Source organism: Papaver somniferum, chromosome 2, assembly GCF_003573695.1.
Source record: "Papaver somniferum cultivar HN1 chromosome 2, ASM357369v1, whole genome shotgun sequence".
Taxonomy (NCBI): domain Eukaryota; kingdom Viridiplantae; phylum Streptophyta; class Magnoliopsida; order Ranunculales; family Papaveraceae; genus Papaver; species Papaver somniferum.
In genome coordinates this window covers 54,338,533-54,410,621 of record NC_039359.1, presented here as the reverse complement: position 1 = coordinate 54,410,621, position 72,089 = coordinate 54,338,533, and the positions used below count along the sequence as shown (strand labels likewise).

At 37.8% G+C, this 72,089-nt stretch overlaps 3 protein-coding genes, 2 long non-coding RNA genes and 1 pseudogene across 5 annotated transcripts; all 6 read left to right on the top strand.

The window, feature by feature from the left end:
- The first annotated feature begins 4,768 nt into the window (after window positions 1-4,768).
- On the top strand, window positions 4,769-5,336 carry LOC113353306. The gene is made up of 4 exons (XR_003361197.1): window positions 4,769-4,799; window positions 4,889-5,000; window positions 5,103-5,186; window positions 5,308-5,336. It is a non-coding gene; the product is annotated as an uncharacterized LOC113353306 (long non-coding RNA).
- Window positions 5,337-19,414: 14,078 nt separating this feature from the next.
- Window positions 19,415-21,419, top strand: LOC113347686. Its single transcript, XR_003359178.1, has 2 exons — window positions 19,415-20,937; window positions 21,022-21,419. It is a non-coding gene; the product is annotated as an uncharacterized LOC113347686 (long non-coding RNA).
- Window positions 21,420-28,902: 7,483 nt separating this feature from the next.
- LOC113353305 lies at window positions 28,903-30,411 on the top strand (annotated as a pseudogene).
- Window positions 30,412-45,018: 14,607 nt separating this feature from the next.
- LOC113347685 (lariat debranching enzyme-like) lies at window positions 45,019-47,155 on the top strand. Its single transcript, XM_026591355.1, has 7 exons — window positions 45,019-45,128; window positions 45,220-45,336; window positions 45,436-45,593; window positions 45,924-46,045; window positions 46,337-46,497; window positions 46,854-47,036; window positions 47,113-47,155. The coding sequence occupies exons 1-5, from the start codon at window positions 45,123-45,125 to the stop codon at window positions 46,396-46,398; spliced, it is 465 nt and encodes a 154-aa protein (XP_026447140.1). The 5' UTR covers window positions 45,019-45,122; the 3' UTR covers window positions 46,399-46,497; window positions 46,854-47,036; window positions 47,113-47,155.
- LOC113347684 (small RNA degrading nuclease 3-like) lies at window positions 47,149-52,280 on the top strand. Its single transcript, XM_026591354.1, has 5 exons — window positions 47,149-47,231; window positions 47,355-47,491; window positions 48,228-48,357; window positions 48,608-48,655; window positions 49,643-52,280. The coding sequence occupies exon 5, from the start codon at window positions 50,773-50,775 to the stop codon at window positions 52,072-52,074; it is 1,302 nt and encodes a 433-aa protein (XP_026447139.1). The 5' UTR covers window positions 47,149-47,231; window positions 47,355-47,491; window positions 48,228-48,357; window positions 48,608-48,655; window positions 49,643-50,772; the 3' UTR covers window positions 52,075-52,280.
- A 7,349-nt stretch (window positions 52,281-59,629) lies between these two features.
- LOC113351048 (probable amidase At4g34880) lies at window positions 59,630-66,254 on the top strand. The gene is made up of 6 exons (XM_026595120.1): window positions 59,630-59,948; window positions 64,792-64,974; window positions 65,107-65,326; window positions 65,434-65,676; window positions 65,767-65,962; window positions 66,045-66,254. Exons 1-6 carry the CDS (start codon window positions 59,630-59,632, stop codon window positions 66,252-66,254), a joined length of 1,371 nt encoding a protein of 456 aa, XP_026450905.1.
- The last annotated feature ends 5,835 nt before the right edge of the window (window positions 66,255-72,089 follow it).

The window sequence follows — 72,089 nt, the reverse complement described above, 5'->3', positions numbered from 1 at the left end:
CTCCCTAGTTAGAGTTTTCATCATATGAAAATAAAAAATTTCATTCCATTCTTATTTTTGAGTTAAACAACTCTAGTACATAGAATTCTTATTAATTTCTTACTCATGAAGAAAAATACCTGCGCTTTTCATACTATTCACTTGCTTCTTTCATCTTTTGCATTTCTTTGAGTTCGCAGATGCTTCTCAGAACATTATTTCGCATGATTTCTTCGATCTCCTATGTGCGAGAGTCACCGCACGCCACACTTTTTTCCTGAAAACATAACTTCTGCCTCTACATCCGTTCTCCTTCTTTAGGAATAATCTTTCTGGCTCGTTTGGTATTATTATTCGCAGAAGATTTTTCTTCAATATCTTTCTTATCTGTTTCTCCACCTTTAGACACTACATCCACCATTAATCTTTCACCTCTTTGACTATCTTTAGCATAATTCTTCCAATTTCTTAGTTTGCATTCTCGCTCTTCGCACTTGTCAACATCAATTTCCTGACATCTTCTACCTTCATTTATATCTCCTCTTATTATTCCAAGACCTTAAGGTAAAGGAAACTTTATGCATTGATGGAATGTCGAAGCCACACCCAAGATACTATACATCCATGGCCTCCCAATCAAAGCATTATAAGGTGACTCAACATCAAAAACGCAGAATACAATTTCTGTTGGAAGACTTTGTAGAGGAATTCGCATTGTCACCTCTCCTTTTGGCTTATTAGCATCACCATTAAAGCCGTAAATTTTATAAGTTGAAGTAATTAATTCGTCATCTCTTCCACCCATAGTCTTGTATGTATGATAAAAAAAGGATATCAACAGAACTCCAAGGATATATGAGTATTCTATTTATATCCCAAGTATTCGCTTCGTCTTCTTCATCATCCTCGACTTTTGCTTTCGGATTAATCCCTAACCTCACCACTAGTGGACATTCATGTGGTTCTCCTGCTCCCGGTGTTTCTTCCGCACTGAACGAAATAGTCTGCTTTTGCGAATACTTTAATGGTGATACCTTCGCAAGGTTAAAGACTTTTCTTCCATCATTGTCTCTCGCATGCACCCGACTTAAGATTTTATCATGAAAGTCTTCTATATTATTGAATGAATGTATAATCGAATTACAATATAGATTCTTTTCCTTCACACCAACTTCGATTACATATGTATTCATCCCTTTCTCCCCACCATATGCATTTCCTCCTGGTGGTGGTTGTGGTAAATTCTTTGGCTGTTGTGCTAAGAAGTGATCCAGTTTTCCTTGCTCAATCATTGTCAGTATGATTTTCCTCACATTTCTACAGTTACTTTTTGTGTGACCATGAAAGCGATGATATACACATAATTCTTTTCTCCTTCTCCCCGATGGTGGCTCATCTCCTACATTATGTGGTTCAGGAATTTCTTCCATTAATATAACAGCTTCCCAGATTTTGTCCACTGTAGTATTCAACTTTGGCAAGTTTATTTGTTCCCAGACTATTCTCCAAGTTCCTTGTTTCCTATTATAATATGTTTGTTGGCCTCCATAGCCTTCTAGAGGGTTATCCATTCTTTGAATCTTATTATTTCCTCCGCGATTTTGGAATTGTTTTTCTTTTTATTCTCTTTCGAATTCTTCTTGATCTGCGCTACACATGGATACCAGCTTTTGTTCCACCTCTGTAATGTTCTTTCATTGACTTCTATGTGATGTAATCGCAACAGCATTTTTCATCCTTGGAAGTAAACTTGCATTCCCATTATTCGCATTAGGTATCGCAACTAGGTAAGACTCCATATCTCTCTGCTTCTCCTCAAGTGTTATATACTCCTCTTGAAATTCGCGCAGCTCTGATATTGTTATAGTGTCTTTTATCCCGAAGATTTGTGTATATAATAGATCCGTAGGAAAAAAGAGCATTGATAAAGGCTAGTATAAGATTTCGTTCATCTACTCGTCTTTCCATTTCACTACACATGGTCCTCCAACGCGTGGTTAGATGACGCAAACTCTCATAGATCCTTCTGCGAAGTCCAAAGGCTGTCTCAATCCCTGGTCGTGACATATTGTTACTGATATATTGTCCCAAAAAGACGTTTTCTAAATGACGAAATGATCTAATGGTCCCCACTGGAAACCCTTCGAACAATTGCAAAGCTTCCCCTGTTAAGCTCGCAGGGAAATACTTACACAATACTGCATTATTCTCTTCCCATTGCAACAGAGATCGGCTGTAAGCTTTTATGTGTTGTACTGCACATGTGCTTCCATCAAATATACTTATGAATACTAGTAAATTTCACTTAGGTGGTATTATTGTAATTTGAATTTGCCTTGCAAAGGGTGTTTTTCCAGCTTCCTCTACTACGTCTTCTAATTGTCTCCTTCCACCAGTTCTTCGCGCAGTCATCATTTCTCCTAATTCTGCCATTTCTTTAAGAATTTCTTCACTTATAGTTTGATCTACGTCCTGTCGCATAGGTCTTTTTAATCTCGCTTGCCTCATTCTATTCTCATGATTATTCTGTCGCATGGCCTCTTGTATCTCTCTTTATTCAGCTTCTTCTCTTATTCTCGTACGCCTTTCTATTTCATCTCTCATATGTTCACGAATAGCATTATTTATTTCATCCACTTCTTCGCGTGCATATTTATCTTTCATATTTCTCTACCATGCAATAGAATTCTCCCTTGTTCTGGATCATTTTCTTCATCATTATCTGACTCATAGTGTGTGTGATATCGCTCGCCTGCATTTTTACGTCTGTTATTCCTTTGACCTTCTTGTCGGTGATGATTCTCACGCGGTTGCTCGTATCGATTATATTATATGCGTCTCTCATTGCGTTGATATTGTAAATTATCACTTACCTGTAAGTTCTCATCAATATTACCTAAAGGTTGCTCTCGCCTAGCATCTCTTTGATTATATTGACTTCGTATGATGAACTTCTGCTTGCCCTAGATCTTGATAGTGTAGCGCTTCTTGATATATGTTCTTGTAATCTCAGATTCTCTTCTCTTAGATCATCATTCTGACGTATCGAGTTAGCACATTGTTCTTCTTATCTTCTCCGTTGTGCAATAAATCTTTGTCTAAGTTCTGCAATTGTCATATTTTCTTCATTTCCTTCAATCCTTCCTGCATCTCCAGTTCTTTGTTCCTCTTCATCGGTAGAATTCGTTCGTGCAGTATGAACACTCACTCGATCGTAATCAATATCATTATTCTGCTTTTGTGTATGCTGAGATCCAATTGGAGTTGCATTTCTTTGATTTTCTCTTTCTCCTACCTCTGGTTGTTCAGGAATTTCACCTCTTATTCTTTCAACAATTCTTTCACTCTTCCTAGCTGTTGCTGCTTGTTCAGCAGTAGATCCGATTCGTATCATCTCCACTTTTTTGTATTAACGAATGAAAGATTATTTTAAAAAGAATTGAAAGGTTCTAACGATGAAAATCTCAATTGTTTAAAGAAAAATGTTAGATCTAAAATTTTGTAAACTTGATTTCTAAACGAATCACTCCGAGCTGTTTCTAGCGCCAAAATGTAGTTGCAGAAAATCCTACAACCACATCCATACAAGAATCTAAACAATACACTAAGAAATCATGGTGAAAATCATTCATTTACTCATTAAAATCTTAGGTTGCATACAAGATAATACAAAGACTTTACTTGCTCTCCAAATAAACTTTATCTCTCCTAATTTCTTGTCTAACACACTCTCTGAGATCTCTCTCATTACATGATAGCCCTTCCCTTTATATAGGATTTTACATAGTGGATGACAGCTAATAGATCCCTATTTTCGGAATCACTGTGCATTACAATCGCTCATGTACATTCACTCAACTTCACACACTTTATACTTCGCACAGATCATCACACTTTACTCGTGACTATGCTGACATCATCAAATACGTCATCTCAATTTTGGTATGTGCGATGATCTTCGCTTGTATTAGCTGAACTTTATTTCGCATACATAATGAATGTGCGATATTTCACTCCTACAATCTGCTTTATATATGAGATTTACCTTAACAAGGTTGGTCGTGTTCAGATTACTTAATATGTTGTTGATTTTTTCTTCGTTGTATATAGCACTTGGCAGCATTCCGATAGGATCAGACGACGATGAAGAACATAACTCCAAGTTTTACGATACACCGCGCTCATTCGACATACATATCGCTGGACGTACCATCAAAGAAAGGTACATAAAAAGTAAACACATCGTAAATGTCTTTTGATACATGACTTAATTATCAAATACCAAGTACTATATCATCATTAACAATTCCATGCAGTAGATATACATAGATAGAACTCAAAAACAAATAGCAACCTTTTTTTTTCCTTGATCTTTTCTTTGTAACCATGCAGCTCGGGTTTGTATACGAATCCAACGATCACGATGGACGAGGCAGCTAAAAAAATGATGGATTTATATTGTGAGAGGGAAGACATAAAAGATGGCCAGACCGTATTAGATCTAGGGTGTGGATGTGGACCACATGTTCTGCATATTGCAAAGAAATTTAAGAATTGCAAAGTCACCGGAGTTACTAATATACCGTCTCAAAAAGAATACATACTAGAACAGTGCAAGTAAGTATTTCGATCGTTTTTTTTTTAAACAATAAAATTGTCTAGTAAAAACACCCATTTGTATCTACCTAATTTGTTTCACTCCTCTTCCACTTGTGTGTAGAATTCGCAATTTATCAAATGTTGAGATAATAATAGCAGATTTTTTAGCAAAAGATGTCGAAGCAACATATGACCGTATATTCCATATCAGTGTGATCGAGGTATGGAGTATAATACATATACATAAATTGTTCATGACTTCATGTTATGGAAACTTTTTAATTTTCATTATTTTTCACTTTTTTTTTAGCACTTTAAGAACTTTGGACTAGTTCTTCGAGAAATATCAAAATGGGTAAAAGACGATGGTTTGCTTTTCTTAGAGCATTTTATGTCACAAAAACTTTGCATTCCATGCCGCGGTAAGTACCTACATATAGGAACTGTAACTGAATGCTTTCCAGGACAGGGTGATTCGCATATGTTAAATTCTTACCAGCTGATTCGTATACTTGATTTTGTAGCCAATCAATGAGGATGATTGGTTTGGCAAATACATTTTACCAACTGGGACGCTACCATCAGCAAACACTCTTCTGTATTTCCAGGTATAACAATGTAACATAATGCGGCACACATTTTTGGCTTCGAAATAATCATTTAAAAAGAAATTGAAAGGCAAAATCAAAATCAAAATAACCTTTTTAATTTTACTTTTTTTCTTCTCAGGATGATATTACGGTTGTAGACCATTGGGTTCTAAACGGCTTGATTACCTTTGGTATTACCAAGTAAGATGTCATAAACTAGATTGAATATCACCATATTGGAACTTCGATTAATATTGTTGTATGTGGTGTTTAAACATGTTTGTTTCGTGATAATTTGCAGGGAAAAGTGTTTGAAAAACTTAGATTGTAATATGGAAGAAATAAAAAACGAATTCAAGACATATTATGGGATTGGCGAAGAAGAGACTCTAAAGAAAATCAACTGGTGGAGGGTGCTGTTCATCATTTGGGAAGAGATGTTCAAATACAATAATGGTGAAGATTACGTGGTCGCCCACCTGCTTTACAAAAAGAAATAACTCCTCGTTTTACAAATAACAGGGTGTGCACGGTCATGTGCCCTATTACTACTCTATACTAGTTGTCGCCCGTGCTACGCACGGGTCTGTTTCATCTTCTTTTGGTAGAATGTCAGTCATATACAAAAAAAAAATTGATAATGTTTTAGAATTAATTTTCATAAAAAGGGCAATAAATCTCTTGTATAGTCAAGAATCCTCTGATTGTTCGTGTTCAAAAATTCTTCCAAAGGGTAAAAAAAAACGAATCGCATCAACCGACCAAAAGTTATAGTAGTATAGTTATTATAGTCTTATAGAGGAGTCGTAAACGAAATCTATCACAACCCCAACATTCTAAGAAACATTTTTCTCAGTGACTTCACTTTTCATTCTGATGCCGTCCCACAATTTTACATTAAACACTAATTTAGTTTGTGAAAGAGTGAAGTGAGATTTACTATATTTTCTTCATACACACTCGAAAGTACAAAATGATGCTTCAAAAAAAAAAGTACAAAGTGCATTGCATCGAACAATGACGTTATTGGTTAATTCCTTCAGTACATATGTTTGAGCCCTCTTATCAAGTTAGTCCAAATCTAATTGATTCACGTTGTTTAGTGAGAGTTATGTTATCTGTTTGTAAACGACGGGTTAGGGAAACAATGGTTAGGAAAAATCGGTTTGTATCAGTGTGCCAGTTCCAAGCTCCAAGCACATGCCAACTTCCACTGTCCTATCCTTGTTAAGATTCCACATCAAGTGAAATGCCAAAGCGTTGTTTGTATACGGGATATTTTTCCTATTCTGTCAACAGCCCCGCACTTTGCACCGCAAAAAAATCAACGATTAATTTTTCGTGAGACAGGAAAAAAAAGATATTACACTAATAAGAAGATAAAATAGCACAGAAGATAGAATTTGGATTGCAGATAAACACAAACATTGTGTCTTATTCTTGGGTTATAGATAGAGAATTATGTTATAACGAATTATGATCAGACTTCACAATTCAGAAGCTGTGATCAAGCTAAACTCGACTCTGGGATGAACCTTTGCACCAATCTTTTTTCTCGTACAACCTACCATAAGAAAGAATCTTTGTATTACCTAAGTGTTTACGAAGTCAACGAATTATGGATAAGCAGTGGAGGCTTGTCTACTTGGTAAAGCATAAATATATTTTGTCTTCATATCTGTACATGTTCTCTGTGATCTTAACTACAGCCATGCGTATGATTTTGACAAAGAAAACTTCTTTTCAACCTAAAGTAGTATTGTACGATCAAAAGAGTGGGAGGCTTGGATCAATACCTGCATTTTGGGAGATGAGTGCATTTCTTTATTGCAATGTCTAGTATACCAATGATAAGCATTTCTTTGACGAAAATTCTGATTCGGAAGGATTTGGAGATACCAAAATATTAGCAGCATCGTTTCTAATATTGTGAAGATCTGTTTCTCTTTCACTTAGGTTGCAACTTCATTCTCCACGGACAGGTTCTATTATCGAAGTCTCAAAATAAGTATTACACCAGTCCGACCAAATTAAACGCTCTCACATCTTTGAATCCAATTGTACCATTTTTTATTTTTTTTTGAAGCATGTACCTGAATTACTAAAGCATGCTTAATGAGAAAGCTAAAGGAGTAAAGGTTATTGTTAAAATAGTATACATTGTATAGGGGAATAAGTCTATGCAATGAGCTATTTTTGGACCCTCTTTAACACCAAGAAATACAGTAAATTGGACTATTCAGTCATCAATTTACATGGAAGGGTAATATTCGACTAATAGTACTATAACTGGACTGAACAAAAGGGCATAATATACAGACATTATCAGCAACTGTTGATTCCCGCCACATTTATTAAATTGTACCTGAGTTTCTTCGGATTGAATTATACCAGAGATATTATATGATATTTATAAACCATGATCAGTTATCTATAGGTACCAAGTAGTGCGATAATTTTACATCCTTGTGCATGCATCAGTCATATATTAATCAAGTGAACGGAATGCCTAGTATAATGTCAAAAAATATGTGGTCACTTACAGATCAAAGAAAATGGTCCACCAGAGGCAGAAGTTGGGTCCTTGCATAATAAACAACTGCAATTAATTATTGAACAATTGAGCTTCCCAAGCCTTTCGGTTCTGTTTGGGTTTCTTAATTCGTAGACCATCAACCAAAGAAATGGCTAATTAACTCACAAATCGCCAAACCTGTTGACAGAACACCAATCTCGTCCTGCATTCTTAGTTAGTAATTTCCCCTTTTATCAGTTTCTCACCATGAAGAAACATCAATAAACGATCATATTATTTTTTCACAAAAAGGTTGGGAGTCTAAATGTTCAGTTAATGGGGCTAGTTGGTAGTGAATTCAAGTGATCGCTAAGCTTCGGCTAAGCTGTTTCTTCGTGTCTAACAAACTCAAAGTAAGAATGATTCCGAAAGCTTTTTGTATGTAGGTGTAGCTGAGCAGAGACCTCCAAGAGAAGTTGGCAACCTGCATATTTATAGATGGACGCAATTGAGTTAGAAATGAAACCTACACTCCACGGTTTGCACTTATCTGATTTATGTCAATTGGGAATGAAATAAGCAAACTCCATCGCGTGGACAAAACACATTCAAACACCCTACATTATCCAATGGACAAAATACATTCAAACCCGCCATACAATTACGTTACATTTTTTACAAACACGTCCTCACTCTTGGCCATTTCAATTTTCAACAGCAGATAAAGTGAAAACTGGAAAAGCCTGTAAGTATGAGTTTACAATATAGATGCATGAAATTATTGATTGCCATCCAGAACAAGATTCGTATGGTGTATGACAAAACGTTCACTGGAGTTGCACCTGTATTTATTCAGTATCCCATCATTATTCAAGATTTTGTCCCTACAGCCAATTATTAACACATTTTCCCATATATATTTGAGGTCCTATGGTTCATATTTGAATGAGCTTTTCCCTGCATACGAATTTCTACAAACCAGGACTGTCTTGTACCACACCATCTTCCAACAACAAAAGAAATCCAATGCAATAAAATTAACTCAATATCAAAATCATAGAAATAATTAATTAAGAAAACAAAATCATAAGGGAGTGAGAGGGATACTTACTTCGTGGAGGAAGGTTGTGTGAGAAAAGTAATAGTCGAATTATGTTGCTGGTGGTGGTGAAAAGTAATACGATTCTACATACTTTTTATTAGATTTAAAGTGTTTTTCTTTATGGTCATAGTTGGTGAAAAGAGATCGATAAAGAAAACTGATGTCCTAAGTTCAGAGAAAAACATGGATCCAGAAAAAGCAAGTATACCTTATTGTGTGATATTGGCAATCTGGTATGGAAAATTCTGGAAAGATACAACAACGCATCTTGCAAATACCTTGTCCAGAAATAACTTTCCTACAAAACGAACAAAGATCAAGAGTTTTCACTTTAAATTTTAATAGTTACTTGAAAACAAAGACAAACATTTAGGTTCTGATTAGGGCTGTACAACGGGTAGGGTGGGTAGGATATGGCCTATACCCGCCACCCTACCCGTTTACTGGCGGTTAAGGAAATTTTTACCCGCTACCCTACCCGCCAAATAATGGATAGGGTAGGATACGGTTAAAAAACTGGCGGGTAGGGTAGGGTTGGCGGGTATGAGTAGGGTATGTGCACCCCTAGGTAGGGTGGGTAGGATATGGCCTATACCCGCCACCCTACCCGTTTACTAGCGGTTAAGAAAATCTTTACCCGCCACCCTACCCGCCAAATAATGGATAGGGTAGGATACGGTTAAAAAACTGGCGGTTAGGGTAGGGTTGGCGGGTATGGGTAGGGTATGTGCACCCCTAGTTCTGATTATACAAACAAAAATGATGGAGAAGATTACCGAGAAGTTCTCGAAGGTGATTGGAGACAACATCGATCATGTGCATTTTTTGTAACCATCTGCAAACAAACAGATGCAAAAAAAAAAAAAAAAAACACAAATGTTCGTCAAAGGTGCGCCGAAGGGTGTGATTGATTTGGGTTGGACATTTTATAGAGAGAGGCCGATCTAAGAAGAGTATCTTTTTAATATGATAGGAAACTACAGCGAGCTATTTGGAACTAACTCTTGGATTTGATGATAATTCCCTTCCGGGGAAATGTTCTCCAGGGACCAATATATATAAAAACCTTAATAATATTTTTTGTCATTACAACCAAAGTAAAGGGAGATAATCACCTAAATAAGGTAACAGGATAATATAAAGTCTATTACACCCTCTTAGTCTGAGCGGGAGAGGAAAAAACCCTAAGACTAGAACGAAAACGAACAAATAACTGTCGAGGAAGCCCCTTGGTGAAGATGTCAGCATACTGGTTCTCAGAGGGGACGTGTAAGACTTGAATGGCACCAATACGAACTCGTTCACGAACAAAATGTATATCAATCTCCACATGTTTGGTGCGCTGATGTTGAACAGGATCTCCAGACATATATATCGCACTTACATTGTAGCACATCGTAGAGGTAGATGGAGCTCTAGAAGAAGGTTGCAAATCCATGTTGTGAAAGACCAGGAGATGAGATTGTCACCAAGAAAGATAAAAAATCCAGATGTCGATCGTCGAGAGTCAGGACAACCCGCCCAGTCAGCATCAGAGTATGCTGTTAAGCCAGAAATAGTGGAAACCGAGAGAAACAATCTGTGGTTGATAGTGCCCTGAAGATAGCGAAGGATTCGCTTGAGGGAATGCATGTTAGGCTCATGGGGGTCATGCATAAATAGACATACATGTTGAACTGCGTATGCAATATCTGGCCGAGTAAAAGTAAGGTACTTAAGAGCACCTTCTAGGCTTCTGCATAGAGTGGGATCCGAAAATGCTGGGCCAGATGTGGCACTAAACTTGGAATCGGTGTCGACCGGAGTAGACACTGGATTACATTTTGTCATGGAAGCACGCGCGATGATGTCCTGTGCATATAATGACTAAGATAAAAATAATCCTGAGGATGAACGAGTAACCGTGATGCCCAGAAAATGATGTAGCGTACCAAGGTCAGACATAACAAACTCTCTCTTCATCAGATCAATGAAGCGGCATAGGAGAGCATCAGTAGAGGCAGTCAAAATAATTTCATCAACATATAAAAGTAAGTATGTCGTTTCGGATCCTGATTGATAAACAAAAAGTGAGGGATCACATATACTACCGCGGAAACCACAACTTGTGATAAATTTTGCAAATCTCTGAAACCACTCCCGTGGATCCTTCTTGGGGCCATAAAGTGATCTACGTAATCTACATACGTAATCCGGGTGATCAGGGTCAACAAATCCTGGAGGCTGACGCATATATACTGTCTCGGTTAGATCACCATGAAGAAAAGAATTCTTGACATCTAGTTGATGTATGGGACAAGATCGTGATGTAGCAATAGTGAGAACAATACGAATAGTAGCAGGTTTAACAACCGGACTAAGCGTTTCAAAACAGTCAACTCCAACTTGCTGAGATTTGGCATTGGCAACAAGACGATCCTTGTGTCGCTGTAAGGATCCATTAGCGTTATATTTATGACGAAACGGCCACAGGGAACGAATAACATGAGCATCACGTGGTCGTGGTACAAGTTCCCAAATATTAGTTTTCAACATAGCATTGTACTCGTCTTTCATGGCAGCATTCCAGTTTATGTCCCTAAGAGCATACAAGTGAGAACGAGGAAGAGAAGAGATATGACGAAGGGTTTGGACATGAAGGTTAAGACGATTTATAGGGCGGAAAATGCCGCGAAAGGCACGAGTGGTAGGTCGAGAAGGAGCTGTATGTATGGGAGGAGGCGAAGGAGCTGTGGCTGAGGGTGACAATGTAGTGGGAGTGGCAGTTGGATTTGAGGGAGTGGGATGATTTTCTGTAGAAGGGAGAGTGGAAGAAGGAGGTGGCATGGTTCTGTGGAGGGAAGTAGGGAGAGTGGTGGTGGGACACAGTGGGTATGGTGCAGTAGGTGAGGAAGAATGTGGACGGTGGGCTGTAATGGGAGTGGTAGTTGGTTTAGAGGGAGGGGGCGAATTTCTGTAGAAGGGAGAGCGGAAGCAGGAGGTGCCAGTGTTCTGTTCAGTGACGTAGTGGGAGTGGGAGTGGGGACAGGAATAGTGGAAGCAGGAGGTGGCAAGGTTCTGTAGGTGGCAGCGTTCTGTGCAGAACGTCTCTGTAGTGGGATGTAGAGAGATTAGGAACATGAGATAGTGGGGAAGGTGAAGAGGTGGAAGTTGGACGGTCTTTGGTGGGGCAGGTGGGGAAATTGTTAAGACGCCGGTAAGGTGGTGTGTATGGATGTGGAGTGGGTGCGGAAGAGGTGACAGTAGGATTGGTAGGAGGAAGATTGTAGGAAATGTAGGGGGAAATGGAATGAAGGGGAGAAGAAGAGGATTCATTTTCAGATAAGGGTGTTGGAGGATCAGTGAAAGGAAAAACATTCTCGTCAAAAATCACATGACCGGAAATGATAATCTTGTTTGTAATAAGATCAAGGCAGCGATATTCACGACGGTTGGGAGGAAAACCAAGGAAGACACATTTAGTGGAACGGGGGACAAGTTTGTGAGGAATTGTGGAGGAGAAATTAGGGTAGCAAAGACAACCAAAAGTACGAAGATGGTCATATGTTGGTTGCCGTTGATAGAGAATAGACACGGGAGAGGAAAAATTTAGGATTTTTGTGGGAAGAATATTATGAAGATAAACATCCATAAGAAGAGAATAGACCCAAAATTTTGGTGGAACGGAAGCATGGGACATAAGGGTGCGGGTGATATCATTGACACGGTGTATCATGCGTTCGGCCTTGCCATTTTGAGAGGAAGTTTGGGGGCAAAAGAAGCGAAAAACTAGACCATTTTTACGAGAAAAATTGTGAAAAGAAGAGTTGTCAAATTCACGTCCCATGTCGCATTGAAAACTTGTAATTTGACGCTCAAATTGGGTTTGAACAAGAGAACGAAATTCCAAAAACTTGTCATAGACTTGGGATTTAAATTTTAAAGGATAAACCCAAAGATGGTTGGTGAAATCATCCAGTAAGATAAGATAATAGAGAAAACCGGTATCAACATGTAATGGAGAGGTCCATAAATCACTGTGAATGATATCAAATGGAGCAAAAGTATTGGAATTTGATTCATAAAAAGGTAATCGAACATGTTTACTAACTTGACATGAATGACAAAGTTTAGAATTTTGCTTCTTATTACAATGAATAGAATTATTGGTACGAAGAACATCTAAAATAGCCTTGCCGGGATGACCAAGACGACTATGCCAAATATCTGGCGAACAAACAGCAAGAGATATAGAGGAAGACTGGGATGATTTTTGAGCTGACACGACGGAGTTGGTGATAGGGTAGATCTCCCCAGAACTATTGCACCGAAGGATAATCCTCTTCGAACTCAAATCTTTCACAGAAAAACTAGACGGATCAAACTCAACAGACACACGATTATCAGTGGTGAACTTACGAACGGAAACTAAGTTTTTGATAATATCGGGAAAAACAAGAGTATTTTTGAGTTGAAGGGTGCGAGAAGGGAGGTTTATGAGCTTGGTACCACTAGCAGTAACTGGAATGCTATTGCCACTCCAACTAAGATAGACCGTACAGCACTAGAATGGAAAACCTTATGTAAAGTACCTGAATCAGTAGTGAGATGAGAAGTAGCACCAGTATCCATATAGAAAGCATCATCGGGTTGTTGTAGATGCATAGAACTATATGCTCCAGCAATGTCTATGAGCTTCAGTAATTCCGTCGCCATTGATTTTAATGGTTTATAGAAAATAGAATCGTAGAGGGGCTGATACCATCTTGGATTTGATAATAATTCCTTCCGGAGAAATGTTCCCCTGGGACCAATATATATAAAAACCTTAATAATATCTTTTGTCATTACGACAAAGTAAAGGGAGATAATCTCCTAAAGGTAAATAAGGTAACAGGATAATATAAAGTCTATTACTAATGTTATATTTTCCAGAAAAAAACTCCACCAGCATAATTTTTTTTACATTTATCCACGGATTCTTTATAAAAAAGATATCTAGAATTTTAAACTTTTGGTTAGTTTTAGTTTTATCATTTTACAAATGTTTTTTTGTGAAATTTACATTCCAAAATTTCTGCACAAGGGCCTTATATAGAGAGCTACTAAACACGATAAATTCTAAAAAAAAAAAAAAAACTCTTTTTAGGAAATAATGATAGTATTGTTATATTCACATTTATTTCGATATCATATTCCAATATTTTTTCTTTGTTATTTTGATATCCACATTTATTTTGGTATCTTTAAAAATTATGTTCCCATTCTTTTTTTTGTTGATAACGATTTTCTTTTCGTTGCAAATCACTCCTAATGATTTTTTTTTTATTTCTATAGGAAATCATACCTTTTTTTTTCTGTTGCTGATAAAGAATTTTTGTTTTTTGGAAATCATACTCCTAATGATTTTGTATTATTTTTATTTTTAGATGATTAAAAAACCCTTCAATCTATTCATGCGTGAGTCCCAAAAATCAGGTATTTTCTTTTAATCGCTGATCTAAATTTTTTATTTTAATCATGTTCATGAATATGATTTTGTTTAGGAATTTAATACCAACAGAAAATGTAATTGCAAGCAGTTTTCTTTTACCCTTAGTTTTGAGATGTAATTAGGGAGATTTTATTACAAAAACTGTAAATGGACATTGGTTTATTTTTTATTTATTTATATGATTGATCTAATTTTGAACATTGCATATTTTATTTTATTTTATTTATCATAATATAGGTTGTGTGAGAAAAGTAATAGTCCAATTTCTACAAACCAGGACTGTCTTGTACCACATCATCTTCCAACAACAAAAGAAATCCAATGCAATAAAATAAACCCAATATCAAAATTGTAGAAATAATTAATTAAGAAAACAAAATCGTAAGGGAGTGAGAGAGATAGTTACTTCGTGGAGGTAGGTTGTGTGAGAAAAGTAATAGTCGAGTTATGTTGCTGGTGGTGGTGAATGGTAATATGATTCTACGTACTTTTTATTAGATTTAAAGTGTTTTTTTTGTTTATGGTCATAGTTGATGAAAAGAGATCTATAAAGACAAATTGATGTCCTGAGTTGGATGCAGAAAAAGCAAGTATACATTATTGTGCGATATTGGCAATCTGGTATGGAAAATTCTGGAAAGATATAGCAGCGTATCTTACAGATACCTTGTCCAGAAATAACTTTCCTACAGAACGAAGAAAGATCAAGACTTTTCACTTTAAATTTTAATAGTTACTTGAAAACAAATAAAAACATTAATGTTTTGATTACACAAACAAAAATGATGGAGAAGATTACCCGAGAAGTTTTCGAAGGTGATCGGAGACAACATCGATCATGTGCACTTTTTGTAACCATTTGCAAACAAATAGATGCAAAGGAAAAAACACAACCACGAATAAAAAAGAAAAACAGCATGCAGACGATAAACCTTAAAAACAACCATCAAATATTTGTCAGAGGTGCGCCGAAGCGGTGTGATTGATTTGGGTTGGACATTTTATAGAAAGAGGCCGATCTAAGAAGAGTATCTTTTTAATATGATAGGAAACTACGGCGAGCTATTTGGAACTAACGTTATATTTTCCAGAAAAAAACTCCACCAACATAATTTTGTTTATATTTATCCACAAATTCTTTATAAAAAAGATATCTAGAATTTTACACTTTTGGTTAGTTTTAATTTTCTCATTTTAGAAATGTTTTTTTTTTAATTTACGTTCCAAAATTTCAGCGCAAGGGCGTTATATAGAGAGCTACTAAACACAATAAATTCTGAAAAAAGAGAACTCTTGTTAGGAAATAATGATAGTATCTTTATATTCACATTTATTTCGATATCCACATTTATTTTGGTATCTTTGAAAATTATGTTCCCATTCTTTTTTTTTTGTTGATAACGATTTTTTTTTCTTTGTAAATCACTCCTAATGATTTTTTATTTTTTTATTTGTATAGGAAATCATACTTTTTTTTTCTGTTGCTGATAAAGAATTTTTGTTTTCTTTGGAAATCACATTCCTAATGATTTTGTATTATTTTTATTTTTACAGGATTAAAAAACCCTTCACTCTATTCTCCTGTGAGTCCCACAAATCAGGTATTTTCTTTTAATCACTGATCTAAATTTTATCTTTTAATCATGTTCATGCTTATGATTTTGTTTAGGTATCTAATACCAACAGAAAGTGTAATTGCAAGAAGTTTTCTTTTACCCTTAGTTTTGAGATGTAATTAGGAGTATTTTATTATAAAAACTGTAAATGGACATTGGACATTGGTTTATTTTTTTTATTTATATGATTGATCTAATTTTGAATATTGCATATTTTATTTTATCATCATGAAATCGTTTTTTTTTTTTGGTAATGTTAAAGTTGTTTATATTTTGTTTGATATGTTTCTTAGATTAAATAATATTTAGTAATTTTAGGAAATTATTTTCTAAAATGCGATTGGCCAAAAAATATTTTGTGGGTCCAAAATATTTTTCTGAAATTTTATTCGTTGAAATTTTAAATGGTGGAGCCAGAATCAACCAGAAGCTCCGGTTAACCACGTCGCTCGAAAAAAAATCTGTTTTTATATAGAGAATGTCTTGTATTTTCCGTATTTTATGCCATTATTTTTCGAAATAAATTTGGTGTTCAGCCGCAAATAAAAATCCAGTCAAACTCGGCTTAGTTACACCTGGTTATATGGCTGGGCCGACTCTAAAATCCTCAGTCTGCTGACGAGCATTGGCGAGTAAATCACAGGGAACTCCTGAGCTTCAACGAGTTTTGTCTGGTCCCAATTATTGATTTTTTTTTCTTTTCTGTTTTTCTTGTTGCTTTGTTTGTTTGGAGTGACTTCTTTCATGTTGAGTGTGTGTTATTTTTTATTGTGATGTTTTAATGGAATTGATTTTGCTTAAATTGAATTAGTAACTTGACTGCACAGTTACATACCGTCCATGCCACGGTGCTAACACCACCACCAGCCTTAGTTACTGCCAGTCGATTTGGATGAGGTGGGGTTTCATACTTCTCAGTATCAAAAAAGTAAGTTTTTTTAATGTGTAATTTGTATATGAAATCAGCCTATTTTTTAAAACGGAGATAGTCCTATGAAATTTTGAGGATAAGAAAAGATGTCTTTATAAAGTTGATATTTATTTGGATAATGTACCACATAAGACTTTATGAGCATGGATGCTCTCTACAAAAGATCGAGAAAAGATGTTGGTGAATGTATGCATGGGGTCTCGCTTTTCTATTTTTCGGGTGAACCTGTCTCACACTTGTTTTTCATTGCAGATTCTCAGCGGAAGCTTGGAATATTTTTTAATTAAGGGTGTTGTCTAGGGCTTATTGGCTTTTCTATTCTTTTGAACGCACCAACATATAAGAGCTGGATTTTTAGCAAGGGATAAAATCGTAAAATCATGATATTGCATGTTTTTGACCCGGCTTCAGGAACGCATGTGACGATTTGTGTTTTACGACCCATGAATCGTTTTCACAATCTCTGATCGAGTACCTCTCTGAGCCACGATGAATATGATTATCGAAAGTCCTCCCACTTGCTGAGCGTTCGATGTTGCGCATTTAATCGTGCCTCTCTATGTAGAAGAAAGATTGGGCGGTCCTCCATACATAATTTTTTGTTGAGAGGGAAAAACGCCTTCAGGACGTCGGCGAGACTTGATGTTCCCCGACTACATAGAGAGACCTTCATCTACATAGAAGAACGATTGGGCGGTCCTCCATACATAATTGTTTGTTGAGAGGGCAAAACGCCTTCAGGACGTCGGCGACACTCATTTGTTGTTCCCTGACTATGTAGAGAGACCGTGTATAGATTCAGGCGACTCTCCATACATAATTGTTTGTTGAGAGGGAAAAACGCCTTTAGGACGTTAATAATGCTGCACGTTGTTCCCTGACTATGCAACTTTCAGAACGAGTATGATGCTTCAACTATCTCATATCTCGATTCTACATTAGATTAATTCTACCGTGACATTCACCACTGAATTCCTAGAAGATAATCTATTTTATCTCATTACTCGGATACCATGGTCGAATCCACGATCGATCCCATGGAATGGTAATAGATAATTTTATTATTCCGAATCCACAGTCGAATCCACGGCTGATCCTATAGGTTGATAATAAATAACTATTCATCTTTATTGCTCAGTTTCATAAATCATTCTCCATTGAGTTTCATAAATTAGTAATAAATATTCAACAACTGGGCGTCTGACCGTCATCGAGTAAGTCATGAGAAAATGGTGCGTGTATACTCGACGTATAATGCACAAACGAGCACCCAAACACATGAACGAACTATCAAAGTATCGACGAACGAGCGACCAATGAAAATAAAACAATAATTAATAAAATAAGAAAAGGCGTGGGGCCGGGCCCACCATGGAAAAGCCAAAAATTCAAATGGGGACTCGACCAACTAGGCTTCCCACGTCAAAAATTAAAATATTATTATTTAAATATTCTCAAATTATTTGTCGCCTGATCAAAGTTCTTCTTGCTCATTCGAGCAAAATCAAGAGTTTCAGTCAAGATCAAACTCTTCTGAAAATCCAAAACATTGCTCGATCGTCAGAAAATACCAAAACTCTCATGACTGAGACGTGGACACCATGGTGACACGGGCATGCATCCTTGACCTACCAAGGTCGACCCTAAGGGTTGCAAGGATCCGGTCTCATACACTCTCATGGTTTTGACCTAATTTGCTAGCAATTGCTCAAATTGGGTCCAAACTCTCCTCAACCGACTTGGGACTCGCTCAAACGATTACGTGGTCGCCCACCTGCTTTACAAAAAGAAATAACTCCTCGTTCTACGAATAACAGGGTGTGCACGGGAATGTACCCCATTACTACTCTATATGTCCTGTATTTTCCGTATTTTATGCCATTATTTTTCGAAATAAATTTGGTGTTCTGTCATAAATAAAAATCCAGGAAAACTCGGCTTAGTTACTCCTGGTTATATGGCTGAGCCGACTCTAAAATCCTCAGTCCGCCGACGAGCATTGGCGAGTAAATCACAGGGAACTGCTGAGTTTCAACGATTTTTGTGTGGTCCGGTTATTGATAGGTGTCTAAAACACCTTAACATTTATCTATTGTTTATGCTTTCTTTGCTAAGTATTCTTGTAAATTATGTATCTTATGTTTTTTTTTTGATGTTTAGGTACTTTGGAGTCATTTGGAATAAAAGATGAAGAAAAGTCGCTTAAAAGGACAAGAGTGTTGGAGGCAATTATTTCTCATTATTTGTTTTTCTTTCTTCATCTATGTCTGAAAATCATGTCAGCTTTAGTGATGCAAATATCTGTCTGAAAAGCATGAAAGCTTTAGTGATGAATAGAAATTGAAGAGAAGATGTGGATATGAGAAGTAAAAGGCGGCTGTTTTTGGTGGAAGATTTCGAAGAAGGGCGAAAGCGGTGGTTCGTATGCAAGCACTGGTGGGAGAAAAGTGGAGGATAAGGGATTGCCATTTGGTGGCCTAAATCCAATTGCTGGGTGCCTACACTATGGGGTTCTCAGAGCTGGGGCGGTTAAATCCAACTTCAATTCCTACACAAAACCTAAGATTCAGAGAGAAATCATTTCTCTCATTATTTCTGTCTGTGTGAATGGTGGCATCTAAAGATCATAGAAAGGGCGAGATTCAGAGAGGAATGGAGTTTGCTGTTGAAAGATCCAGAAGATGATGTTTCTGGTGTTTAATTAGAAGACAATGAGTTTGAAGATATCGATGGATTCACTGATTTTGGAATGTAATTTGGGCTGTTCTTCTCAGTCGAAATCAGAGTTAGGCTTTAAGAATGGAAGAAATTGACTACCAAAATGAAGAAATCTTGGTAAGAATTAAGATGGGTTTGCTGCGATTTATTGATGCTGATGATTTTCATGGGTTTGATATGCAGAATGAGGTTTGCTGTGAAGATCTCAGAGAAGGATTGACTGAAGAATTCGGGCTAATGGGTTGTCGAATTAGGGTTTGAATCACTTAATTTTTGCAGAGAGATGAAGAATGGGATGTTGTCTGTTTATGAAGTTGTTAGGGTCTGAGAGAAGACTCAGATGAGATGGTGGTTGTTCTCAGTGCAGTGAAGATATTGGATTTATCTTGGCAGTATTGGCTTGAGAAGAAAGCTGGTGTTGTAGCTGAAGCTTAGTGAAAACTGCAGGCAGTGTTGCAATGGGGATGATGGGAGTATGATGGCAGAGAAGTTAGTAACTGCAGCTGTTGAAATTGTTGCAGGGAAGCTACAGATGGTGCAGTCACTAGTGGTGGATGCTTATTAATATGGCATTGCAAGATGAGCTACAGTGTTGATCTTCCGTGGAAACGGTGATTGTCATGGGTTGCTGGTGGCTGAATGTTCAAGCAACTGGTGGTGTTTGTGTATGCAGGTATATGCAATTGGGGTAGTGCAGGCATGAAGTGAAGCTGTTGTTGCTGTGAAGTTGAGAAGGAGATTATGATGTTGTCGCTATTCAAGTGACAATGAGGTATAGGCCGGTGCGGATGCAGTTAGGGACAGTGCTTATGGAGAATGGCTAGTGGTGTTGTGGCCTGGAGTTGGTGGTGAAATTCAAAAGCTGGAGGCTATTGCAGTTGCAGGATTGTGGAACTCAAGGAACATCGTGGTCCTGGAAGAATGAGATGAAGGTTGCTGCCAAGGATAAGGATGGCTTGAGTACTAGGAGCAAAGCTGAGATGAACTGAGCATATGGGTTTGTTTGAGTTTGCAGTTGCAAGTGGACATGGTGCAGGGCAGTTTTGTACAGCTGAGGTTATTGGTTGGTTGCGATTGGTTGCAGAGAAGTACAATAAAATTGTAGTACATGGTTGCTGATGTTGGTGGTAGCCTTAGTTGAGCAGTTTCAGGTAAAGCTACAGGTGAAGATACAATTCAAGTTGGTTCTTGGTATGAAATGGAGTTGCAGCTGAGCTGGTGATGATGTTGTGGATGGAGTCAGAAATTGCAGTCAAGAGCAGTGACAAGGAATGGAGTATATGAAGCTGCTGCTGGTAAATGGTTATGTTATGAGTCTGGTGCAGTTCAAAGCAGAGAAGGGTGTTGTCGCTGTGACTGATCTAGATTGGAATTAGGACACCCTAGCGATATGGGTTTCGGTGGTAGAATTCAGGTAAGCTACAGATGTGTTGGATGTTGATTGTCATGGCTGTATCTACAATGGTTGAATGCTAAATGTCTGTTAGGAACGATGCAGAGAAGGAGTTGTGTGATGCCTGAGTTTGAGCAAGAGTTGCAGCTGAAGTTTGCACTGTCAGTTCCACAAAACTGACAGGCATAGCAGTCATGGACCTGATGGGTTCTTGAATTATTGGGCTTGTTCTAATTATTGGGCCAGGATTCAGTCGAGCAAAGAGATTGAAAAGTTTTGGACGGCTCGCATTTGGAAAGGGTTACAGAAAGAGAAGGATATAAAAAGAAATACCAATATTATCTTTGCTTCTACTTTTGTTCTAGGGTTTAGACATGAAATTTTTTCTCTTTCTTCTTGTTATGAACTCCATGAACATGAGCTAGATATTTTATTATTGGTTAAAGATGTAGTCGGATTTTGCAAGCATGTTATTTAATTTATGAATTAGTTTCCTCTCAAAATCATCGTTCATTTTCTACGGTTTATAATAATTGCATGATTGACGTATTGCAATATGATTGAATGTTTGTTTAGTTAAGTCTAGAATTGATTGAACTTACATCCATATCTATAGCTATTTTAGGGTTTATCATCGAACAATAACCTTGAATACGAGTAGCATGATATGATTATGGTTTGTAGTGATACATCCTTATAATCATATGTAGAGTTTGACCTTTGTCCGAATTCTTATGCGCAATGTATGATAATTATATTGCATTGATTAGCGTATTTCTGAAACTTAATGCTCATAGGAATTGAATTTAATTAGCGCAAGGAGTTAGGTTATTCTTTAGGTAGAATTCACATACGCAGCTCTAATGTGTGTGTTGATGACTTAGGAAATTTACAGAGTATTCTTGCAATAAGGTATTTTAGGGCTTTTGATGATAGCGAGATTAAATACGAATTCTATTCATATATTCAAAAACTTGTTTAAAATTGAAGATGAAACCTTTTCCCAATATTTCACATCCTTGATTTGCGTGTTTACTTTTTATTGTTTTGCTTTAATCCTATTCTAGTTTATAAAAATCTGAAAATCCCCCTTGTTACTTATAAGATACCGAAACAATTTGACAACCTAAGGCCTCTCTGTGGGAACGATCCTTTCTTGCCCTTGCTATATTTTATATTTTGAGTAATGACAAAGTAATATTATTTTTGACGCATACGACAACGATCAGTTATTGATTTTTTTTTCTTTTCTTTTTTGTTGTTGCTTTGTCTGTTTGGAGTGATTTCTTTCAGGTTGAGTGTATGTTACGTTTTATTGTGATGTTTTAATGGAATTGATTTTGCTTAAATTGAATTAGTAATTTAACTACACATTTACATACCGGCCGTGCCACGGTACTAACACCACCACCAGCCTTAGTTATTGTCAGCCGATTTGGATGGGGTAGGGTTTCATATTTCTGGGTTTCAAAAAAATAGGTTTATTTTATGTGTAATTTGTATATGAAATCAGCTACTTTTTAAAACGGAGATAGTCGTATGAAATTTTGAGGATAAGAATAGATGTCTTTGTAAAATTGATATCTATTTGGATATTGTACCACAGAAGACTTTATGAGCATGGGTGCTATCTACAAAAGATCGAGAAAAGCTGTTGGTGAATGTATGTATGGGATCTCGCTCTTCTACTTTTCGGGTGAACCTGTCTCACATTTGTTTTTTCATTGCAGATTCTCAGTGGAAGCTTGGATTTTTTTAATTAAGGGTGTTGTCTGGGTCTTATTCGGAAATGCATCCTCCCGGGGGTCAAAGAAACTTTGGCTTTTAATTAAGAGCTAGGGATGCAATACAAGGAAAGAAACTTTGGCTTTTATTACCCGTTGTTATATGTTATTGCGTTCGAAAGAGTAGGAATGCTTCAAAAATGGCTTCACAAGTAGTCCATGTATCCTCCTCCTCCAGAACTTCCATCTGATGAGAAGAGAAATGATATGAGAAGTTTACGCATTTGACCGAGCAAATTCATAACAATACTCTCTAACTCAGCTAAGACATCCAGTTGAAACCAATGAAATTAAATCTAGTACTTAGCTTTTCGCGAGGAAACCAGCAACAGAACCACTGGAAGTAATTTGGAGTGTCTCAATAACTAAGACCTGAGTAACATCATGAAGAATTGTTTCAATGGGTTCAGAGTTATATGGAGCTTTTTTAGGCAGTTGTGTCTACAAGGTTCAACTCAACTTCTAATAAGGTATACTCTCAACATTTTTTGCAGTAATCAGCAACCATGAGATCATGACTTCTGAAATCATCTGGATCAAGTGGATTTTGCGTAATGGATGAGTGAGATAGAGAAAATTGGTGTAAATAATAATGAAACGGAACGAAAATTTTACGGAAAATGGATTATTTGTCCAAATATTTTTAAATCACGGTTCAAATGGACGAGTAAAAAATAATTTGGGTGAAATGGACAAATTTTTTTTAGCAAAGATGAAACTGGATTTATCCTAGCTTAAATTTAAAAATAGCAAGGATGAAACTGGATACATCCTGTGTAAATTAAAAATAAGAAAAAATATTTGAAAATGGGCATGATGAAACTGTTTACATCATGCCTATTTTTATATTTTTATCCATTTAAACAGTATCAAAATCTAATTGTCCTTTTCACCCAGAAGTTATTGATTTTGGTCTTTTTAACCAATTTTATGAAAATTTTATATCGGGAGAATGATGCATATGGAAAGGCTTAGAAACTATAGTTTTAACACAAAATTGGTCAATTAACCCAATAACGATAATTTCTGGGTGAAAAAAACATGTAAAATTTGATACTTTTTAAATGGACGAGAATGTAAAAATAGCCAGGATGTAAACAGTTTCATCCTAGCCATTTTCAAATACTTTTTTTTTATTTTTAATTTACATCAGGGTGCATCCAGTTTGACCCTCGCTATTTTTTATGTTTAAGCCAGGATGAATCCAGATTCATTCGTGCTACTTTTTTAGTGTCCATTTCACCCATACTAATTTTTACTCGTCCATTAGAACCATGTTTTAAAAATATTTGGACAATTGACCCAATTTCTCAAGAAAAAACTATTTAACGCAATTTTCTTCGGCCATAATCTCATTGATCAACCCGGAATCACTATTATTAGAATCCAAGTCAAACACTGTCTTCCGATCTTATTTGGCAAATCTGCTGAAATATCTCTATTCAACAAAAATAATTACGAAATGAGTGACTAATTATTTTATTTATTTTTATTTTCTTTGAATTTTACGAATAGAAACTAAGGTGTCAGATCGCTGTTTGGTTGAACGAGTTTTACTTGTCTAGTTAATTTCCAAAACTCACCGTTTGAATCATTTGCTAAAGTTCAATTCATTCGGTTAGACTTAGGACACAAATTTTTTGAGATGATTCTTTATATAAGTGGTTTTATGATCAAATCCTATTAGCAGCAGGAAATGCATCCTCCCTTGGGTCGTTCTGTCTCTCCCTATTAATAAGCATTTCATTTTCCTTGTACATAGTTGCTTATTCACTAAAAGTGATTGCTTGTTAGTTATGAATTAGTTTGACCTTTTAGTCAGTCAACGTTGACCATGTTTGAAATGTTGATTTGTCCAAGCGTCTCTGATGAAGCCAAGTCCCTAGTAGTTTTTATTGTACATGAACCGTGGGTTTGGCTTAATATACTTTCTAGTATTCGTAGTTTTAAGTAGAGGAATGTTGGTTGAATCTATCAAGCGTTGGTATTTTAATTTCGATTATTAAGTTTAGTTCCAAAACTCAAAGTCGCTTGATTTGATTGTTAAATTCAACTTCGATAGGTTAGACTAGGAACATATAAATGTTAACACTTACTCTAGTTGCTCATGAATAACCTGGAGACGCATTGGTGACAACAAAGACATCATCCTTAAATTCGAGGTTAGTAATTACATGATTATTTGTTATTTCGATCCAGTATTTAGTGAAAACATAACATACGAAGTAAATTTTGTTTACAGTGACTTTGGTATTGGTGACTTGGTCATTATACTGTAATCAAAGTGTCAAGGAATGATATACTAGTTGTTTCAAAAACTTGAGTATATAGAGCTATGAAGTATAGGATATCTATGGACTTCGTATTATCAACGTTGTATTATTTGATAACTTGTTATTATTTAATCTGGACCAAATCCTAGCAAGGATCTAACTTAGGACTCATCCTATCTGACCGAAATTTACATTTTAGATCTGTCTACTATTTTCGGGATACTGTAGACATCAAGGTGTACATGGTTCGAATGTAAATGTTCATAAATTTCGTCATAGTGATTCGAACATTTTCTAGACTCTAATATCTCAATTTTCAAGTATTTTCCTTTGACAAGCACTCAAGGCATGATGCTGAAACTGATTTTTCAACATCTTTTTCAATATCGAACTGCTTATCATATCTCAGAGATTTACATATGTCCAGTTACTATTACTATATTAATAAAGTACATGGATGTGTACTACCTAATACATATTAGTTTTCAACTATTGGCGATATTTGTTTAATAGTTGGTTGGAATTTATAAATTTCCAAAACAAAAATCTATTGTATATCTTAGGGAATTTCGGAATTGGTAGTACCTTGTCTTCCAATCAAGTTTGGTCATAACATTATAAATACTAGAGCTTGTATTCTTACAAAATCATTCCTTAATACATATCTTGGTTCATCACGTGGGAAGTCAATTATTAAGAGATAGGTGCAATCCAATTAGTTGGAACACTTTGCATTCCCTTTATTTAAAATCTTCTTTTGGGATTAAGAATCTTTTAGCAGTACGGTTAGTGTAAAATACTTGAGTTTAGGAAATCAAGGGTATAATAGTAAGCGAGAAATAGGTAGCTAATGATTAGTTTTGTACTGAATTAGTTGTTGGAGTCTTTTATAGAAATGATGTGTCTTATAGAGAAATGGGGACACATACTCTAAACATGCGCCATGTTCCCATCATAGTCGAACCGGAAATTAAATTGTATCGTTATTTTAGTTTTTTTCTTAATTGCTTTGATAAATAAAACTTGATTATCCTAGGGCTACTCAAATTTGGACTCCTGTGGATTTAACAGTTTTAGATCTCAATGAAAGAAAAGTATTACCCTAACTGTGATATCCTACACATAAATAGTAAACCAAATAGAAAAGACAGCTGGATTTGGAAAGGCCTATTACATGGTATAGAACACATCAAGAAATGTTGTTATTGGGAATTAGGTAACCGTAAAAATATTGATATGTGGGATGATCTTTGGATCCCAAACACAATAATTCCTATGCAAATACCTAGTATACACAATGGTGATCTAAAAAAAAAGTTAGTGACTTGATAACTGAACACATTAGTTGGGACCCTGGAAAACTAGCTAGGTGTTTTGACAATCAAACAAAAGGAAAAGTAATAAAAATAATAATACCGGTGGATGACAAGTTGGACACTCCAAGATAGACCCTAAATTAGAAAAATATGTTTTCGGTCAAATCTCCTTACAATCATTTAAACTCAAGTGATATTGTTGATAAAAATGGAAGCTGATATGGTCAATGGAGACTAGCCCTGCGATTACGAATTTTATTTGGAAAACAGTTAATTCTATACTGCCCAATAGTGTGCGAATTGTTGCCATTCTTCCTGATATTGAAACAACCTGTAAAATGTGCAACGAGAGTCAAGAAACACTTACACATTTGTTCTTACATTGTAATTTCACTTCTCAGGTATGGATGCACCTTAATTTTGATATGGATTACATTAAAAATGTCACTACTTATTTTCATGAATGGCTAATTGATTGTTTTGCTAACCCTCAAAAAGGACAATATGATATTGACTGGAAAATCCCGTGTAGCACAATAATATGGTTTATATGGAAAGCGAGGTGCAAAGTGGTTTTTAACACAAGAATATCAAAATAGTGCAGAAATAGCTAACAACATAATACAATTTATCAATAGTTACAACACTATAAATAAACCAAGCCATAACATAACGAATGATCTCTATTACAATCCAAAATTGGATGAACTCTACAGATCAATACTAATCTTAGGAGTTGGACTTCACAGATTGAACCTATAGAGAAAAACAAAAATCTGACCATTACAATAAATATTGCTCTAATTATGTTGGATAACACAACAAAGATGGGAATTGGGCTGACTCTAAGTGATTATACAGGTGTAGTTAGAGAAGTCAGAGGAACCTATGCTGACTGCACAAGCAGAGAAGAACTAGAAAAAGCTGGGGCAGATGCATCTTTTCAATGGCAACACATTGGAGCGGACACAAAATTTCATTTAGAAGCGATTCAGAACCAACCTTGCTGTTGTTGATAGGAATGCATGCAAAAGCTCGCAAGCAGAGATATAAAATCAGTGAAAATTTTGATATAAATTTTATAGCTCAAGATTTTATTTTGGTAACGACGAAAAATATAATATGGTTGTCAACTTATTTGAATATACAGAACTGGAATAAAAATGTAACGATGTATAGAAGTCTCTTGCAGACAAACAATGGTACTAATTAATTATCAATCAATATATTGATGCATTTTTTTCAAAAAAAAGATCTCATGAGTCAAGCTTTGTAAATGGAACAATTGTTTGTATGTTTCACGTATTTAGCTTATCTCGATGATCCTATTTCAAGCCTAGCGTCAGTAGTAGGTCAGACACCCAATAACGAATTTTTTCTTTTCTTTTCCTTTATTAATAAGCATCCCAATAACGAATTTGTTACGACCAAAATGAATTATTAAAGGATAAGGTTATTATTGGTAACACAAATACAATATTCCGTTAATATAGACGTTTTGCAGCAATTCTAGATTGACCAAGTAAAATCCTGCATAAAATTACCCGACGATAATGGAAAAGTAAGAGGAAAGATATTTTATCACTAGATAGGATAGGTGGTGGGCTAAATGTAGATTCTATCTTTCTCTCGCACTAGATTGTTTTGGGAATGATAGTTGGTCAATCTAGAAACTTAAATACAAACTTAATTTGATTAAAGATTTCTCATATCCACGCAGTTTGGATTTTCCAGTAACATTTGCTTTTATTTGTTTTCACATTAAGAAGATAAATTAGAGTCGTTGGCCAGGAACGGACTTTAAAAAGGGTGATATGCCGGGCACGTATTATTCTATCTCGAAAATTCAAAAAACCACATTTTGGACTTTCGGGTAACTATTTATACCAAATTTTAACTCTCCATAGTAGAGTTTTCGCAACAGTTTTATGAAGAGGACTCATAGAGTCTAGTTGACTGACCCTATCATATTGTTGACCATTGATTGTGTATCGTTGACTAGTTGAGGACGAGAGAGCAAACCTACTGGACATCCGAAATATGTATTGTTGAATGTTGATTGGGTAGTGTTGACCGGTGAAAATGAATCCAGTTGACTAGTCAATATTCGGAATGCACTATTGGTGCACTCCAAAAAATGTTCTTTCTGCTTCTTCACGCCGTGGTGTACGTCATCATTTCAGCACAGAGACGGTACTTTTCCATTCATTTTTTGCGGTTTTGGTCTTACTTACCTATTTAAGTTCACCTTTTTTTACAAAAATCTCATAAATTTATAGTTCACAGAAAGCTAATTAACTTTACAACTTACAGGCACACCAAGCTACCCAAATGATATCAGAGTTTCTCATGCATCAGCGGTAAGTCGTCCTTGATTGGTCTAGAAGAAGCTCATGGTCTTCTTTTCCATTTCTCAGGGACCTCTTGGTACAACCACCAACAACAATTGACTGTTGGATACTTATAAGAACAAAATTCCATCTAGTTTAATGATACTTTTAATAGGAAAAAAATTTGTTTCCTTTTTTCCTCTTTTTCTCACATTTTAGTGACAATTTAATACTAACCTATGTTGTATAAGTGATTGCGTATAGTCTGCATAAGATAATCTTAGCAAAGACATCAGAGTTGGATCTTGATGATCATCATCCCTATTTGTGAACCAGTTTGTGATCTCATAGTCAATCATGTCTTTTACTGTTGAGGTGATCTCCAAGGAAAACATTAAACCCTCAACTCCAACTTCATATCAACTAAAAAACTACAGTCTCTCACTCATTGATCAACACCTTCTACCTAGCTTCATTCCAGTCCTTCTCTTCTACCCAGCGGCTGCTGACGACAATAATCAACATGGTGATAGTACTTCAATTCTTAAGAGGTCTCTTTCTGAAACTTTAGTTCACTTTTATCCACTGGCAGGTAGGATGAAAGACAATATCGTTGTTGACTGTAACGACCAAGGAGTTGAATTTTTCGAAGTAAAAGTTGGAGGTACAATGTGTGACTTTTTGATGAAACCAGATGAACAACTGAGTGGACTTCTTCCATCTGAAGCTGTTTGCATGATTTATGTTAGAGAAGCACAGGTGATTGTTCAAGTGAACACGTTTGACTGCGGTTCAATAGCCATATCTTTGTGTTGTCGCACAAGATTGCTGATGTATCTACCGTCTCCTCGTTCATCCGCTGTTGGGCACAGACCACTATTCCAGCTAGCAGAACCACGTCCATCATTTCCCCAAGTGTAAGCTCAAAGTTACGTCCTACTTTTGAATCGGCGTCTCTCTTCCCACCTATTAAACAATTGATATCACCACCATCAGGGGTAACACCTACGTTACTGGATTCATATCCCTCCGAGGAAAGTAAACCAGTCAGTAAGATCATCAGAAAGAGATTCGTCTTCGACGCGATAATGATAAATTCTGTACGTGAAAAATTATTAGCATTAATGGCGGATAAATACAAATGTCGCAGGCCAACAAGGGTTGAGGTAGTTTCTGCTTTGATATGGAAGTCATTCGTGAAATTGGCTACCCCTGCTGAATCTTCGTCAGTAACGGTTAGACATGCAGTAAATCTTAGAAAGAGACTTGACCCACCATTACCAGATGTGTCGTTCGGGAATCTTATAGAGTTCACCAGCGCAGCAATAGAAGAAACTTCAAGAAAAACAACAACCCAAGGGACAACTAGTAGTACTTCCAGTAAGCTACATGACGAATTAAATGAATTTGTCAGTCAGTTGAGGGAATCAATAAGTAAAATCCAGAAGGGTGATCATGATTTCGATTTGGAAAACACTGAAAATGGAGAGAGACATTTATGGATGAGCAGTTGGTGTAACTTTGGATTCTATGATATTGATTTTGGTTGGGGAAAACCTATTTGGGTAACTACTGCTGCAATTATGTTTGCTGGCTCGGAAGGTTTATTTTTGATGAACGATACCCGTTGCGGTGAAGGAATAGAAGTGTGGGGAATATTGGTTGAGGAAGACATGGTTAAATTCCAACACAACCTGTCGGAGCTTCTTGACAGGATTTGAGTCCATTCACTGGTATCCATCCTTATATATGTATGTCAGTTTGTGCTCATGAGGCCGCGGTTTGACCTCCTTCCCCAACAACCATGCTTGTGCACTGTGTGCAGTGGAGTTTTGCGGTCAGGTTCAATTCATATTTCATGCTTAAGTGACTTCATTTTTGCTTTTGTAGTTTTTAACGAGTTTATCTTCTCCTTTTAAATCAACTACTATTGACAAATATTCAAGTTAATTTTTCCACAGTCACTGACCTAACTCGTGACGATAAAAGAAAAAAGTAATTTCTAATTATCCCGGCTAGGGGCGACAGCGAAAGAATTAGGAGCGATTTTTTTGTCACCAACCCTTAGACAAGGTTATGAGATGTCCTAATGATTCGGAGAATATCTAAATGTCCTACTATAACTGGTAGATTAGGATTGGTTTTAGCAACCGATTATGATTTTTATAATCGGTAGTTTAGGATTGGTTTTAGCAACCGATTATGATTGTGTTCTTCTCTTCTTTTCTTTGTTTTGAAAAAAATAAATTTCAGGCTACTATCAGAATCGGTATATAATAAACATCACACAACTACCGATTGTGAAAGTAGAGAAATCCGAAATTTGATTTGTTTTGCAAAAATTGAATTTTGGGTTACTAACACAATCGGTAGATTGTGAACATCACGAAAATACCGGTTGTAAAAATTGAGAAGTTTGAAATTTGGGGTTACTATCACAATCGGTAGATAATAAACATCATGAAACAATCAGTAGATAATAAACATCACGAAACTACCGATTGTGAAAATAGAGAAATTCAAAATTCCATTGGTTTTTCAAAATTTTGAATTTGGGGCTACTATTACAATCGGTAGAAAATAAACATCATGAAACAATCAGTGGATAATAAACATCACGAAACTACCGATTGTGAAAATAGAGAAATTCAAAATTCCATTGGTTTTTCAAAATTTTGAATTTGGGGCTACTATTACAATCGGTAGATAAAGAACATCATGAAATTACCGATTATGTTTGTGTAGAGAATTTGAAAATTTAAGAATTTTGGCAAAATCCAATTTTGGGACTACTTTGTAATCGGGAAGTTAAACAAACTTCATTTACTACCCCGATTATGGTAGTTCACTTACTATTGATTGTATTCGGAAGTTAAATAAAACTACATTTACTACCGATTACGTTTGTGTAGAGAATTCGAAAATTTAAGAATTTTGATACTATACAATTTCGGGGCTACAATATAATCGGAAGCCAATTAATGTCATTGTCCACCGATTATAGATATATTTTGACTAAGTAGTTTACAATCGGTAGATGTGGTAATCTATTATCTATCTATTCTGGATAGTTTGGCCACTAAAAAATTTTATGATGCTTTCCCGATTGTAAACTTAACTATCGATTCTGGACAGTTTTTCTCGATTGTAAACTTAACTACCGATTATGAAGGATAGTTTGGCCATTAAAAAGAAAACGAAAGATAAGGGAAAACTTTATTTTACGTTCGGGTAACTCATTTTTATCTTACGGGTCGCCTCTAATTTTCTATGGGTCGTCCTTATAAATGTCAGGTTAATTATCGCACTTGCACAACTAAATTACTTGTTAAAGGCATATCCACTACACTAACTTTTAGGGTCGAAAACTCGTGACGATAATAGCGCTAGCCCTCTATTTGACGATCAATGTAGACTCATAATATTTCCAGCTGTGATACACACAACGATTTTACACCGTAAAATGCATAACGAGGATAATGGACGGTTCTGATGCGCGTGTTTAATATCGGGATAGGTGCGGGCAGAAATGGTCCCCACCAGTCCCTCTCACATGCAATGCTTCCGTGCGCCCCGTGGTATAAAATCACGGTGTGTTAATCATTTCTGTAATATTTCTTCTTCTTCGGTCTCTCTATGCCCAGCCAACTGTACCGGATGTTCATTTAAATGTAAAGCTGGCATGCAGCGTTAGTGCAAGGCGTATACACCTCACTAAACCAGAAATCGGAAGCTGTGAGACTATTCTCACCGATTCCTGCCCTTCCATTATATGGTAATTGAACTTTTCACCTCCCTCAAATTAATGAAGACACCGAAACTAATTAGACTTTGGTGGTTCTTTGACTGTACCTAGTGTTCAGGAATTGGCCAAACAGTCACTCATTTATTATAAATTTTGTAAAAGATGGACATACTTGATGTTCTCTGATGGTGGATAAGAATAAATGTGCGACTGTTTGGCCAAAAACAAGATCAGGTTTATTAAGAAGCAAATCAATGGCCAAACGTTTGGGCAAAGTAGGGTCGCCAAAAACAATCGACGGTATAAATGCAACGAGATCTGCACGATTTTCATTGTGTCGGTCCATTCAAGCTACGTACACAAAAGATAATCAGACTAAGTCGATGTCAAATTAAGTTTGTAAATCATGTTTATTCTCTCTAGATAAGCTTTACCAAGTCAACTAGGTCAATTTGTTCTGATGCCTAAATTAATTCGAAAATGATTAACGTCCGGGGGTCTGTCCCGCCTTTTATACTGAGGTGGACTAGAGGCGTAAATTGGGCTGTGCCAGCACGAGCACACCCAGTCCAGAAAGTGATTTAACACAGCGCGCTGCACGGACAAGCACGTGGTCCAGCCCAGCACAACACGTGCAGAAAGCACGTCATAGCATGCACAAATACACCATATAACAAGGCATAATACACTACATTTTGTGTATATTTCACAAAAAATCACTATTCTGGCTAGTTTTTGACATTTTATGCTGGCTTATTTTTATAACAACACATATAATACCTACATATTTGGAAAATATATTTCAGTATCGATATTATAATTTCGTTACATATATTTGACTAGAACATTAATTTACATGACAATGATCCAATTTTATATTTGATGGCATATTTCTCTTTATTGAACATATACTTGTTAATTTTACTTGTTAGTTATTGAACAGACTTGTTAATATTTATTGAACAAACGTGCTATTTCTTTTTATTGAACAAACTTGTTAATTTTACTTGAAATAATTTCAAATGATATGTTGTTTATTTAAATTCTCGTGATAATGTCCGACTTTATGCATACATTAAGTGATTTCAAATTATTTATAGCACGTGTGCCAGCACGGCACGTTTATTCGTGTGATGTGCTCGCGGGCTGTGTTGTGCCTAGCTTTTGACTAGTAAAGCACAACACGGCACAACACGTTTAAATCGTTCGCACAACACGGCACGACACATGGCACGTGAAGCACGCGACTTCTTGTGTCGGGCTGTGCTGGGCCGACACGTTTTACACCTCTAGGTGGGACCCACAACAATAATGAGCACTTGTTGACCCGTGGTTCTGGGGTGGGGAGAATTTTCTGCGAGGGTCGGTGCCAGACCCTCGATAGCTCTATCATCTTTCAAATTAGTTAGACTAGATTTGTGCATGTGCTACGCACCGGGTATATTTCCTTTTTTCAACTTGGTGTGCAGGGGCTTCGCCCCTCCCGTAGCAATGTATTTTTGATTTGGTATACGCGAGACTTCGTCCCGCCCTGTGGCGATACATTTTTGATTTAGTCTGCGCGGGACTTCGCAACTCCACATGGCGGTACATTAATTATCTATCTTTTCCTTTTAACTTGGTGTGCACGGGACTTCGTACAACCCCATGGCAATGCATTTTAGATTTGGTGGGCACGGGGCTTCTCCCCGCTCCGTGGCGATGCACTTTTAATTTGATGTGTGCGGGCTTCTCCCCGCCGCGTGACGATGTATTTTTGATTTGGTGTGGCGGGAAAAATACATTAAATAGGTGGAAAATATGTGCAGATTTTATTTATTTTTGCCAAAAATACGTGATCTTTTTTTTTTTTTTTTTTTTTTGCAACTTGGCATAGGCATGTCTTACCCCCTGGCAGCGCAGCCCCCGACCGAGCCTACTCCCCTGAGCAGACCCGACCCATTCCTCACAACAAAGATATAAGTATTTACATAAGAGGAGTATTTCATGAGATCTCCAAAATCGTGAGCGGAGACTCGATCCGCTGAACTCCAACTTGAGAGTCAGACTCATGGACAACTGAGCTAACCCTGATGGTTAAATATGTGAATTTTTAACCATGTGATTCTTTTTCCCCTTTATATATTAATCTGGAAAAAGAGTGCTAATGTGATAGTTACTCGATTTCCAAATTGAATTTGGATTTCCATAAAATTCAAAAGACGGTAAGTTGGGTTTTCCTTTTAAGTTTGTCATTTTTAAACCGATTATACGTTGTCAAGTGTCTTCACCTAAATATTGTCACGTCATGAATTCTATATTGAATTTGGTTTCCTTTTATTTTTGAATCCTTTTCCTATTATTTTTAAACCAATTATACGTTTCCAAGTGTTCTCACCAAAACGCTCGTTTCACAAAACTTAAAAAGGGCCTATTTCGGCCAAAAGAAAGCGAGAGTTTCTTCACCGTTCAACGTGGGAGCTTTATTTTTCTAGGCTTTTAAATCTTTAGATAAATGGTTCACTTATTTCTTCTTCTTTTTTCTCCCACTAAACTGTCGTCTACATGTATCCTCTCCCTCGTACGAAGTTTTGAGTTTCGTCATTGACTAAGAACTTTAAGAGAAATTCCTATGGACTCAACAAACTTGAAGTTTGTTGATTTTGATCCCACTATGGACTCAACAAACATGAAAAATGGATGTTCAAACCAACAAATTTGTTGGTTTGTACTGAGATGGAAGAAGATACGCGCGTGTGATGGAAGGTCGGGCGAGCGTGGCACAAGCGCTGGCGTCTGAGCCAAAAGTGCGATGGCGTTTGCCGCAAACTCGCCTGCTGTTCTTTCACTCGCCAGCGTTTGTATTGAAATCTCCAGCGTTTAACACAAGCGCGCCAACAACTACATATGAACGGCTATAAATCCCTGTCATCCAATGGTTACAATTTTGAGTTCTATAAATACTCTCTATTTCAACTACAAATTCACACATCTAGTCTTCTTTATTATTCTTCTGAGCTTAAAAAAATTCTTGAATTCACAAATTTGTCAAAAGAAAATGTAACGGCCCTTGTTAGTTCGACGATCTCCTTATACTAAAGAAGAATATGAATCTATTTTCAGAAAATATGTTTTTTTATTTACTCAGCTTGCTTCAGCAAACTATCCATGGGTGAATTTCTGGGCGGTTATTCACGAGAGGTTCTGCAGTGACACCCATAATCCGAGTCGTCGTGCTATATGCGAAATAGAAAATCGTTTTCGTGTAATTAAGAAAGATGTAAGTGAGTCTGATCTTTAACGATGCATGCCAATCGATATAGACTGAGAGGTGAAACTGATGCTGAGATGGTAACAAGATCTTTGGCTGAATAACGAAGATGGAAAAATGGGCTTTTCCTTTCCAAAAATGTTTCGAAATCCTTAAGGTGTTGAACAGTTTCAACCCCTTCTTTTTTCCACCTAGTATTTCTCATCAGTGAAGCTATTGTAGTCCGCCGTAATTCAGTGAAGCTAATGTGATAGCTTAATTTTAAACATATGTAATTTCATTTAATTCAGACCATCGTACTTTTAAAACTAGAATTACAAATGTTGCAGAATTAAAAATTACAATCTTTCTAACGTCGCTCATGGCTAACTCCCCATTGTTATCTTCTGGAGTGAAACCTGGGATATACCCACTTGCCAAAATATTCAATAAATTTTCGTAAGGGAATAAAGATGTTTGAACAACATTAGGCGATTGAAAAGCACTCGGTGGGAGTCCAACCGGTTGGAAAGCACTCGGTTCACTCGGTCCTCCAAATATATAAGATATTTGTTTATGTGGTGGTGGTGTAACATTGTAGCAATCATTTGGGTTGTAGTGATGATGAAATGCGCCAAGGATCTAGCTGAAATACTTGAGATTGAGATACAGCCACAGTTTGTGGAGAAGTACTGTGTCGTACATGCGTTGAAGAACTCTGTCATACTTGTGTTTCTTCCACCACTGTATTATCACTATCGTGCAATGATTTGTATTTCCTGGTGGAATTGGTAGACGGTGAACGCCCATCATCATTTATAGTTGGATTCAATCCAAATATTGTGTCCTTGTGCCATTTTCGACACGCACCCAAGTGTATAGCCTCTATTTGTTGATTCATCCAATACAAATCGTTCAGTTGTCTCTTAAAATCTTCTTTACTAGTAGTCACATTGTAGTAAGGATAATCACGTCCATAGCTTGGGAAACAACGGGGATCGTGGTTGTCTCACCTTGTGAAGTAATACTTGACATTTCCCAACGAAATTCGGGCATATTTGACGAAGATGATGAAGAACTTGCACCCGTGGTGGGGTAAGTCATAAAGCATGGCTCTTTTGGAGGTGGCTGGCTAGGAACGATATTTTCATCATGAGACAGGCGTGATAACCCCGGGAAATCAAATCCATATATATGCATGTTGTGTGTCCTAATTACAGGCTTAACAATCGACTCGTACCAGGTGACATACTCAACTTCAACAATATCCCTCTTTGTATTTAATTCATACCTCTCCCAATTGGTTCTTCTCAGCCGATCAAAATATGATCCAGAGGTTTGCATCTGTTGTGCAGGTTAATTGCAATTGCATATATACCTTGTATTTGGTACTGCAGTCTTTCTCCCAGGTACCAAACCCCTCTGTCCATTTCTGGAGTGTAAAAAACAACTCTAAGGAGAGAATAATCAAGAATACGTACCCCATCATTACCCCCATACTCAGGAAAATTAATGTAAGTGTGAACAACAATATTCTAGTGGCTCCAAGTCATCTATTGAAACCTCTGAACAAAACTGGAACCCGAGACATCGCTGCCAGTGTCCTTCGCCCAGTTGATCGAGACGTACATGCCCAAGATTGGAAATCTATGGGTAGCGTCTTTAAGGATTGGTTTACTAACACGGAAGTAGGTATACCACCAATACTGCAAATTACTCCACAATATTAGTATTTTGACTTAATCTACATTTTTTCATAAAAATTATTTAAATTTAGAAATAATAATTTTTATATTTACCTCTATGATGCTCCAGAAACCAGTGAAGTTAGGTCCCCCATGGACGTTTTATCCATCCAACAGTACATTTCTGCTAAAATTGCAGTACCCAGTCGTAATCGGGTGCTTTGTCAAGATCTTCTAACGCTTGAAGCCAACCAATACGAGAAACCGAAGTTGAGTTTGGAAAGAACGTCTGACCTAGTAGCCACAAGATAAACACCCTTTCGAGTTCAGGATAGTCATCTACATCTTCTGGGTTTCTGGGTTGCGTAAGGAAAGACTTCAACGCTGAACATTTAATCCCACCTCATTTCAATTGTTTATAATCTTCGTGTATTAATTTCTGATTCTATAAACAAGGGAAAAAAGTCTTCCATTTACTATTTGATATCCATTCGTCTTGGTTGAATGGTGCAGGCTCTCCCACTCCACTTGGGATCCCACAAATGAAATACAAATCAAGGGGTGTAATTCCTATTACAAGAATAATATCAACTATGATTAATTCTTTTGATTATTTAATAATTATTCAAAAAATAAAATTTAAGTTAAGTTAATAACAAGCTTACCAATTTCAAAATCCACAAAATGGAACGTGTGCTTCGTCAGCCACCACCTTTCTACCACTGTTGTCGTAATTCTGTTGTTGTGTCTTCTAGGCTTCACACCATAAAAAGTACGTCAGGGATATCTGTCAACCCTTTCTCGGACTCGATGGGGTAGACATTCATAAACAACCTTTAACTCTGAAAATCCACTTCCCATTCTATAATAATCCTTAGACCGCTCTTGATGCCCCGACACATGACCTTGTACTAATAATGGAGAAGCAACGACACTCGGCGAAGCAAATTCTGCTTCCCGATTTTTATTATTCAAACTCGTATTGGCTAGATCTTTATTATTCAACTATTCTTTCTAAAGGAGACGTCCTTCCAAAAAGCGGAGATTGCTAAGTTGGAAATTGTGATCTTGCCCCACGCACACAACACTATTATTCATTCCCTCCCATTTAATAGGGCTTGCCCGAAAGGACCAGAAGGCGATAAAGGCTTTTCGAGACAACCTATCCAGTGGACTTACTTTCATTCCCCTGGAAGCCCTTTTTAAGCCAGGTAACCTAATTGTCTCTCTCGCTAAGCCTTTTGCTATAAGACAATCAAAATCAACAGCTGCTACGAGATTGAATCAGCTTCAGGCTCTCAAGCAAAATAAGCGTCTGCCAACGGTAAGACTTTCATTTAAAGGGTAAAAGCCCGTCGCTATACTTGGTCTACAGGCGCTATTTACGCCCAACCTTTCACTCTAAGAAACCCAACTCATAGTAATAGGCAGGACAGGAGATGACTACGTTAATGCGAGTTAGGCTCCTCGGCTTTCATTGAAAAAGACGAAGCCCCAATATGCATTGAACTGTCCCAAGTCGAAAGGTTAGCCAGATTGGACGGGGCTGCTTAGCGCTTTTTTACGCTTCCCCGAGTGAAGTGCCCCATAAGCTATAAGGGAGAGCCTTTATAAAAAGCGATTGAACTTACATCCTGCAGGAATCGAACCTACGAATTGCCCTGTTTCATCCATGGATGCAAAGAGACTTGGCGAGTGAACTAGGTGAAGCTTCTAGAGCTTCTATTTATGCATGCATTCTCGAGCTTCGATTTCTTCAGTTAAAGAGGATTCCAGAAAAGAGAGAATTTGAAGACGTGTTTCCAGAACGAAGAAGAATAGAGTGAAGAAGGGGGAGTTAGAAAAGTTGGACAAGATTGGAATGAGCATAGATACATGGATCGATGTACCAGATCGGCTAATGCTACCAGTTTGGCGCAATTTATTCCACTAGTTGACTGAAAACTTGATTATTGGTATATCGACCGGTCCAACACAGATTGAAATGGAAGCCAGTTCAACAGAAATCTTTTGAAAACGCAATGCACCCAGGTAAATAAGAAACAAGATGAGTACAGAAGTTAAACGAGCATCCCAGACCCAAAAGGTTCCCCACATAGGTCTTCCCCAGAAAGCTCCAGAAGCACCTATTTCTGTACCGGTTCCAGAAGATCGAAGAAATAGTGGATGCTTTGTTAATAGAAAGAAGGAACTGTTTATAGCCGTCATGAGATAAACGAGTATACTCATCCAAGCCGCCGGAACATGTACATATAGAATACGAGAATTTCCACCTTGTTGAAGATCTGGAGGTGCAACCCGAAGACTTAAATGAATAGCCATCACAGTTAAAAACAATTGAAATCCAATGAGAATGTATGCGTAGCTTCTGGTCTTTGACATAAAGAAGGAAGGTTGTAATAACGAAAGGGACATGTTCTAACTTTGATCTATCTAGTGGAAAGACATTCCTGTATATTCAATCAAAAAGAAAGAAGAGAAAGAAAGTTCACTGGGAGTTAGCGCCGAAGCTTTCTTGCTAACCAAGACATCCTGGAAAGCTCCGTCAGTTAGGTTCTTTACTTTACTTATTAGTATAAAAAGTACTCACTATCAAAATGAAAGACGATCGATTATCTACCCAAGAAGTGAGAAAGTCCCACATACGAGAAAAGGTCACAAATGAAGTTGAACCAAGTAACATTGCAAAGGCATAACGATAAACAAATCCACTTTGAAGTTGACTGATTCGCTCGGCCAATCGTCGGAATGTGTACGAGATACCATAAAGGCCCAAGATCTCAATAGAACCTTTGTCTAAAGCTTCGAATGAGACTTCATATCTGAAACGCAGGAAGGATCTGACTAGAAAGTCATTCAAAACTTGATCGAAGAACCAACATTTATTGAAGAAGCAATAAAGTCGATTACAAAAAGTACTTGTTTGAAATGCTCGTTGGAATTGATCCGCTACGGGATTGACATTATACGCTACAGAAGCCCCTGAAGTACTAAACGGAATAGGTATTAGTTTGGTAATGGTCGGAACAACAAACTCAGATTCGGCAAGAATCTCATTTTTTGGTAGTACGAAGGGGGAATTGGCCCAAAAATTGGATAGGGGTCAACACGTAGCCGGGCGCCGTCGGCTGACTCAAGTGCCCCCCGAACCGCGAGAAATGGTCGCCTATTACACGGCTCACTCACTCTGCCTGGATTGTGGGTACCTATTATTCGTCGAAAGAAAGAAAACTACATTACATAAGTAAATTCTCATTTTGATTACATAAGACAATTCGATGCTCGGATGTGTTTCAAGATCGAAGAAAGGCGTGAATCTCCTCCTTTTAGGCGAAGGTGGGACCAAGGAAGAAGTCACTTCATTATGGGGCTTTTCAACTCAAATTTCTTAGGGGATCCCGGATCTAGCCTTAGCTAAGCCATCCTCTACCAATTGGGACATGTGCACTGGGTGCTACAGCCATCCCTTTTATCTTTCAATCTATTCTCATTTTGTGGAACCAAACTCTCCTGAATAGACGGCACTAATAGAAGCTGTTCTTTCTCAACCCCACTAAATAAGGATCCAAGATTACCAGACACAGAGCTAACCCAAGTTTTCTTCTTATGCTTAACACATATACGTCCAATTTTCCTTTTCTGACAAGCTTGCCGGTTCCTTACTGTAACATGTAAGTAAACAACTTAAGCCAATAGCCATATTAGTCTCAGAGGTCATGAGAATGGATCAAGATAAATTACGTCAAAAGAAAATCCTTGAAACGGTTCATGCGATCCGGTGATTCAAATTTAATTAAGATAAAAGGTTCAAACCCTAGAAGAGGGGCTTCTTTCAAATTTATATCCAATTCAATTACATTTGTCAGACAGTAAAATGTGTAGCTCTAAAGACAAGTGACATATGGACTAGACACTAGACCAGGTCTCTAGTTCTTGCTCTCCGTTTTCTAGCTTTCAAACTAAACGTTTAGATAAAATAAAAGAAACTGAACTCCAAACTCACCTACCTTTCTTTTCGCTTGTCGTGCATCTAACAATGGAGTTGAAAAAAGACCAACCACCAATAGCAGCGCGTGCTAGCTTTCGCCTCCATACATTGCTTGCTAGTCCAATAACAGACTTTCAGATATCTATAGCCAAAGCCCGAACAACATCTAGAGATTAAAGATTATAAGCTTCAAGACTTGTGAAATTACGTGGACCCTCACCAACGGCCCTTTACTTTACGTAGACTCGACCAGGAATACATCAAGTAGGAGTAGCTCTTGGTAAAGACAACCCATGAAGTAAGGTAAGGTTTCTTGTTTAGCAACGATTGAAATTTTCTTCTCTTCGAAACAATTAGCTCAAATCTCATTCTTTACTTTGGTCATAGGGAGGATAATGAACACTTCTTTAATTGGGAGTCGTACCCATTCAATGAAAGCGCTTGCCTCTAGGACCTTGATTCTAAGAATTTTAAGTCTACGTAGGGGCCAAAGTGAGAAACCCTGTTTTATTAGCGGAGCAGCTGTTCATTTGAAAAAAGTTTAGGATTCATATGGCCAAAACCTTTGATATTGAATCTCCAGGTGGGGTGGGCTCGAGAAAAAGAGTTGAGGCGAGAACGGCCATACTATAGATGTAAGGCCTTGCCATTATTAGGAAGAACATCCACTGGAATTCTAGAATTCACAGAAGCTGGCAATTCGAGGGTCATGGAAGGTAAAGTCCATTGAAGAATGTACTTGGTCGTAAGAGCAGCGGGCCTCTTTCCTAGCTACAGATTTGTCAAGTTCGGGGAACTCGTTCATTGAAAGGAGCTCTGATACGGAGAAGGGGACTGGGTCCAATCTGAATGGCATAGCTCTTGCTTCACTTTAATAAGTCTATTGATCAAAGAAATCACATAAAGATTCAATGGTCGATAAAGGGATAGCCCGAGGATTTCACTTCCAGCTTTTAAAGACTGGGTAGATATTCTCATTTCATTTATTACTCGGATTAGACTCCAATGGCTTAGGTAAAAGGGATGGGAATGCTACGACCTTTAGATTTAAACCAAGTCGATTAGCTGTCAGGCGCCCCGTCTCTATTGAGAGGACAATGCATTCAGAGGATTTAGCCTCGTTTAGTTCAGTCATTTACTCCGTAAAAGGTATTATCGTGGATTCAATCTTAGCGACCCACCCTAGTGATAGGTTGTAAACTGGCTTTTTCGTTTCGGTGAGCGAATCTTCTTTTCGTGATCTATCCAGTCAGTAACGGGTAACCACAAGCAGGCGCATGGATAGATTACTGAAGAAGTGGATCCAGGGAGCCTCCTTTATCTAATCTAGCTTGAAGACCTTCCTTAAGCAGCTCCCGCGTACGAGAAAGGCATTCGATTTCTCTCCTTGCCTACTTAATATAGAGGGTATCTCTAATATATGGGAATAAGGCCGAGTACTAACCGATTCTACTGGTAAATCTGACCGGAATCGAACCTATAATTGATGGACCAAGAAAAGACGATCATGTTTCGCAGTGCGAGATATGGGTTAAAAAGAAGGGGCAAGCTATTGATGATAGCCATTCTCAGGAAGCTTATCTTAGAGCCTTTACCATGCATGTCTGTCCCGGCAAGCCGAAAAGAGCTCTATTATGCGTTTTTTTTTTCCATATTGCAAAAGAAAAGAAAGGAAATTCTCGGATTTAGACTTCTACGTGCCATGTATTACGCGCAAAATGATTACAACCACATTGACTGGCCTCATCGATACTCCTCTCCTTCTAATGCATTTTTATTTTAGAAGCTGGTCACTAAAGTTCTTGGTTGCGGGCCTGGGGCCTCTAAAGACCCGATGTGATCTCTAGACTAGATTCCTCCCTTTGCCTTACCCTGGATTTTCTTTCCTATATGATTTTCCACCTGATGGATGGATGAAAGAACTATGCTACTAGGTATACTTATTCAATGGATGAGACTTCCCCATGGAAGAAGCCAATTTCGTAGACAAGTGTCTGTCTGCCCAAAGGAACTCTGCCCTCTCATCACGCTTGCACCCCTTTTCCCTATGATCACTTGGTCAGTACCAATCCTAAGACCAAATGCTATCTCAAAGGAGTACATGCTGGTGCTCTAACACGGACGTCCTAGCCAAATCATGTCCCTGAAGGCTATCCTAATTTCGGCCTCTCCCTCAAAGCGGGGCTGCCTGAAAGTATACTAGTCAAGTCAGGGAGGTCTAAGTGCTGATTGAGCCATCCCACGCTTTAAAACTTTAGGATGATACGTAGTGCAGTGATCTGGGAAAGCAACTTTGGGCTAGGTGCTAAGTAATATTGATGTACCCGGGTACCCTTTATGATGGCATATGCCAGGTCACATTCTTTGCCTAGAAGCAACTTTGGGCTAGGTGCTAAGTAATATTGATCTACACTTGTGGCAGGTCGCGGTATCATTCTTCGATCTCTTTTCTTCTTTACAGAATTGATCGCCCTTGAAAATAAGTTGCTCATATTGTATCAAAATTTTTGGTTTAGAAGAGTTTTAGAAAAAGGAAATATTGGTGGTGTGACTAAAAATGAATTCAGTCAAATGAATTTATAGTTTTCAAAACTATAACGATGAAAATACGAAGGATGGAAAATCGAACGTTGACGCCTTTGATTCTCACGCACGCGTTGGTATGACCAACACCAACGTTTTTTCTTGAGCGCCAAAATTTTTCCTACCAACGCTGCATTTAACCTACAGAAATATACGAAGACGGCACTGCGGCAGGAATAACTTCCACCCTTCTTTTTCCTTCTTTCAGGCTTTTTATTAAACATCTGATGTACAGTATTTGTGCTTCAGCAGGTGAATCTGTTATTTCTTGACCTGTTTATTGGGACAAATCTTAGCCTTAAATGGAGATTGCAAAACATAACAACAAATTCTCTGCTATTGCAAAATCATCTTCATCTTCCAAGATAGACAAAGACACTTCCCATGCAAAGCCAATACAATCTAATTCCAAAAAATAGCAACATTGAATCAGTAAACCTTACTTATCAAAAAAAAAAAAAAAAACCTTACCTTTCATCAGCAATAACAAGCAACGTAAAATGAGCTCCAAAAATGATTGCGTCTACTGTAATTGGGTTTACCAATAAACCTCCACCTCACCTAACATGTTAATTGTTTGATTTTAGAAAATGTTATAAATAAAAATTAAAATCAAGAAAAAAGAAAGCAGTCTGATTTGAATTTTAAGGGGTAAAAGTTCTCCTCATTTTCCTATATAGAAACGATGTTGGAATGTAGAGAATCCTGAATTCTTCTGGAATTCAATAATTAAACTCAGAACCCAATTATATAGGACAACCCTTTCCTCTCTATTTAGATTCTTTTGGATCCTTCCTTATTCATTTTAAGCTGCTCGGGTTAGATGTTTCGTTTCACAAAGATTTAAACTTAATGCAATTGCTAAACAGCCCTTGCATTTTTGCTGTGATTGGCTTTTAAAAAAAATTGAAGCAAGGACAATTTCGGGAAATCAAAATGTGCGGCTTCAAACACTGTTGCTAAGGGGTGTTCCCTTTGTATAATATATATAATAGATTTGGTCTTATCCGAAATAGTCTAACGTTTTCGCCCCCCACGGCTATAGAAGATAATAAATGTTTAAACTATTTTGACTAAGTCAATCCCCTCCCAAGTAAAACCAGGGCAGTGGCCCAGTGAGTTCCTCTGAGAAATTCAAATTTTCTATTTGAATCTTTTTTTTTTTGCTCGGCTTGTATCCGAATCTCTTAGCCTAGGGTTTTGAATCTGAACTTTCTATTCTACATTTTAACCAAGCTTCTTTGGTTTATTAATCAATTCATTATTAAAGATCATGAAAGTAAGTTCTCATAATTTCATTCAGTAAATTTTAATTTTCTTTTATAATGGACGAAAAATTTCTTACTTCATTTTTTTTTCTCTGTGAAAAGATTGCAGTAGAAGCTTGTATGCAGGGAGAATTAGACAATGTATATGCAACTCTATTGCATTTGGAGAAAGTTGAGAACACCAAAATTGATCTACTTATCTGTTGTGGCGACTTTCAGGTTCAACAAATTTTATCCCCTTCAGATTTTTTTTTTTTCTTATTTTTGATGCGAATTAGGGTATACTGAATGTTGATTTCGTTTGGTTTTGATGATTAGGCTGTAAGAAATGAGAATGATTTAGAGAGTTTAAATGTCCAGCCGAAATACAGAAGAATGAATTCGCTCTGGAAGTATTATTCAGGTCAAGAGGTTGCTCCATTTCCTACTATTTTTATTGGTGGGAATCATGAAGCATCGAATTACTTGTGGAAATTGTAAGTTCAATTTTTTTTTCCCGGTGGTATGGATGTAAAAGATAAATCTCTTCATTAAGGTTCCCAACACTTGTAACCTATGTTGTAAAAGGCACCCTAGGGCGCCTAGACAATAGAACGCCCCAGCCCCAGGTGCCAAAGTGTGAGCAAATTTTTCTTTTAGATTATTTTGGGCGCCTAGGCGCTAGGCGAGGCGAGGTAAAGGGCTTGGCGCCTCGCCTAGCGCCTGATACAACATAAACTGTAACCTTCACTATTGCAGATTGCTTCTTTCATGTTCTACAGTTCAGCAACCATAGTAAACTGTTCTTGTTGGATTGTTTTCGAAAGGTATTATGGAGGGTGGGCAGCGCCAAATATATATTTCTCGCGATTTGCTGGGGTGATTGAGTATGGGAACATAAGTATTGGTGGACTCTCTGGAGTTTACAATGCACAACACTACCATTTAGGTAAATATTTCGTATTCATCTATGACCAAAATTTGCATGTCTTGCTATGTTGATTTCCCTGAGAGGTAGGGCATTTTGCTTCAGTTAGTTTTTGCCTATCATACTGCTCTTGGAAACCAAAATACCTGGATAACAATCAAACTTTAATTCTATGCCGCTATGGTGAATTAAGCCTCGCCTGAAGTCTCACTTACTCCCATCTTATTGTTAAGAAGATTGCACGATCTTTTTTTTTTTTTATAGCTTAACTACCTCTTAGTTATAAATGAAAATTAGATGTTACATGAACAGGACACTATAAGAGGCCTCCTTATGACGAGTACGATGTTTACAAGCTCATGCAAGTTCAATAACCTATTGATATTTTTATCTCGCATTATTGGCCTGTTGGTATCACCAACCAGAGGAATTGGAAGCAACTTGTTCATTCCAAAGCTAATTTTGAGCAAGAGGTAAGTCTTATATGCCAGGATAATAACCAGATAATTATAATCCATTATTGGTTGTAAGTCTTAATTTTGAGCGAGAGGTATAGGTCTTATATGTCAGGATAATAACCAGATAATTATAATTTTGAGCAAGAGGAGGTTTCTTTAATCAGAAAATACCTTTATGTTGGCTCCATAGCTCGTTCCCATCTCCGGTGCTATTAGACTCTCTTAATTAGATTCAGCCTAACAGAATTTGATTTGTTACACTGGTTTCTTGTCCGCCACTTGTCTACCTGACTTAAATGCTTTTGTATATGGACATAACTGCATATCAGGTGGGTTTTGATGGCACATTTATTTTACTTTCTTTTGCACAGATGCAGGACAATACCTTGGGAAGTAAAGCTGCTGCAGATCTGCTAGAAAGATTGAAGCCTCGTTACTGGTGTTCAGCTCATCTTCATAGCCAACTGGCAGCATCTGTTCAGCATGGGGAGAATGGACCAGTCACAAAATTTCTTGCACTTGATAAATGTTTACCAGAGCGTAAATCTTTGCAGGTACATTTTTTTAATGTGCTGTACTTATAAATTTAGTATTTTACTATCTTTCGTTTGCTGATATTGGCTTGAATAGATTCTGGAAACTGAATCGGAGCATGGGCCCTATGAGATTCACTATGATGAAGAATGGCTTGCAATAACAAGGAAATATACCTCCATCTTTCCTCTATCCAGAAACACCACATGTTTGGGGTGTGTATCTCATAACTAAGCTTTATCGAAGCTTAATTCTATTTACATTTTCCTATTTTTACGCTTGCAGTTTTGGAAGTAGTATATCTGTATATATCTCTAAGATTTAGTATTTCAGTACAGGAATCCACAGGTTTACATGCAAGATCGCGAGTGGATTAAGAGGAAGCTGAAAACAAGAGGCCCCAAGCCTTTCGATTTTGTGCAGACTGTCTCTCCCTACGATCCCAACCAGTCTACATCTAGTGTTTCCTGTTCTGGTAATCTCTTATACCTGTATATGTTATCATATATGGAATTTAATGATGGCCGGCCTTGCTGCCTGCAAACTTTTACATACAGATTAAGAAAAAAGAAATTCCTCTCTTTTATCTTCCAAACTGTTGATGCAGTTGTAAGATGTGCTTTTGCATTCCACTTAACTTCTGAGTGTGTTTCTATTGTCACCAAATTTGCTGCACAATTGGTGAATGTTGATGAAACCCAAGATGACATCTATACGAGTTACTCTGAATGTCCGCTTTTTATATTTATAATTTAATGTGCAAAACTCAAATCTTTCATTCCATCTCAGTACTTGAGTTGGATTTGTCATTGAGATGCCTCATATAATATATTCCAAATGGTCTGAAGAACATTGTAGAAACTTATTATTTCCTCAATCGAGTTATCATGTAGCAAGCCTTTTTAAAATACTAATTTGCTTTCCATTTTAATAAACTGCACTATTCTTTTCCCCTAAATTATGTTCTTTTATATATGCTCCACCAATCTCACTTACGTTGTGCCAAAGAGGATCTGTAGTCGTAGTTGTGACTCTTACCATCATTAGTCAACTAGGTAACTCTTGACTTCTATTTAAAATGTTGAAATAATTTCATATACCATGGTAGCATTTATGCTAACATGCTTAGTTCCTAAGCGTTATTTAAATGAAAACCATATTTAGTACATGGTCCCATATTTCATTTCTTAAACGTGTTTTTTGTTTTGCAGGGCAACCAAGAAACCCTCAAACAATATGCTTATTGCAGTTTTTAGAACTTCCGTATCTTCTTGATGTTCTTGATGAAACAGAAGAATCAAGGGAATCAAAAGATGATCGTATTCCCTTTTAGTTCTGAATGTAAGTATTCTGTACGTATTCTTTGACAATATTTACAATGGACTATGACTCTCCTTTTCATATATATGTAACATTTTTTTTACACACTGGCATTTAGGAAATAATCTGAAACTTTTTATTTGCATGATGGTTTAAAGTTTAATCCTACTCCCATGCATGTCTAGTTGTTTTTATATCTGTTCTCTTGGTGTAATATGATTTCCTTTAAGAAAAGTTCTTTTTAACTGATGAACAGTTACAAATGAAGCAGATTTCAATGACGATGATGATGCTGATGAAATCAAAGACCTTGCCAAAGGTGACGTATGATTTCCCTTATTTTTGTAGGTTTCTAGGTTTAACCTTATATAGGACTGATGTACATGTTGAATGGGTAGAATTTAATGTTAGGTTTATGAGCTGTATGCTCATCTGCAAGCTGATGCTCTATACTGAAATGTTTCTTTGAGCTTTGAAACCAGGGTTTGAGATTTTCTTCTCATCGAAATTCAGAACAAGCAGATTTTAAAGTGTCTATGATTTGTTTGCCTTTGCTTGTACATATTGGTCACTGTATTTAGAAACGTCGAATTTCTTATCCATCCAAATGGCTGAAAAAGGCCACTTGTATGAAATTTTTGTTCCAGCAGTTGCACCTATTCTAAACTAACCATAGATTTGAGAAACTACGATCAGTTTTGCAGACTCTTAGCACAAATCTGTTATTGAGTTATTGTCGTTGCTCAAATCTTAATTTAGTGGCAGATCACAACTGCCCAAGTCCATGGTTGAGTTTTGAGCTTGAGCAGACTTAGGTACATCGTCATTGTAATGTAGCAGTAGCATATGTATTTTTCTGTTGGTTGGTCTGGAAGATTATTTTTTGTTAATTGTTAGAAATTTGGGTGCAAACGATGCCAAACTCAGGTCATGGGTTTAACACCTAACAACTTTACAACTGTACTAGAGAGGCATTTGGAATGTCATTGTAGGTAAATTTGGATGTACTAAAACTCACAACTTTTGAGATTACCGTGAAAGAGAACCAGCGCTAGTTTAATCATATGTTTGAAAGACCAATATGCTATAAAGCTACCATCTGCTGATCTATGTTGTAAAAGGCACGGGAAAAAGGTGCCCAAGGTGCCAAATTATGTGTGACTTTGTTGTTTTCTATTTTTTCCTCGACGCCTAAACGCTTAGGTGCTAGGTTTGGCGCCTCTCCTCGCCTAGTGCCTAATTCAACATAGCTGCTGATACAGCAATCGCTTAATCTGACAGAGTGAGAATACTTGTGTGTTTGTAGGTAATCCTCAATTCACAGCCGAATTGATTGCTGAAGGAAGACTAGGCCAGTAGGCCTTTTTCGTCCTCGAGCCCGCACCGCAACTCCAGTGACTATTAATGTCACTATTTACAGAGACAGCATATACCATACTCTTGAGGCTGCTATGAACTGGCTTCTGCGAAAGAAGACAGTATTTGGAACACAATATACTGCTGATCGTGTTTCACAAGCGGCCGAATATCTAGCCGATGGATGTTGCCTGATGACATACATGAAGCTACGTGCCTTGATCTTTCTTGATTTTCCAAACCGTTACAATTCAATCAGTCTCAGGAGGCCAAAATCTTGCACGGACCTCCCCATCCCTGCTCCGTTTGCATTTGCGATCCAACAACTTGGTGCTGTTAACGTCGTTGACATGCCAGAAGAGTACAGGTACGTACCAGTGTGCCCTGAATCTAACCATTGTTTTGGACTTCCTACACCCCGATACTGGGACCCGAATGCCTACGGAGAAGCCGTTGAGTATGCAAGAAAATTAGGGATGCAATTTGCAGCTGTGGATGTAACCAAGAAAAGGGGAACTGCGTGGTGGCTGCTGCGCCCCGACTATTCTGAAGAAAGCTTTCAGCTCCAATGCAGTCTTCCTGAAACCAATTTCACTGATTCTATGGCGCGGACATACACTCTATTTATGCGGAGTGAATCTGGGAACCCACCCAAGGAAATCTTCGACCTTGCTCCACTTGGACAAGCTACTTACGGCTCCATGCTTCGTGATCCTCACACTGGAATCAATGTTAGTTCGTTTGAAGCTGTTGAACTGATAGCCCCTGAAGACTGAAGCTGTCCTTTAGTGTAACCAAGAGGCATATGTGGAGCCCACCGTTCCCAGGGTATTTATTCCCTCTTTTAGGACGGTTTCTAAATTGAACCTGGTCGGGCCGCCCAGCCCATGTAATAAATGAACCATAATAATGTTACGGGCCGGCAGCGGCAGGAGAGAAAAACAGGAAACCTTATATTTTTAGGTTTGGTTGATTTATTGCCGTCTCTATAAAAGCCTAACACCTCTTCTCTTCTTCGTGTTTCTCTAAGTGTAAAAACCCTAATTCCTTCAACATTGATGCACATCTTTCGTCTCCACAATGTTTAAGGAGAGATTAGCTGCTGCGGAGAAGGATGTTCTCGTTTCCATGGTGAAAATTGCACAACAACGTCTAATGGAAGGGTCCAAAGGAGTTTGGCAGGTTTTTCTGAACGAACATGAACGAAAGATTGGAGCCGGTATAAGTGATCCCAGTAAGAGGTCTGTTGATGTCTTGGCTTCGTTTCTTGAAACCTTTGCTGATCCAGAAGCAGAAGCCAAGTTCTTGGAGAAGGTATTGGAATGTCATTCAAATCGGGAAGCAGTGTTCGAATTGATCCAGAATAGTACTACAGATCGCGAGAAGCTGGTTCGGTTATCATATGAAAACCCAGATTACTCATCGAGCTATTCGTTCAAATCTTATGAAGAGGACTGGGTAGTAACAAGCATGGGTGACATGTCTAAATCCAATGAAATTCTTGCTGTTGATTGTGAGATGGTTGAGTGCGAAGATGGAACAGAACCTGTAGTAAAAGTGTGTGTTGTAGATGAAAATTTAAAGGTTAAACTGAATAAACTGGTGAACCCTAATAAACCTGTCAAGGATTATAGAACTGAGATTACTGGAATCACTGCAGAGGATTTGGAAGGAGTTACATGTTCGTTAGCTGATGTTCAGAAATCGCTGGAAAAGCTCTTGTCCGATGGAACTATATTGGTTGGTCACAGCTTGGATTGTGATTTGAAAGCATTGAAACTGGATCATGGACGGGTTATTGACACATCACTAGTCTTCAGACGTGCAGATGGCAAGAGAACTTCATTAAGTGATCTGTGCAAGGTTGTCCTCAAACGTGACGTTAGGGAAGAGGGTGCTCAACATAATTGTCTGGATGATGCAGGTGCTGCAATGAAACTAGTGAAGAATGTGCTGGAAAAAGGATATGATGAAGCCATGAAGGTATTTCGTGATTATCTGTCAAAGCAGCTTTTTCTTTACAGGATACCAGTTGATTTATCTGAGGATGAATTGCGTGCAATAGTACCAATGGACTCTGCTGTTGTACTTAAACTGAGATACCAACAGAGAGCAAAGACATATTCTGCTACTGCCTTTTTCAAAGATCAAGATGAGGCAAATTACACGTTTCAAAGTATAGAATGCGAGGAAGCAAAGGATACAAATGGTCTGCAACAGAAACTTATCTTAGATCAACCTAAGAATGAGAAGTGTGCTAGTGGCTGTATTCATGTTCGTAAAATGGTTAGAGATGATGACAGTCCTGTGCCAGATTCTTCTTTAAGAAAGAGACAGATTAAAGAAAGCTGTAGAACCCAGCAACGAAGAGCTGCAGAATAATTCAGATTGCCTGAAACGCGGAAAAATAATTCAGTTACTGCAAGAACAACTCCAATACTGCAAAAATAACTCCAAGTACTGAAACCACATCTAGTCTAACAAGGCCAGGTTGACTTTGTCACTTTGATGCACCTTTTTTCTTTATCCTGTCTATTTATTTGTTTCAGTTAATGCGTCACACATGAAATGATATAACTTTTTATCTTGAAGTCAAAATCTATTTGATATATTCTTGAAACATAGGTTACATAGCACATTACCAACAAATGCATTGACCAAAGATACACCCAGGTCCCAGAGAGCTGGCATTTAAAAAAAAGATATACGTGCATTATCAAATGTGCGTGGTTTCTTAGCTGTTGTTTAATCATGGTGTTGTTTCGTTGCCCGGGTGAATAATGAACAGCCAGCTCCAGCAAGCATGATGTGTCAATCTAAGTGTATATTCTATACTGACTGATCCTAATGCATATTAGTCTGGAATGTTAAAAGGCTTATGAGCACTCCAGAAACCTGCATTTGAACTCATTTACATTTATATGATTACATTATATTTATTATCTTCCCACAAAACTGATCCATTTTATCTTCGTAGATGTGACACCCACATCAAGGCACGAGTGGGGCTTGGCACGAGGGTTTAGGCTGGATGCACTAATTATTGCCAACAAAGGGAAGCTGTCTGTTCACTTCTCGGAATTAGAAGCAAAGTCGGACTTCGAAAATGCCAGTCCACACGCAAGCGAGTGGGGTACTTGTGTTGTAACGGGGGCAGACAACAAACAATTACCCCATACTCTCTTGCGAGTGGATTGGCTTTTCCACAATCCGGCTTTCCTTCTAATTCCGAGAAGTGAACAGACAGCTTCCTTTTGTTGGCAGTAATCAATGCATCCAGCTTAAGCCCTCGCGTCGAGCCACGCACGTTCCTTGATGTGGGTGTTGCGCCTACGAAGATGAATGGATCAGTTTTGTGGAATGTAATAAAGGTAATATAATTATATAAATTAATGTAAATGAGTTCATAGACAGGTTTCTAGAGTGCAAGGAAATATCAGAAAACTTTTAACATTCCCGACTAATATGCATTATATATGCCTCGGGATCAGTCAGTATATAATATACACTTAGATTGACACATCATGCATGCCTTAGGAGAGAAATTGGAAGATCACGCGGTGGAAAAATCCCACTCACTTTCTACGACTCACTATCTGTGACTAAATTTTGTGTGCTCCTGAATGCTTTTGGTAACGAAAAAATTGGTATTCCTGACACAATGCTGTGCCACTAAAAGACTTTTCTTGAAGTGATTCATATAAAAAAACTTATGCATGATCTTTGTAACTCTTGTAGAAGACGATGCCAGACTATAATTCTACATAATTAACTCGTGTAGAAGTTCATGCATGAGTTATAATCTAGAATTATCTTCTACAAGGGTGGCAAAACTCATGCTTCAGGTTTTCTTATTAATAAATTTTCTTATTAATGAAATAACATAGTAAGTGTTAGCGTCAAGTATTTATACTTAATGGCATATGCCTATAAATAAGCCAGTTATAAAAGTTATAACCAAGAAACAACAAACAAATAAAACTTAGTTAAAAGAACGCTCAATATGTTATCTATCTTCGGTTATAAATATGCGTATATACGAATAGTCTAAACTAGCTGGTTCGCAAGAGTAATCTCTGCTAGTGGTTTTCATCAACTGCAAAGGGAAAAACACCTACATATAGTCAAGACTTGTTGGTAGCGTGTGAAAGGACTAGTGAGAAAATTGGGGCAGCGGAAAGGTGTTGTTGAGGATGAAGAAAATTAAAATAGATGGGCTTGCGACTATGATGGAGATTTCTTTTGCTTTTGTACAGTTGACACTCGCTAAGAGATCTCCTTTCTACCAAACTAGTTTAGACACACGCGCGATGCGCCTGCCGCTGCACTCCATTTTGTACGATGCCCCAGTTGTTCCCCTCCAAAAACCAATGGAACAAACTGCACGCATCTATGATGCACACACACTTCAATACAAAATGCAATTTCACTTTGTTCGATTGTCCCAGACCGATAAACATCAAAAACTTTTTATTTAAGAAATGTTCAATCAAAAATATCAAATCAAAAATATCAATTTCCCCAAATAATACGTTTGTGTAAGCATTTTCTTTACATGATATATGGCTGCATGCACCTACGTGCACGAACAATGTAAAATAAGAGAGCCACAACTTTTCTGTGTTCATTTGTTTTGGATTGATAACATCAAGGCCAAAGAAACAAACTTTTCATACAATAAAATTTCAAGTTAAAGTAACCATTTCCATAAACAATTCTAAGGCTTCTTTGGAGATTAGAAATTGCACCGTTTAATGCCAACTGTTGTTATTCAATCAACTGCGAGCTTGCTTGATGATTCTATGGTTACTTTGATTCTAGTAAAGATGCACTGGCGTGCCTTTCTTTATCGAAATCCTCAAAACATATCATTTAATTGCATCACCTACTCTTTCGTTCACAATTCACATTTGTTTCTCAAGGAGATTTGGTCTTTCATTTTCAGTTTCTGGTCTTGCCCAATCTGCGGTATGTACGTCTGTGTTCGGAGATCTCTTTGTTACTGGTCAATATGATGACATTTAATTCGACCATAGCACCTCACTCAACTACCTAAAACACAACTATGTAGACCTCTTCAATCGCATAAAATAATCATATTGGCAAACGACATAACCTTCCATTCTTCAATGTTCAATGGCTCGAGAACATAGTTCGTATACATCCCCAATACATCCAACATAAGGACCGAACTTTGCCGCTGCCACTTACTTAATCAAGATTGGAAGAGTTTGCAGTACAACTCCACTACTTACCCATATCAGCTGAATCACCGGTCAGGCTTTTACTCTCTCGAAAAATCCCAATTAGTTCCTTTGATTCTCAGCAAGAAGCCCCACTTCTTCGTAGCACAGTTAGAATCAAAATTGTATCTCGTTTTCATTCAAGTCTCAAGAACTACCCATACATCCACCATTTAATCAAGATCATTTTGGACAAAACCCACTGTAAACGCTAAAGAAAACCACCACTGCTTTAACAAAGAGTTGTTGCAATAGTCACCTTCTTCTTCCTTTTCCTTGAACCCGCTCAAGTCATTAGGATTCATTATTCTGTAGTCTTCAATATTCCCCTGAATTCCATTGTTCTTTTTAACACTTCAATCTCAAACCACCACTCATATATTAGTTCTCACCAAGATAAATGAATAAAACCTAGCGAAATTATCAATTCAATTAAAAAAGTGCTCGGCATTTTTACAAACAGCTAAAGTTCACAAAAAATTTGTGCATAAATTTATCAATATTTGTAATGCTTCAATGGATTAGGGAACCAAATATTGAGGTTGGTAATGGAATTTCTTGAAGCCGAAGTGGTGGTGCTTCTGGTCCTTGGTGGTGGTATCGGTTGGTGGTGACGGCATTTGATAGCCCATGGTGCTGGCGGCGGTTGATTTTGCTGGTTGAGTAATGATTATGATAGAAATGAAAGAGGTACATTTGATGGTGTTCCTTGCGGTGGTTGATGTTTCTGGGTACGGTGGTCGTGATGGTTTTGTGGTGAAGCAATGATTAATGGCGTCGAGGGAAGGGAGTAGGGATCCAAATTTAAATTTGCAGTAGAAAAATGCGTAACACGGAAGGGCTTGATAATGTATGTATGTATAACATGGAAAGGTAAAACGGACTTATCAGGTGCACATGACTACCAAAAATGAGCCTTTTCTTTATTATAGTAAGATGTAATAATGTCCCAATATAACAACCACCCACGAGGAGGATATTACTAGCAGTAGCAGCTAGGGCTGCACATGGGCGGGTATAAGCTAAAACCAACCTCGCATCCACAGACTGCGGTTTTTTTTTTTTTTCATAACCAACCCCGCACCCACAAACAGCGGGTGGGTTTTGTTACCTGCCCGCTACGGGTTGGGCGGGTATGGGTTTAAACGGGAACCCGCTTTATATTCAAGTATTTAAAGTAACTTCTATTCTCCTTGATTAAGTGAGAAAAAAAAACCAAAACCCCCAAAATATTCATATCTAGGAAGTTCACAGATGAAGATTAAGTGTTGAATCTGTTGATTTTTCGACTGTTGTCGATTTCTGGTGAAAAGATTCGAAGTTGTTGTTGTCGATTTCTGGTGAAGATTTCTGGTAATTGTCGTTCGTAGGTGAAGAAGAAGAACTGAGGAGGAAGAAGAAGAGAGGCCGAACAGAAAGAAGAGTGTAGAAAGTGAATGAGGGTTATCAGTTATCCTATCTACTAGTATTAGGGTTTCATAATGGACGACTAGGATTAGTTTTATCTAATGGTATATAATCTGCGGGTTTTTTGGGCGGGTATGGGCGGGTATTAGCTTAAACCAACCTCGCACCCACAGACAGCGGGTGTTTTTTTCCATAACCAACCCCGCACCCACAACGGGCGGGTATGGATTAAAAACCCACGGATTTAGCGGGTACGGGTGGGTTTGGGTATCGTGGGCGGGTCTTGTGCAGCCCGAATCCGTCGAAAACACTAAAACGGGGAAAAATTCAAAGACAAAATATATGGGATAGATACGTAAAGGGAGGAAAAAAACTGATGTGGCGCCCATCCGCAGCTCCACACTAATGCATGGTCCCAGGGGAGCCATTTCTTGTCCCATATCTGTCCGAGCCCTATTATCCTGGCTGTAGCAGCTTCAGTTTATCGTATCGTAGATGGAAGTGGTGTCCTGACCATTTTAGTTATTTCCAAATTTCTTCTCTGCCTTATGATAATACATAGACCCACCTAAGAATTTACACCGTGAATGCACCGAGCGAGATCGCACGGACTCAGGACAACGTTCGGTGCATTGAGATAGTGATAAGAACCTTGTCAGATTCTTATTAAGAGAGCAACCGAAAACTTTATCGTAAACAAGTTTATGGTAAAAAACTAGCAAAATTCTTTTCTGATTTTCTCATTCAATTCTGCAAAAGTATTTATAATAGACTCAATATTTAAAAATAGACTCAAACTATCAAAGGAAACTACCTAATAAAACACTATAAAACTTATAACCCAAGAAACAACTTCTTTCTTAACTTACTGACTTCTAAATTAAACCATCTACTGACTTCTACGATGGAAACAGCCTCTTGCTGAAATATTATTTCAGTTAAGTTCTGGAGGTTCTATCATTCCTACTCCCTAGAGCACATCCTTGTCCTCAAGGATTGTCATTAATAACAACGTCATTTGTTCTTCGCTAACTTCAGTTGGTAGCTCTTTAGATACCCCAGTGCTTGTTGTTACAGCCTTTAAATTAGACACATGGAAAACTGGATGAATTTTCGATCCTTCTGGTAGTTTCAGTCGGTAGGCAACCTTTCCAATGCGTTGTAGAATCTTATAAGGGCCGTAAAAACGAGACGACAATTTCTGTGAAGGCTTGTGAACAGTTGAAGTCTGACGATAAGGTTGAAGTTTCAAATATACATATTCTCCTTCTTGAAACTCTATTTCCAGACGCTTTTTTTCCGCATTTTGCTTCATCATATTTTGGGCCACCTGCAAGTTCTCTTTCAAAACAGCCAACACTTGATTTCTTTGCACACAAGCTTCATCTAAACTGGTGCTCTTTGCTTCTCCAGGAATATAATTATTCAAAGAAGGAGAAGGTATCCCATAAAGGGATTCAAAAGGTGTGACTTTGGTCGAGGTATGATACGTTGTGTTGTACCAGTACTCCGCCCATGACATCCATAACGTCCAAGTCTTTGTTCCGTCGTTGATAAGACATCTCAAATAAGATTCTAAACACCTATTAACAACTTCAGTTTGTCCGCTTGTTTGAGGATGATAAGAAGAGCTGAGCTTGAGTTGAGTTCCTCGTAATCTAAATAGATATTGCCAAAAATGACTTATGAATACATCATCTCTATCGGATATGATCGTTTTAGGAAAACCATGAAGTTTAACTATGAAATCCATGAAGTGTTGAGTTACAGTAACAGCTGTTTAGGGATGCTTTAATGGAATGAAGTGAGCATATTTAGTTAACCGGTCAACCACCACTAGTATGACAGTCTTACTGTTAGAATTTGGTAACCCAACGATGAAATCCATTGATATGTTAGACCATATAGTAGTAGGTATTTGAAGAACCTTGTCAGATTCTTATCAAGAGAGCAACCGAGAACTTTATCGTAAACAAGTTTATGGTAAAAAACTAGCAAAATGCTTTTATGATTTTCTCATTTAATTTTGCAGAAGTATTTATAATAGACTCAACATCTAAAAATAGGCTCAAACTATCAAAGGAAACTACCTAATAAAACACTATAAAACTTATAACCCAAGAAACAACTTCTTTCTTAACTTACTGACTTCTAAATTAAACCATCTACTGACTTCTACGATGGAAACCGCCTCTTGTTGCAATATTATTTCAATTAAGTTCTAGAGGTTCTATCAGTTAGGGATGGGGCAGAAATGGGCCCCACCAATCCTCTCACACGGTGAGAATGCGATGCAAATTATTGGGTGAATAAATCATTTTCGATTTTTTTTTTTAGTCTTCATACATCATGGGCCATGTGGTATTCATGCTGACTAAGATGCATGGTTAAATATACATGTGTTATATACAGATCAAGGTTTACAAGCCATAAATATCTAAGCTTCCAAAGAGTACATACAAGAATCATTACTCACTTTGATCAACTTTGCTCAAAGCATAATTAGCAGAAATTCTAGGAGAACTAGAAAAAAAAATTAAAGGAATACCTTTTTTTTTTTTTTTGTGCAAAGCCAACATTGTGTTCCACAAGATATTGGATTTAGACAACCATATTATGTTACACAAGATATTGTTCTTCCGAGTATCTGGATAATCTCGTTCCTCGTGTTTAAAGTTTTGCTTTGGTATATATCAACTATGTTATTTGAACCGTATATATCCGGCGGCCATCCAGACCTAAAACAAAAATAAATAAATACTAAATTTCATTTAACTCTTCTCATTTTTATTGGCAGATATCAGCAGATATTGCTCCGTACCACACTGGGGCATATAATGTGGTGTTAATTAACTCCTAACAGGTGTTTGGCATGCATAACCGGTTGCATTATTAAGCATGCTTCCCAATGTGCAATCAATTTTTAATAAAATAGATGAATTATTTTACAGGATTAGATAATTTTCTCTATCCCATGTGAACATTGTGAAGTTTACAGCAGCGGGATGTACGTGGTTACAAGGTAGAGCAGTACTGTACCAGCTATGCATCCTTGACACGCGAATCCTGCCCATAGCGTCCCATTTCTCGACAAAGCCCGTAGTTCGATGCAGAAGCAGAGACTAGTAGCTCCTGTGTAGGGCTTTTATGAGTACTCCTCACAATCACAAAAAAAATAAATGCAAAGAAAATGGGAGTTCGACACGTAAGATCACTGTTGGATCGGTTTTGCAAGGTATATATAATCAGGGAGAGTCCATACTCATCTCACCATCTACACCAGCAACATGAATATCTATTCGTATCTACTGTTTTTACTACTAGCGGCTGGCCTCATCCAAAACAGTCATGGTTTCTCCATAAAAGAAGCCACTATCAAAGATATCCAGCAAGCTTTTGAGGATAAAACCTTAACATCTCGTAAACTAGTTGAGTTTTACATCCAACAGATCGAAGCCCTCAATCCACTTCTTAAAGCTGTAATCGAGGTTAACCCCGATGTGTTGGATCAAGCTGACCAAGCTGACAAAGAAAGGAGTAAAGGAGGGTCTTTCAGTGGGATGCATGGGATCCCAATCCTAATCAAGGATAACATTGCAACTAAAGAAAAACAGTTGAAACAATTAGGGTTTTGAGTTTAACTTAGAACTAACAGAAGATAAAAGAGTTTAAGAAGAGAAGACTTAACAGAAAACTTGTTCTTTTGTTATTAACTTGACGTATTACAATTGGTTTTACAATATGCATATATATACAAAGTCTTCCTTGAATTATAAGGTAAGATAGTTTCCAAACCTAAACCAATTTCCTAAAATACAAAAGACTTGTTTGACAAGATAAACGTGTGTTACTTAACACACGTGCTATATGCCTTAACACCCTCCCGCAAGCGTAACGGGTGATCTTGAACCGTTAGCTTGAACCTTAAGAGAGAAAACCGATCTTTAGATAGAGGTTTGGTGAAGATATCTACAATTTGATCCTTAGAAGATACAAATCTGACATCAAGAAGTTTCAAAGCAACCTGATCACGTACAAAATGATAATCAATCTCAATATGTTTCGTTCTTGCATGAAATATAGGATTAACAGTAAGATAAGTTGCACCCAGATTGTCACACCATAGAACCGGAGGTGATTGAGTGGAAGCACGAAGTTCTGAGAGAAGTGATTGAATCCACATAATTTCAGCAGTAGCAATAGCAAGACCCCTATATTCTGCTTTAGTGCTAGAACGTGACACAGTTTTCTGTTTACGAGCACTCCAAGAGATAATGTTACCACCCAAAAATACACAATAACCACTGGTTGAACGTCGATCTTCAAGATAACCATCCCAATCTGAATCAGTATATGCACTGAAAGATAATTGTAGAGAAGGAGATGGTCGAACAAGTATACCAAAAGTAGACGTTTTCTTAAGATAACGAAGGATGCGTTTTACTAAGTTCCAGTGAAACACAGTAGGTGCATGCATAAATTGACAAACCTTATTAACATCATATGCCAAATCCGGACGAGTAAAAGTTAAATATTGTAGAGCTCCAACAATACTATGATATTCAGTAGCATCAGTTAATAAAGTACTGCGATCAGAAGATATATCCCCATAAGTGCTAAGTGGTGTTTGAATAGGCTTAACACCATCCATTTTTGCACGAATAAGAAGATCATGAGCACACCTTTGTTGAGAAAGAAACAATCCTGAGGATGTGCGAACTGCTTCAATTCCAAGAAAATAAGATAAGAGGCCAAGATCTTTAATTGCGAATTCTTGTTCTAGAGATCAAGAATAGATTTAACACCGGTAGAATTAGAACCAGTAACAATAATGTCATCCACATAGACCAGCAAATAGATAGTACCATGAGATCCGTTGTAGATGAACAAGGACGAGTCACACTTCGAATTGATAAAACCAATTTGCAACAAAAAGGTACTAAGCCTGTGATACCACGCACGGGGTGCTTGTTTGAGGCCATAAAGAGAACGGTGTAATTTGCAGACATGCGTAGAAAAACGAGGATCCACATAGCCAGGTGGATGCTTCATATACACTTCTTCGTGAAGTTCTCCATGCCAAAAGGCATTCTGCACATCAAGTTGACGAATAGGCCAATTGGAAGACAAAGCCAATGTAAGAATAATACGTATAGTACATGGTTTAACAACTGGACTAAACGTGTCAGAGTAATCAATACCCTCTTGCTGATTATATCCTTTTGCAACCAAGCGTGACTTTCTTCGTGCAATCGTACCACCAGGATTGCGTTTAATACGAAATACCCATTTACATCCAATAACATTCATAGAAGGATCATATTTTACTAACGACCACGTACCATTTCGAAGTAAAGCATTAATCTCATCATCGGAAGACGTACACCATTTGGGATCTTTGTGAGCTTGTGAAATACAAGTAGGCTCGAGAAGAGAATCACATACCAAGGCATATTTCGAATTTGGTTTAAAAATACCATCTTTGGCCCTTGTTACCATTGGATGTGTAACAACAGTAGAAGTAGGATCAGATGTAGGAGCCAATTCACTGGATATAAAATTTGTCGACGAAACTTCACCAGAATTTGTTAACGGAACATCATTAGTGACGACCGAATCCGACATAACAGTGATTGGTACTGTCGGTTGAGTACTAATGATTGGTGATGTCGGCTCAGTGATTGGTACTGTCGGCTTAGTGATTGGTACTGTCGGTTGAGTACTAATGATTGGTGTTGTCGGCTGAATTTGGTGACTGTTGGCGGCTAATGAGTTGTACTGTCTGACATGCGGATGATTGCCACTGATGATTGGTGCTGGCGGTGGGAGCAGAAGAGACCGAGAGCGAGTAGACAAAGCCGATGGTAAAGAAGGAGTCAAGGGGGTAGAAATGGTTACCTGTGAAGGAGTCGACACTGGAGAAGGATGTGATATAATGGCGAAAGGAAAAGTGGTCTCATCAAAAACAACATGACGACTAACGTATATCCGTCCTGTAGGGATATGGAGACATTTGTAGCCTTTTTGAGAAGGACTATAACCAATAAAAACACAAGGAGAAGAAAGTGGCTCCATCTTATGAGATCTATATGGAGGTAGGTGAGGATAACACAAACAACCAAATACGCTAAGCAAAGTGTAATCTGGTGGGAGACCAAAAAGAACTTCATACGGAGAAGTATTATGAATAGAGGTAGACGGAACACGGTTCATTAAAAAACAAGCAGTGTAAAAAGAGTCATACCAATATGAGGATGGTACAGAAGCCATGTTTAGAATTGTAAGACCAGTTTCACGAATATGACGATGACGGCGTTCCACCAAACCGTTTTGTTCAGAAGTATGCAGACAAGAAAATCGATGAAAAATACCAAGTTGTTGAAGATGCGGAGTAAGTTTTCGATATTCAAGTGCATTATCGGATTGAATTTTTTTTATTTTGCGATTAAAAAGATTTTCAACGTTCTTTTGAAACAAAAAGATTATAGAAAATACATCAGATTTCTGAGACATAGGAAACATCCAAGTAAAACGACTAAAAGCATCAATAAATATGACACAATATTTGTATCCTTCATTAGAAAAAATATGAGAAGGTCCCCAAACATCAGAGACAATTAAATCTAATGGATTCAAATAAGTAGTTTTACTGGAATGAAAAGGTAATTTATGACTCCTATGTTCATGACAAGATGAACAAAACTTAATAGTCTGACTAGAAACTGGAAGTGAAAACTGGGAAACAACTTTACGCACTGTGCGCATCATTGGATGTCCTAATCTAGAGTGCCAATCTTGTAAGGTAGCACGCTCCCCTATGTAGGCTTTAGAAGATTGAAACGAATCATCAAGTTGATAGAGACCACCCCTCCTACTGCCGCGAAGAAGAACCTTCCCGGTACATCGATTCTTCACAAGACAAAAAGTTGGATGAAATTCAAATAAGACATTATTGTCAGTAGTAAATCGAGAAATAGACAATAGATTATGTGAAATTTGTGGTGCATGAAGAACATTACGAAGCTGCAACTTACGGTTGGGAGTTCCCAAAAAAGAGGATCCAACATTGGAAATTGGAATAAAATAACCATTACCCATTTGAATTTGTTCAGGACCAGTATATTCGTTGGAAAATTGAAGATGAGAAAGATCATTCGTTATATGATCTGTAGCACCACTGTCAGGAGTCCACGGAGGAGTAGGTAATAAACCAGTTCGAGCAGCATAAGCACGAGGAGCAGAGGTTGTGGCTGACGTCGAGGAGGACGAAAACTACGATCGAAGCGATTCCAACAATCGTTAGAAGTCTGAGATGGAGCTGGGCCGAGCAAGGAAGTCTGATGTTGGTGACGAGCTGAGCTGTTCAAAGAGAACGAATTCTGGGCCGAAGTTGCACTGGACCGAGCAGGAGAACGTGAGTAGTTTGAAGCAGACGGACGAGCTGGGCTTGGTGCGGCGATATTGGCAACAGGCTGGGAGTTCAGTAACTTTCCTTGGTTTCAATACGAAGTTCAAACGTAAGAAGATAGGTGATGAAATCCTCTAGTTTCATGGCTCCCATGGAAGTTGTAAGAGAGGTAACAATAGCATCATATGCAATATCTAAGCCAGCGAGGATGCAGTGACGTAACTCAGACTCAGTAACAACAGTATCAGCAGCAGCGAGATTGTCAACAATGTTGCGAGCTCGATCAATGTAATCTCTCATAGAAAGAGATCCTTTGCGTAAATCCCTAAGTTCACATTGCAGGTGATGAATGTGCGCATCTGATTTTGAAGCAAAAAGAGATTCAAGAGAAGACCAAACAACATGAGAACTTGTGAGATGATGAACTTGACGGAGAACAGCAGGAGTTAGCGAGGAGAAAATCCAGCCAAGAAGAATACGGTCTTGCTTCAGCCAAGGAGCGTACGCAGGATTCGGGTTGTCACTTTTGGGAAGAGTGAGAGACGGGCATGGATTGGCACCGGTAACAAAATTATCGAGCTCATAACCTTGGAGATATGGGAGAAACTCATCACGCCATCAAGAGTAATTTGTGTCATCAAGTTTGACAGTGATAATGTGGTGAGGTTGTGAAAAAACAGATGAATCCATCATTGATTGAGATGAGTTGATTATAGTTGAAAAAACAGAAGATGTTGAGGCAGCGGAAGACATGAGGATCAACTAGGATGATACCAAGTTGAAACAACTAGGGTTTTGAGTTTAACTTAGAACTAACAGAAGATAGAAGAGTTTAAGAAGAGAAGACTTAACATAAAACTTGTTCTTTTGTTACTAACTTGACGTATTACAATTGGTTTTACAAGATGCATATATATACAAAGCCTTCCTTGAACTACAAGGTAAGATAGTTTCCAAACCTAAACCAATTTCCTAAAATACAAAAAACTTGTTTGACAAGATACACGTGTGTTACTTAACACACGTGATATATGCCTTAACACAAACTAAACACTTCATGTGGATCTTATGCTCTCGTAGGGTCTGTCGTGCCGCGTGATGCAGGGGTCGTGGCTAAGTTGAGAAAATCCGGTGCTTTGATCATGGGGAAGGCCAGTATGACTGAGTGGGGAGCCATCCGTGCTCCAAAACTTCCCAGCGGATGGTGTGCAGTAAGCGGACAAGGCAGTATGTAATAGTGGTAGTAGTATCTGTTTATGTAAAAAAAAAATTCTAAATACATGCATTAGAAAACGTCTCAGATCAGAAAACGCACCCTTAATGTACGATGTAATAATATCGGTTTCTCTATGTACCTGCAGAACCCTTACTATCTCAGTGGGAATCCTTGTGGTTCAAGTAGTGGTTCAGCTATAGCTGTGACTGCTAATCTGATAATAGTTTCTTTGGGAACGGAAACAGATGGTTCTATCCTCTGCCCCTGCAGTCATAACTCAGTTTGCGGAATCAAACCTACTCTTGGACTCTGTAGTCGTTCCGGTATGATCCCGATTGCGCCATCACTTGACACAGTGGGGTAAGTATAAATGATATATGATTTATGCTTTCCATGTTCTTAATCCATTAATATTGCTAATATGTGTGTGAACGGATTATATATATATTTATCGAATGTGCTTGCAGACCTATTGGTAAAACTGTAACAGATGCTGTATACGTACTAGATGAAATTGTTGGTGACGATGAGTTTGATAGTGAAGCTACAAACAGCTTGAAAGACTTCATACCCAAAGATGGTTACAAGCAATTTCTAAAAAAGGACGGTCTTGCCGGTAAAAGAATTGGGGTTGTCAGGACTCCCTTCTACACTTTCCCCGCCGGTTCACCGCTTCACAAACTCTTCGCAGACCACATCGAGACAATGAAGTACAAAATTACAATCCCCAAATGATTCTTTTTTATATGCTGTTGCATATTTATGGCCATAACTTAATTCATTTCTTGATCTTAACATAGGAAAGCTGGTGCCGTTATAGTGGACAAGTTGAACATTCCGAACATCAACACTGTTCTCAATCCTGCTCTATCTGGTGAAACCCAAGTCGAGATGTTCGAGTTTAAGGCTGCTCTCAATGCTTACCTAGGACTAATTTCTTCCCCAGTGAGGTCATTGGCTGAAGTGATCGCCTTCAATACCAAAAACCCTTCTTTGGTACGTATACGCACATATCAATGATTTAAACCAGCTGGCTTGCCAGAATACTCTCCACTAATGGTTCTCATTCATTCTGCAGGAAAAAACACCTACATATGGTCAAGACATGTTGGTAGCGGCTGAAAGGACTAGTGGGAAAATTGGGGCAGCAGAGATAAAGGTGTTGGAGAAGATGAAGAAAATCGATAAAGATGGGTTTGTGACTATGATGGAAACGAATAATTTGGACGCAGTCGTGACTCCAGGGAATCAATTTTCAACAGTGCTTGCTATTGGTGGACACCCATGAATTAGTGTTCCAGCAGGATATCATCCAAATGGAATGCCTATTGGAATAACCTTTGGTAGACTACAGGGTTCAGAGCCAAAGCTCATTGAGATTTCTTATGCTTTCGAACAGTTGACACTCGCTAGGAAACCTCCTTTCTACCAAATGTTGACGAAGTCCCAATATGCAACCACCAACGAAGAGGGTATTACTAGCAGCAGCAGTGACTCCCTAATCGAAATGATTACATCAACAAATTAATCAGCTAGCCTGCATTAATTTTGGGCTGTGTTATGTGCTTAGACAACCACTTGTTTTAAATAGCTATGTGAGCCTATGAGTTAAGTGTATTAAGTTTTAGTGGGTACGTAGTGGTCGCCCAAGGCCAACATATGTCCGTCCTGGCACTTGAGGAGATGAGTTTGTGAAAGTGCATGGTTTTATGGAAGTCTTGTGGTGTGAAGCTGAAGGCTTTGGAAAAGCCTATAAATAAGGTTGTCATGTCCTTGTTGTGGATTAACAAAATCTAGTTTTAACTAAGTTTGCCAATATATCTAGTTCATATATATACGAGGCTATACTTTTTTTGATAAGAAGAGAGAAATCTTATTAAGAGAAGAAGAATTTACATGAGATCTAGCAGAGGTAGAAGAACAAAGAACGAGGCTATACTTTGAACCCCCAGAGGTTCTTAGTTTCATCAAGTTTTACGTATTTACTCAAAATATTACCATCAAATAATCTAGTCATATATATACATAATGGAAAAAGACTTCCAAAGGAATCAGTGTCTCTATTTCATTTCCTTTAGTTCCTTTAAATACAAAAGAAGAAGTGCTTGAATTAGTACACTTGTTGGGAAGGAGAATAGAAAGAGTTACATGTGTTTAGTGATTGAGAGAAATGTACATGCATCTTGACATGTGTGGTATGTGGTCATCTACTCCTCTACACATGTTACTTCAACACTCCCCCTTGGATGACCACCATTACATACTCATTGTATTGTCAAAACCTTGCCAGAAAAATTCTTCGAGGTAAAAATGGTCGAAGGAGAAAGACGATATTTGAGCTTCAAGAATGGTGTCAACTTTCAAGACTTTTCTTGTTTGTAGAACTGTGTCAGGAAAAACATTTGGTAGAAAAACCCGAACACATACAAGGATAAAAATAACTTCAATCGAGAAGTTATATTTCTGGTGATATTGTTGTCTCATTAAAAACCTTTCCGGATAATAAAACCCTGTGGGAAAAATGACCTCGGTGAAGGAAAAGAGTGCAACACAGCTTTACGTCAACATCACATCGTTAGATGCTCCCCCTGATATCGACATCTCCCCATGATTTGTATTATGGTATTATTGTTGTCTCATTAAAAACCTTCCCGAGTAGTAAAACCCAGTGGGAAAAAGTGACCTCGGTGAAGGAAAAGAGTTCAACATACCATTAGGTGCTCCCCGTGATACAAGAAAATTTCTTTAGTCTAATACATTCATGGGAGTGGACAATTCCTTTAGTCCTACGGGGTCATGGAAGTTCGGACAATCTCTTTAGTCCTATACTTCTCACATGTTTTTCAAATGTGGCCTTAGGTAATGACTTAGTAAATAAGTCTGCCACATTGTCGTCAGATTTTACTTTACTGACCTGAATGTTTAGAAGACATTGTTGTTGATGATTGTAGAAGAACTTGGTGATATATTTTTCGTATTATCACCCTTGATATACCCTTGCTTCATATGTTCGATGCAAGCTGCATTATCTTCGTAAATGCAAGTTGGCTCTTCAGTGGTAAAAATCAAACCACATGTGCCTCGAATATGTGTAATGATAGACCTTAACCATATACACTCACGAACCTCCTCATGAGGGAAATGATCTCAGAGTGGTTTTTGGAGGTAGCCATAAGGGTTTGCTTGGTCGATATCCAGGATATCGCTGTATTCCCGATAGTGAATACATATCCACTTTGTGATCGACCTTTGTGTGGGTCTGAGAGGTACCCAGCATCAGCAAAACCAACCAAAACATTATTTGGGGTCTTGGTGTAAGGAGTTGCAATTACATTAGCATCTCTTCTTTCGTCTTCGTAGGGATAAAACAAACCCAAGTCAATGGTTCCCTTTAGGTTTCTAAAGATATTTTATACCATTCCAATGACGTTGCGTTGGCGCTGAGCTATATCTAGCTAAAAAATTCACTGAGAATGAGATATTTGGTCGAGTACATTGTGCTAAGTACAATAATGTGCCTATTGCACTTAAATAGGGATATTCATCTCCTAATACATCTTCGCCATCTTCCTTTGGACGAAATGGATCTTTATGTACATTTAAAGTTCGACCAACCATGGGAGTGATAGCAGGGTGCACTTTGTCCATATTAAATTGCCTGAGTATCTTAGGACATATGCAGACTGGTGGATTAATATTCCACAAGATCGATGTTTTAGTTCAAGTCCTAGACACATTCGAGTTTTCCCAAGATCTTTCATCTCAAATTCGGATTTCAAATAGCTTGCGGTTTCTCTTAGTCCATCAAGAGTACCTACTATATTCATGTCGTCGACATACACAACTATAATAGCAAATCCGGAACTTGTTTTCTTTATAAACACGCAGGGGCAAAAATCATTATTTGTATATCCCTTCCCAATCAAATAATCACTTAGATGGGTATACTACATCCGCCTGGATTGCTTTAATCCGTAAAGTGAGCGTTTCAACTGAATTGCAAACCCACTCTGTGGCTTAGAGTTACTTGATTTGGGAAATGGAAGTCCATCTGGAACTTTCATGAATATCTCTGTATCAAGATCCCCATAGAGATATTCGGTAACCACATCTATAAGTTGCATTTCAAGTCCTAATGAAACTATTAAGCTGACTAAGTAACGAAACGTTATGACGTCCATTACAGGAGAGTACGTTTCTTCGTAATCAATCCCAGGGTGTTGTGAGAAACCTTGCGCTACAAGGAGAGCCTTATATCTCAATACTTTGTTCTTTTCATTACGCTTTCTGACAAATACCCATTTATGTTCTACAGGCTTTACACCTGGTGGGGTTAGCACTACCGTACCAAATACCTGTCTTTTTGCCAGTGAATCTAGTTCAGCCCGGATTTCATCTCTCCATTGAGGCCAATCTGCTCTCTTTTGGCATTCTGCAATAAAGCGTGGTTCGATATCATCGTGCTCGATAATCTCTCGAGAAACATTATATGTGAAAATGTCATCAAAATGCGTGGAGGATATTTCCATCAACATGTATGCACTTTCACAATCCATAGCGATTTCTTTGTTCTCTGGAATTAATTCAAACTTCGGGGCGTCCCCAGTAATGATTCATGGACATAAGTGTAATCAAAGACAATCTCATGAGATGGATTATCTGTATTGATGATATATGGATCAGTTTGTGCCTTACTCTCCCTTTTCATCCCTGTCTGAGTATCGATCGAATTAAGTGGTCTCCCCCTCTTCTTTTTGTGGACCACGGCCTCAGTTACACTTCCACCAAGTGCATCCTTGGTACCTATATTTATGGTACAATTTCCCTTGTCGGGAACTTCCAACCTTGCAGGCACGTTAGCAGCTGGTATATGTGATCTCGTCACATTAGCGATATCAGTAAATGCATCAGGCATTGAATTTGCCACATTCTGAAGATCAATAATTCTTTTCACTTCACCTTCGCATTGTGGAGTACGGGGTCAAGATGAGACAATGTGGGAACACACCACGACAATTCCTGTCGTTCCCTTTGGAAGTCCTTTTCCATACCTCCCCCTAACGATGGGAAGGTTGTCTCATCAAAGTGACAATCCGCAAATCTAGCGGTAAAGAGATCGCCTGTCAAAGGTTCTAAGTAGCGGATAATTGTTGGGGATTCGTATCCAACATAAATACCTACTCGTCTTTTTGGACCCATCTTAGTACGCTCTGGGGTGTAATAGGCACGTATACTGCATAACCAAATATGCGTAAATGTGAAATATCAGGCTCATATCCAGTTACCAACTGGTACGCAGAAAATGGTTGGATAACAGTGGGTCTAAAGCGAATAAGTAATGCTGCATGCAATATGGCGTACCCCCGGGAAGTAATGGGCAGGTTGGAACGCATAACCAATGCCCTGGATATCATCTGTAACCTTTTGATGGTAGCTTCTGCGAGACTATTTTGAGTATGTACATGGGTTACAGGATGCTCTACGCCAATTCCATTAGACATACAGAAATCATCAAATCCTTTAGATATAAATTCTCCATCATTATCAAGTCTGATAGACTTGATTGGATAATCAGGGTGGTGAGCCCTTAATCGTATAATTTGTGATAGGAGCTTTTTAAATGCAGCATTTCTTGTGGACAACAATGCAACGTGTGACCAACGGGTCGAAGCATCAACCAAAACCATAAAATATCTGAATGGTCCGCATTCTGGATGTATAGATCCACAAATATCACCTTGTATTATTTGTAAAAATGGAATATTTTGTTTGGTATCTTCAGCATAGGATGGTCTCGATCCTGTCTTTGCCAAAGAACAAGCTTTGCAGAATGAGCGATGTGCCTTTGATAAGGACAACAAAGAAGAATGGGATACGTGGTACGCTTCAATTACTTTGGAAGACGAAGGTTGCACTTCCCTTGATTTAGAAGGCATAGATTGTGCATCATTTACTTTAGAAATCACATTGATACTCTGCATTGTAAAAATCTGTTTACCCATTTTCTTTTTCATTCGAAAGAAGGGATGTATGTGTGAGTTCTTCAAAACACGGATCATCATGTCACGACCTGGGTGCCTTAGGCGATCGTGCCAAAGCTTATATAAGTCACCGGCCAACAGTTCATTGTTGGTAAAAACATGAGATTCAATAATCCTAATAGTAGTGATATACAATCCACTAGATTGACTCATTAGTTTCTCTAAGATGCGCTTCTTTCTGCATTCATTAGAGGTCAAGTATACGTACTCAATTCCATTTTCACAGTGAGTTTCCAAGTGATAACCATTTGCACGGATATCCTTGAAACTCAACAAAGTGCGTTGAGCTCTTGGTGCATATAGAGCTTCTGTGACTTTAATCATTGTTCCGTTTGGCAACAAGAATTGGGCAGTACCTCGCCCAATGATTACTTGTGATGATCCAATCATCGTAGTCACAGATGTATTATAAGGAGTAAAACTAACAAATAATTGTCTATTTCGTAGGATAGTGTGGGTGGTTGCACTATCAGATAGACATTCAATTTCTCCTTGGGACATTCCTACAGGCACATTAGGAAGGAAGGTTATAAAAATGAACAGTTTATCTCATTTGCTTTAGAGAAATCTATTCCATTAGAATGACGTCCTTTCCATTCTAATATACATGTTAAATAATAGATTATCATAAACAAAGTAAAATTCTATAGAACATGATAGAAAACAAGTACTCATAGATAATCCACACATATAACATAAAGATGCTAAGAATATGTTTAGCAACAACACCACCTACTCAAACCATTAAACAAACGGTATACTATGAAAACATAAAGTACCTCAAAGCAACTAAAAACCTATTAAAACAACAGTGTATAGAAAGCCATGAAACAAGAAACTAAACGTTTAGGCCCAGGAAAAGTCAGGCACATCCATTGTTGGGGAAAAATCCTCGTTTCCCAGGAAATCTGAGATTGTGAGGTTAGCGTCAAGGATAACAGTATTTTCTTATGCGTAGTTAGACTCTTGTTCTATAGATTCCCGGTACTTTTTGTAGCCCACAACTACATTGGCGCTAGCCTTGCAATGCCTGTACCAATTTCCGGTGAACCCATTAAAACAAGGCGCGCTTCCATCCACAA

Bases quoted from the DNA above. Each gene is read 5' to 3' on its own strand.
- LOC113347684 (XM_026591354.1), top strand. From the start codon at position 50,773: ATGTTTAAGGAGAGATTAGCTGCTGCGGAGAAGGATGTTCTCGTTTCC.
- LOC113347685 (XM_026591355.1), top strand. The intron at 45,594-45,923 runs GTAAGTTCAATT...TGTTTTCGAAAG, and splicing joins TCGAATTACTTGTGGAAATT to GTATTATGGAGGGTGGGCAG. The intron at 46,046-46,336 runs GTAAATATTTCG...TTACATGAACAG, and splicing joins TGCACAACACTACCATTTAG to GACACTATAAGAGGCCTCCT.
- LOC113351048 (XM_026595120.1), top strand. From the start codon at position 59,630: ATGAATATCTATTCGTATCTACTGTTTTTACTACTAGCGGCTGGCCTC. The intron at 59,949-64,791 runs AAAAACAGTTGA...ATATGCCTTAAC, and splicing joins GGATAACATTGCAACTAAAG to ACAAACTAAACACTTCATGT. The intron at 65,963-66,044 runs GTACGTATACGC...TTCATTCTGCAG, and splicing joins ATACCAAAAACCCTTCTTTG to GAAAAAACACCTACATATGG.